At 40.7% G+C, this 65,731-nt stretch overlaps 8 protein-coding genes and 1 pseudogene across 8 annotated transcripts; 3 read left to right on the plus strand and 6 right to left on the minus strand.

Annotated features, from left to right (window-relative positions):
- Positions 1–11,128: 11,128 nt before the first annotated feature.
- LOC6570718 lies at positions 11,129–15,519 on the minus strand. The gene is made up of 6 exons (XM_043215738.1): positions 15,458–15,519; positions 15,174–15,389; positions 14,762–15,109; positions 13,438–13,814; positions 11,733–11,781; positions 11,129–11,659 (listed from the first exon to the last, which is right to left on the minus strand). Exons 2-6 carry the CDS (start codon positions 15,183–15,185, stop codon positions 11,138–11,140), a joined length of 1,308 nt encoding a protein of 435 aa, XP_043071673.1. The 5' UTR covers positions 15,186–15,389; positions 15,458–15,519; the 3' UTR covers positions 11,129–11,137.
- Positions 15,520–15,570: 51 nt separating this feature from the next.
- On the plus strand, positions 15,571–22,814 carry LOC6571715 (cuticle protein 65). The gene is made up of 3 exons (XM_043215737.1): positions 15,571–15,589; positions 15,665–15,748; positions 22,481–22,814. Exons 1-3 carry the CDS (start codon positions 15,578–15,580, stop codon positions 22,763–22,765), a joined length of 381 nt encoding a protein of 126 aa, XP_043071672.1. The 5' UTR covers positions 15,571–15,577; the 3' UTR covers positions 22,766–22,814.
- LOC6570715 (cuticle protein 19.8) lies at positions 21,514–22,000 on the minus strand. The gene is made up of 2 exons (XM_043215735.1): positions 21,940–22,000; positions 21,514–21,864 (listed from the first exon to the last, which is right to left on the minus strand). Exons 1-2 carry the CDS (start codon positions 21,949–21,951, stop codon positions 21,514–21,516), a joined length of 363 nt encoding a protein of 120 aa, XP_043071670.1. The 5' UTR covers positions 21,952–22,000.
- A 3,079-nt stretch (positions 22,815–25,893) lies between the features above and the next one.
- Positions 25,894–26,380, minus strand: LOC122322681 (cuticle protein 19.8-like). Its single transcript, XM_043215734.1, has 2 exons — positions 26,320–26,380; positions 25,894–26,244 (listed from the first exon to the last, which is right to left on the minus strand). Exons 1-2 carry the CDS (start codon positions 26,329–26,331, stop codon positions 25,894–25,896), a joined length of 363 nt encoding a protein of 120 aa, XP_043071669.1. The 5' UTR covers positions 26,332–26,380.
- Positions 26,381–26,389: 9 nt separating this feature from the next.
- LOC122322682 (cuticle protein 16.5-like) lies at positions 26,390–27,196 on the plus strand. Its single transcript, XM_043215736.1, has 3 exons — positions 26,390–26,451; positions 26,520–26,735; positions 26,800–27,196. The coding sequence occupies exons 2-3, from the start codon at positions 26,724–26,726 to the stop codon at positions 27,142–27,144; spliced, it is 357 nt and encodes a 118-aa protein (XP_043071671.1). The 5' UTR covers positions 26,390–26,451; positions 26,520–26,723; the 3' UTR covers positions 27,145–27,196.
- Positions 27,197–33,705: 6,509 nt separating this feature from the next.
- On the minus strand, positions 33,706–38,079 carry LOC6570645 (polycystic kidney disease protein 1-like 3). Its single transcript, XM_043215739.1, has 3 exons — positions 37,927–38,079; positions 34,473–34,811; positions 33,706–34,410 (listed from the first exon to the last, which is right to left on the minus strand). The coding sequence occupies exons 1-3, from the start codon at positions 38,077–38,079 to the stop codon at positions 33,706–33,708; spliced, it is 1,197 nt and encodes a 398-aa protein (XP_043071674.1).
- A 5,538-nt stretch (positions 38,080–43,617) lies between these two features.
- Positions 43,618–45,953, minus strand: LOC6558507 (polycystin-2). Its single transcript, XM_001985588.3, has one exon. It carries the CDS (start codon positions 45,887–45,889, stop codon positions 43,649–43,651), a length of 2,241 nt encoding a protein of 746 aa, XP_001985624.2. The 5' UTR covers positions 45,890–45,953; the 3' UTR covers positions 43,618–43,648.
- A 6,275-nt stretch (positions 45,954–52,228) lies between these two features.
- On the minus strand, positions 52,229–54,382 carry LOC6557833 (polycystic kidney disease 2-like 2 protein). The gene has a single exon (XM_001985589.3). The coding sequence runs from the start codon at positions 54,380–54,382 to the stop codon at positions 52,280–52,282; it is 2,103 nt and encodes a 700-aa protein (XP_001985625.2). The 3' UTR covers positions 52,229–52,279.
- Positions 54,383–56,667: 2,285 nt separating this feature from the next.
- Positions 56,668–58,562, plus strand: LOC122322683 (annotated as a pseudogene).
- The last annotated feature ends 7,169 nt before the right edge of the window (positions 58,563–65,731 follow it).

A 65,731-nucleotide genomic window follows, 5' to 3' on the forward strand; every position in this document is an offset into this window, starting at 1 on the left:
CAACCTGCAGAAATTTAAATTTCCTTATGTACTAAAATATTAATACACATTTGAAGATAATATTATATTGATTATGTTTCTTTCGGGATGTAAGCTTTAATGATTATAGTTTTAAATCGTGCTAGGAACTCAATACAGTATATTTGTGTAGTTATTTAGTAGCAGCAGGTGTTACTCTACTAAGAGACAGACTTACATATTGACTCAGCTGTGATGCTGATTATATATATATATATATACTATATTGATTTGGAGTTGTCTCACCTAATACGTTACAAATTTCATGACAAAATTATAATACTCTCCACAAAGGTATGAAAAGAAAACGCTTAACTATTGTGGCGGCAACTTTTGTAGCTGGACATAGTGAAATGTTGGTGAAATGGCTCAAAATAAATTATAGACAAAATCAAGGCAATTAAATCAGAGGCACGTCAGTAACTCAAACAGGCGTCAGCTCTCATGAATATGCAACGAGTGAGGAGATTGGGGAACGAAGCATCCAACATTGGAGCTTTGAAGGAAGACCAACAACATTTTCGTGATTGAATTCATTGATGAACAACAACAGCAGCTCATGGCTGACATTGGCGGTAAGCAGCAGAAGTAGGGGACTAGAGGCATAGAGGGACAGGGGAAGAGGGGCTTGCAACCGCAGAAATTGAAGTGCATGCAAGTGATTGGCCACATGCGGCAAGCAGAGTCGAGCAACAGGAAACTGGTCGCTAGCCTCAAACTCCATCGATTGCTGCCAGGACTCCATGTCCATCTGTAGCCACAACAGCGTGATACCCGTGGCTGGGGCATTGAAACAAATCACCTTGATTGATGATTGGCATTTTGTTGCCAAGTGATTTGGGGGCAGAATCTGTTTGCCAGTTGCCCCAATGTGATTCTCTTTCTGTCTGTCCATCTGTCTGTTTGTGAGAGCCCCAAAAGTCAACCGCAATTAAATGAAAGGCAGCGGCTGCAAGGGCGTTGAATTGTGCGGAGTGTTTGGGGTTCTGCTGTCGGGCAATTTGAGCTGCTGTTTTGTTTTATTACTGCAGCAGTTGCTGAGATGGCGGAGATGGTACGGATGGGTAATGAGTCCTCGAGCTGTAGTTGTCAACACGACATGTGGCCAAACATCAAAGAGACAAGTCAACACTTGACATTAAAACTGCAGTTAATCGAATCAATACCAGTTTATCAGTTTATTCTACCAATTAAACATCCTTGAGTGATGTTTATGGTTACAAAACAGACACTTAACGCCAGTAATTAAGAATAACTAAGAGAGAGATGGAGAGAAAAGAGTGACACTGACTATAGCTGACAGATACAAAGCTATGAAAGAGCAAACAAAAAGCCATATAAATTATTATTTTTATTTCTTTATAATTTATCAAATCGGTCATTATATGGAATAACAAAAAAACGTTGAAAAAAAATCACCCTGAAATTGAGAAAATTCGGCAGGCAGCAAATTAAATCAAACAACGCTTCACAATTTATTAACGGCCAAATGACTTAAATATCAGCAAATTGTATTTTTATGTTAAATCCATTAATGAAAAACGGAAGAAGAAAAAAATGGGCCAAAAACATTTTTGCACTCACTGTGGGCATTACGAGCTGGAGAACAAGCTGCAGGATGCACAGCGATGCTGTAGACGGCATCGGCATCAGCAGTACTTCGATTAAATAGCTCTGTAAACAGCAGGCGACTGGCTGGCAGGACTTCTACTTCAGACAAGACCAGATCCCAGCCAGACACTTGAAAATGCATAACTTTTGAATGGCCGCAAAGGGTCCGGGAGTTAAATTCTCTATGGCGGACAACCTAAGGGCTGCCACTTTGGGGTATTCTGTTGTCCATTTGTCCAGTTGTCTGTCTGCCTGTCTGCTTGTTTACTACGCTTTTAATGCATTTTACGCTGCGCTGGTTTCCTCTTTGCTCGCTGCGCTTTGTTTAACTTCGCAGCAGCTGGAAAAAATGCAACGCTATCAATACAAATAAAGCTGATTAAGCAGTTGCCATGCTATGCTATATATACGTGTATATATATATATACATATATATATATATATAAATCATTACTAGCTGACCATTTGCCAATTTTCTGGAGTATATTACCGTTTTTAGTCCAGTGTTGGCCAAATTGTCATCCATTTTGTGCCTAAAAGCATGGAAAGATATTTTATCAGCTCTACTTACTCAAAGCCATATTAATTACCACACACATCAGGGTTACCAAACTATTTAAAAGCGTAGCGAAGCAGCAAAATGTATTTCAGTTAGCCAATAATTTGAGAAACCAATGCATTTTAATGCATTTTGTAGAGAAAATAGTTTTAATTGACTAATTAATTATTTATTTAATAGTATATAATTTAATGTTATCAATTAAAGCAGTACACAATTTGTATTTAAAATGTTTATCAAGATAAAAAATATATATTTTTGAACTAATGAAGATATCATTGACGAATCAGCAATGAAGCAGCCCTGAGCCTGAGCCCTTAAACGTCTTTCAAGTGCTTACACATCATTTTCGTGTAACTAGCGCAAAACTTTTGGGCTGTTTGCTTATTTGTCGTGTAATTAAAAGGCTTGCACATTAATTTTGACTGCAGCGAGAAGTGCGCATTGCAGACGTGGCCCAGCACCAATACCAGGATCAGAAGCAGTAACAAAGTTGTAGTCTACAAAAATTCTTACAAAGCGCTCATGATAAATCCACAGATTTTTGGCCAAGTCACAAAGCAGCCAAACGATTTGCTGTTCATCTGCAACTTATTTTATTTTCGTTCTCTGTTTTCGGCTGCCTGCACAAAGTCAACAAAGTCCCTGGCAAAGTCTGGCAAAGGCCGGCAAAAACAAAGACCCGTTGCAATTAGCGCTGGAAAACTTCTTAGCAGTAATTGATTTGCTGCAAACCGTTTGACGCGGCCGCCTTCGATGCAGCTGCCACAGTTGCGACTCCTTTAAAATCCTCTTTTAATGCCAGCTAGCCCCTTCACACTAAAGTATGCAACACAATGGTTATTGAACACGTAGCAGCCAGCAAATGCAAGCAGGTTGCAACTTGCATCGAGCCGCAGCGGCAACCATCGTCAAAAGCAAAACAAAGAGCTTTTCTCCTTCCAACTTTTGTGTTGCTTGAAAATGCAAAAAAAAAAAAAACAAACAGAAGAGTCGTCGACTGAGTAAAACAGGGGTCGTTAGATGATTTTAAATATAACTAAATATGTGTACACTATATTGGAAAGACAACTTAAGTGAAATTCTCACTAAATACTTAATGTCCAAATTAAACATGTTCAATAATAATGAAAAGAAATAATGCAAAAAAAGAATAAAAACGAATCCAGAAATTATATCAATATTAACACGATGTTTTGAAAAAGTTAAAGTCTAAACTCAGATCAAGTTATTTATCGGTACCGAATTTCATAAAAATCGATGTTTAGCTTAGGCTCCATTGTAGCATATAGTATATTTTATTCTATTATTATTTAATTAGTTATGATTCAATTTTGTTACTCAGAATATAGTCCTGAATTATTACTCACAAGTTTATTAACTTAATTCAATTTTCAATTACTAGTGGGGCTCTGTCGACTGGAGCTGCACTTATTTTAAGTCGCCTAGTACAAGTGGAATATCTAGCCACAAAATAAGGAGCAGCCCTCGCTCCGTCAGCTCTCTCCTGAAGTGCAACAAAATGCACGGAAGTATAGCGAAAAAGCAATAGAAACAACAACAGTCGGCAAATGGTTGCTCAGTGGACGATTTGAAAAATTCAACAAAAACAAGCGGCATTAACAAGCCAACAAAGCTTTGCACTTTGTTTAGGTAGAGTTGTAACTGCAGCTGTCCCATTGATGATTTAAAAATTACACAAACTTTACCCTTGCATGGAAGCAACACACGAAACAATAACTCGAATGGAAGCTGACAAAGTTGCCCCAAAAGTTATTTAGACCTGTAAATAATGGGCTTGTTTTTTAGCGCCAGATATTCACATTGGCACCGACAGTTTCCAACCACAGACTGACACTCTTTGCAGTGAAAAGCGCAGGGATAAACAAAAATACATCTACAAAATTAAACGAAAAAAATAGTAAGCAAATCCATCAAAAAATTAGCCCAGACCGCCGTCGATGCCTCGGGCAACGCGACACCCAAGCTGAAACTCAGTTTAGCCACGTCGCGACGTCAAATGGCGTATCCCCGACCAGCACAGCCACCGCCAGAGGGCTCCACAGAACGCCAGCCAGAACAAAAAAAAAAAATGAAACTTGTTGGCCGGGTATTTTAAGAAATGCTGAGAATTGCAAAAGGCTGACAGACGCAACAGAAAGCGAGTTACACTTAAAGCTATGCCAACGCCTTTGACACGCATCGCGGCACGAAGCTTTGATGTTGTCCTTCTCTCTATGGAGGCAGGCCTGTGAGACTTGAGTGGAAGATGGAGCCCAGGATGTCGGCTGAATTGGTTGCTAGCAAATATTTGCTAAATGCAAATTACTTTTAACGCTCTGCGGCCTGAAAACATAAGTGAAATGATTGACTCGGATCGAGTCTATGAATGGCTGACAATCAACGGCGCGGCACTGGCAAAATAAGCAGCTTGAGAGATCACAGGAGAGCTCTGCTAGGTGACAGGTTATTTGACAGTTGGGTTTGGCTGTAATTTAACCATTAAAATGAAGACATAATAGCATTCTTTTGACATTTGCTTCCATAACAATATAACATTTGAGGTATATGCTTAAGCGCTATACTTGAAGATACTCAGTATCAATTAAAGAATAAGCAACAACCTTTCTGACGTCAAACTTTATGACGAAGGGTATTCCATTTGATATATTAACCGAACCCAAATTAGAAAATTAATTCGTCGTGCATTTCAAAATGTCTCAATACATACGTCAGAGAAAATTGAACTGGGATGCCAATATTATTAATTACGTAATTTATGACACTAAACTTTAACGAAATTAAAAAAATAAAAATAAAGCTTAAAAACATAAAAGATTTAAAAACTTTTCTCGCTTCTCCTTCTTCTCGATGTTAATATTGAAAGTGGCTCTTAGCATGCATAGTTAATTGTTTGTCACAGTTGACTGAATGAGTTTAACAACTAATTAATTATTATTGCAAATTTGCAGAGGGAGGGTGACGATGTGGAAATTTCAATTTTGATTCCATTCATTCGCTTTGAGAGGGTATTGCAAATGCTGTCATACACTACGCTAGCTCTGAAAGAAACTATAAGAAATTCACTCCAGGGCGCTTCAGTTTGCAGCAATTCCAAGTTCAAGTAGTTAGCATCTGCTCCGATGGTTACTCTCCACTGGCTTCAGGTGTTGGTGGCAGTGCTTGGGAGCATATGTTGCCACTGACATCCGAATGCAACTTCGTTGCAATTAAACACTCAATTTGCAGCCCCTCTCTTGGAATGTTTATAAATGAAATTTGGGCAAAGGTAAAGTTTGTGCGCCGCTAGCGACATTCAGCGATGAGAGGGAATGAAGGAGGAAAGACCAAGAGAGGAGTGGATAAAGAGATGGAAATGGAGACTGAACTGAAAGACAGGAGACAACGTCAACAGAAGTCGCAAAAACAAATAGTAAAAGCAAAATGGCGCTCCGGAACTTTGGTTGTTGTGGACTTGCCGTGGAGGCATTTGAGGCAAAGACGATGACGTTGCGCATTTGCTGTAGATTATTACAAAAGTTTAAATACACAGACAGATAGGGCGATGGCACGTTGTGCTTATAGAGAGCCCTCAGGTGTTTTGAATTTTGCTAGTCGACGGCCAGAGCAAGAACCTGGCCGAAACACTCGAGGAGTTGAGCTAAGTTCGAGTTGAAGCCTTAAATAGCCTTGGCAGTTGCAATTGCACATGGCGGAGTTCTTCAAGAGTTTTTGGCCTAGCTTACATACGTCGTCAGATCGTAAATTGTTTGGTTAAAAGTTTAGAAATGCCAGAAAGTACACAACATGCCAGTTTAAGGGGGCTCCCAAGGAAAACTCGTACTTGGCATCCAATCTGTTATTGAGGAGTCAACTAATTGCCTGTGATTAGTCAACTTTTATTGTGGCTATCGAACGAAATTTCGAAAATAAATGCAGCCGTACAAGTTGCTGCTTGTATACATATTGTAAGTATTATTAATGCACATGAGTTTTTATAGGGTAAGCCAATAAATAGTTAATTGCATCCTAAATGCATTACATATATATTATAGAAAATACTAAGATACGATTCGTAACTAAGCAGTCAGTTAGGTAAAGTAAGTAAAATTAGCCCGTGCAGAAGAGAATTACTAATTGCTGTGTCAGGAGATAAATTGAGATTCTGGCAGTTGCCTGGCAGGGCTTTCGAAATTTCTGTCTCACTTTAGCAGTTAGCATGTGTGTTCGCCTCGATTCTTTTGTGTATCTTTAAACGATGTCTGGTTATTTCCGGGCGTCTGCTGCTGGCGTTTACTTTTAGTTTTAATTTGACAACCCGCATAATTTTGCTATGATTTGCACTTCTTAATTAATTATTTTTCGCTTTCGTAACTAAATGCGGATCAGAGCTGTGTCAGCAAATAAGCGACACACCCACACCCCCACTCGCACACGTGTGTCTGGCAACCCTTCAACGCCAGGGCCTGGCAGCAAAACAAACTTCGACAAAAACTTTCTCTTTTTTTCCGGCATATGTAAGAGGCGCTTATTCTGGTAAAATGTTGTGTCGAAGCAGACATTTGGAATTGGTTTTGCCCAATTTCTGAGAGATTCGCAAATGCATTTGGCATTTCTTAGCACCTTTGACACATGCGGCGTATGCGTAATATGCGATGCCAAAATCAATCCCCGAATGAAAAGGCTTACCGTGCAAATTCCCAGCTTATGGCAATTGACAGGGAACGATGCAGACATGCCAACCATCCCTTTTGTTTTATTTAAACAAAAGCTTCTGCTTTTTTCTAATATTCGTGTATATGTACGTGCAGTCAGTGCTCTCCACGCCACAATTGTTAACCTGCCCTGGCCCCTGCCCCGTGCACCCTCCCCCTGCCCCTGACTCTGACGCGGCCTCTGCCTCTGCCCCACCTGCCACTCGATGGCATCTGTTCCGTGTCAATTGCATTTAGCTAGCAATGCAAATTGGCGGAGCGTTCGCCATTTTCTGTTCGACGGCTGCTCATTATTTAGACGCTTAACGCACGTCCCCTTGCATTAGGTGATTAAGTTTTGCAACGCCACCTGGCGGTCGGAATTGAAATTCGCTTTGTGCGTTGCCCTCGCTGCCCTTGATGGACGTTTTTGTTATCGCACCCAATTGTTGGAGCTGCGCTTTTCACGCACTCCAATTTCGACTGTTATCCCGTACTGAAGGTATTTTAATTTTATCACAAAATGTGCTCTTGATAAAATATGCGGTATATCCATAATTGTGTTGAGAAAACTGTATTGTAGAAAGGCATTTCTTCTTCGAAATACTATTTTACTTTCATTTATATCCAGACAGAGTTTTAATTTGCTCCATACGGTCTTTCAAAAAAGTAAATCACCTTATGAACAATCCTTCAGTTTGCTCTGCAAGGGTATGTTTAGCTTCGACTTGCCAAAAATAACTTTCCTCTTTTTCCTTTTTTTGATGGAAGCCTTAGATGCTGGTTCCAAATGTCAAAGTGGTAGCAAGACCAACACACCTACACACATATACGGCCAATACCAATACAAATATCAGCACCAATACTAACGCACAGATATGTGAACGTTGCTGGCATCTACATCGCCCGGGCATCTAAATTGCGCTAGCAAACAAATCACGTAGTCGGTATCCCAAGCGCCGTGCAAGACTTGTTGTCGTCATATCAAAAGGCAGAAGGCTGGTGGATTTTCGCGGTGCTGTATCTGAAAGGCTAAGGGCACAGAGCTCCACTTACCCATCCCATCCCAACCCATCAATTCCCCAAATCGACTGAGGAAACTGCTAAGCCACCACAACGAAGCCATCAACATTGCCCTCCGCTTGTCTGGAAAATTCAGAGATTCGAGAACATTTTTTACAAGTCAAGTTTTGGTTTGAAAATAAGTTTTATACGTAAACTTTTCGGTTTGAAAAAATTAAGTTTTTTATTGCAACCTTAAGCGCACTGGCCAAATAGAGAACAATTCATTCATTAACAAACAAATTAATAGCTGTAATATTTTGAATTCTTAAAATTGTATACACACATTATGATCGTTATTTTGTATTTCAACTAAAAGTTTTGCGTATTTGTTCGAGTATACAATATTGTATTCTACAATAGATTTATGTTTCACTAATATGTTAACTTGATTTTATTTTAGCTGATTAGTGTTCACAAAGTTAAGAAAGTGTTCGTTTTTATCTATAAATTTGTTGATTATAAGCTATAATCGATTGAATCACCGAATATAAGAAGCAGACTACACATACATTGAACATAGGAACATTGAACCTTCAAATTTTAGGAAATTTGAAGGTCTTATAGATTTGTACTTATCGATGTAATAGATTTCGCAACCTCCAGTGCAACGAAGTAGAATCCAACGTTAAACAATTTGACACTAATTAATATGTATTTTCAACTTCAAAACAAAACAAATTTGCGTACATACTGATACTAATGGACAACTTTAAATATTAAATATATGCTATACAAAGTTGAATATTCAAAGTCTTTCTAATTACACGTAAATGTGCATTAAAAGTTTGCACAAGAACTTGCTGTGAAATCAATTACCAAAAGGAAAAACTCGACGACGCAATGATGCAACAAATTAAAACGCATGTAAAGAAGGCTAATGAAATGTTTGAAGGCAGAAACCGACCCACACATACATCGACAGCTGCTGAGACGATGGAGAGCAGGTCCATGGAGCAAGTGGCAAGTGGCAGGGGCAGGTTGATTGCCAGAGTGGTAATTGAAGCACATAGAATTTTTGTGTCTGTATTTGCCAGGGGAGGAAATTACCAAAAATGTGCCGAGCGCCACACGAACAACAATAAAGTGAGCGAAAATTAAGGCAAGTGGAGTTAAAAGTTAAGCCAACAAATGAAGATGAGGCTGGAATAGGATAGAATAGGATAGGAAAGGATGTGATACTATGGCATACGGAGTTCAGTATGTAAAGCATATGTGTGTGTGTGTGTGTGTGTGTGTGTGTGTGTGTGCGTGATGTATGGCCTACAGCACACACACACACACATACACTCAAACGGACAAACTGAACTCCGGCGCAATTTTACGCAACTACAAAAAGTTTAATTGAGGATAAACTTTTCTGCGTTTGCGCTGCTGTTCAAAATCAGCCAACGTCGACAGTGAATTGGATATATATATATATGTATACATATATGAAGGTAAGGGTAGGAGGAAGAGGGGTTGAAGATTGTAATGCATGTGTATATCGCTTATCTTTGCCGTTTAAGTTTTCGCTTTCCTCCACTAACAAGTTTTACTGTTCCCCAATCCTAATAAAAGGAATAACTTTAAGATTAAATTTTTGTGCACACATTCTAGAGACTATAATTCAAATAAAATTATTTGGACATTTATTGGCCATGGGGACGCGCTTCCCTCGCATTGTTGGCCAAAGTTAAATTACTGGCAAATATAGATGAAAGGTGCATGAGAAACGACCTGGACCTGAACTCCGGGTTGCAGTGCAGTCATTGCTCCATGCTCGATGCTCAATGCTCGATCTGACCCACACAATGGCAGATGTACCATAATTCATTTAGATGGATGCAAGTGCAAAGCGAAGGACAATGAAACACAAATGACCTGAATAAAACCGATGTGCCACAAGCGATTGGCTCTTTCAGGGTCTCTCATCCTCTCTTACCGGGCACAGTAACAAAAGAAAAAAAATAAGAGAGAACGTTGCAGTCGGTCGTAACCGACTGCGAAATACTTTGACTTTAACTACCATAAGTTATTCCAGTAGATAACCAGTAAAAAGGAACATGGAGGTATAGCCAAGAAGTACTGTCCAAGTTTGCCTTCCAAATTGCAGTAGATATCAAATAGTAACGTTTCTTCGAAGTTCGGTAACTATAGCTCTTAAATTACGGGAGATACAGAATTTTATTGATTTTGTGGGCGGGAGTGAGCGTTGTCCAATTTTTTTTTCCTTATTTTTAAAGGGTGTTACTAGCAATATGCCTTTCAGGTTTGCTGACTCAAGCTTGTGTAAGATAAATGGTTATCGATTTCCACTAACAGGTGTATCGGTTTAGAGAGGCGGAGTAGGCGTAGCCATCCAATTTTTATCGATCTCTTAGGGGTGTTACCAGTATCATACTTTTAACATTTGGTGACCCTAGCTTACGAATTGTGGAAGATATGCGCATATTACATTTCTAGGGCCGAGGCTGCTGGGGGCAACGGGTGTGGGCGTGGTCTAAGAATGTATATGCTGATCCTTGGAGAAGGTCACCAGCAAGTTATCTTCCAAGTTTGATCACTCTATCTTTGAAATTGTGGGAGATATGGGAGATAATTTACGGGTCTAGCTCAAAAACTGCGACATAGGATATAACCATTTAAACTGTTCAATGGCGAGGGGCGTGGTGGCATCGGAGGTGGTCGTGTCATACGCCGATCTTTGAACCAACCAAATTTAGGTGACTGTAGTCTTATAATTGTGATATGTGTCGATTGCGAATATCGATTTTTATCGATTTCCTAGCCCACTAGTGGACGTAGCACTATAATTTTTTGTCTGACGCGGGCACGGACCAGTAGTTGTTCCAAGTTTCAAGTGTCTATCTTTAAGGGTGTCGAAAATCGTTGGTTCATACGGACGGACAGATGGACAGACAGACAGACAGCATGACGGACATTGCACAAAACCAAAATATCAAGATACCAGAAATACAAGGATTCAATGATTTTGTAATACGCTTAGGCGTAGCCGAGTTTGTAAGACTGAGTTTCAAATGCTGCAAATTCAGTAAAAAAAAAAAACCTGGCATACTCTTCAAATAAGCATTACAGCGGTTTAGACAAACAATAGGACCATTTTTTACTTTTCATACCAAGTTGAACGCGTTTTATTAAAGGCTATCAGTCGTTGAACACCCACGCTGTTAATCCTTGCTGGACACAGCTCCTACCACAATGCGGGTGCTGCTGCATAGCTCAGCGGAGCTGATCCATAAGCCAAGGGGGCTGTGTATTTGGCAAATACAGGTGCCGCATACGGATGAGCAAGTGGAGCCGCCAACGGAGCAGCGAATGGCGCAGCAAAGGGAGCAGCTAGAGGAGCAGCAATTTGAGCAGCTAGAGGAGCTGCTACTCGAGCGGCGAATGGAGTAGCCAGAGGAGCGGCAACTGGTGCCACAGGTCGGAAAACTGGAGCAGCCAGAGGAGCAGCAATTGGTGCCACAGGTCTGATGAGTGGAGCTGCAACTGGTGCCACCGTTCTGATGAATGGAGCAGCAACTGGCACGGGAGCAGCGGCAATAACGGGTGCAGCTGCGATGCCATTGAACGTCCTGGCCACCACTTGGCTACTGGCAGCGGTAATCACAGGTGTAGGTGCTGCAAGGACGGCAGCTGGAGCAGCCAGCGGTGCATGCAGCAATCCTGGCTTGCCGGCAACGCAGGCAACCAGAGCGCAGAGGACAACAGCCTGTGAAGGATTACACGGAATACAATGATTAAGTATATCATCAGCAATGATGTTCAAACGAAATATTACTAACGTATTTAAACATGGTGAATTGATTTGTTGGTTGTTTGATTTGCTGAGTTGGTTGTTAGTTGCGGCTTTAGAGCAGACTGCGAACTGATGTCAAATTGAAGCCTTGCCACGCATATTTATACCCAAGAAGACAGCCCATTGCTGGGGCTACTTAAAATGCGCCCTGCGTGGCACTCGTTGTCCATTATAAGTGGCGGCAATTGGTTACAATTGGTAGTTAGCCATGTCTTTCGAGGGTCTCAGTGCTGCTGCCAAAACCCGAAGGGCAGCCAATTCCGATTGCCGCAGCTAATTACACAAAATTTGTTTGAAAATCAAAGTGCATGAAATTAAATTGAACGCTTTTGCTTGATTAGCAAGAATTTATATTACTTGTGGTCCATTATATCCACACTAGTAAGTGGATTTGTTAACTGACTGAATTAACTAACTATTAATTGAATGTAAATGACTAAATGACAGCCAACATTATACATATATGTAAATGTACATGTATACTCTAAATAAACTCGATTTCATATATTACCAATTAAATTTGAATCCAATTTAAGTACACATATACATGTCGATTTATATATGTATGTATGTTAAAAAGTATATCACATATATTTTTCAACACTGCTCTTCAACTCTCCAGGCAGTGACCTGACTTCACCGAGTTCTATTCAGCTCACAGCAGTCGACCAATTAAACATTTTGAGCACGTACGCAGGCCAAAGCGAACTAAAAATTATTGCTCGAACCCGGTCAGCAAAAACCACACACACACACCCACATGCAACCAAAGAAACTAACACACACACACACACACACACACACACACAATGGACACTTTTGCTTGTTGACACAAAAATTATTTATTTTATTGGTATTCCTTCTTTTTGGGTCAAGGCTGAGCATTGCTTTAAGGCTAAGTGACTTTTTGGTAGCAAATGTAATATGTACATGAAGTTGGAAGCGTATTATTTTGAACTGATTTAACATTGAATATTATAAGTAATCGGAAATATAATATAATTATATTTTATTATTATATTATTAATTTTAATAGAACGCACTTCTTAAAGCATATTGTGCAGACAATTTGCAAAGGCATCACCTCAAATCTTTAAAAAATAAATATTAAAATTGTTAAATATTAAAAGTTAACTTTTCTTCTCAGCTTATATTGTTTTTGTATTATGAGAAAAACTCAAGCAACTATCACAAATTTACTCTAATTGATTGCTTGTATAAGCCGATCGTTTCCTGAAATATATGGCTATAAGGTAAATTTGAAAAGTTTAAGCAAATAAAAATAATCGATTAATCGATTGTAATGTGTGTGTCTGTTGTTAAGTCCCAGTGAGAAACTTAAAGCGAATCAAAGCATTTATGAATCAATGCACTTATTACAGTTACAATTCACTCAACGCTTTGTTTTGTCTGACTTGGCTCACTTTGCTCGCGCGCTCTGTATGCTAATTTCTGCTTTTCCGTTGTGCCGGTTTTCGGGTTTTGTTTTCATTTTCTATGGCGCGTCCGTCACGTTCGCTTCGAGTCGCTATAAAAATAAATCGAAATTGAAGACATGTCATCAAACACAGTTTCGCTTTTCAAGTGGCCACTCCAGAAAGCAATCAGACATCTCTCAACATGTTCAAATACGTTAGTTGTCGTCATTCTATTATTATTGCTCCTGCTTCTCCCAATGCTCAAATCTCCACAACTCTCCGTACAGGTCGCTGTCATCTGCGCCCTGGTTGCCTGCACTGTCGCCAAGCCTGGACTTCTTCTGCAGACACCACTGGCTGCTCCCGCTGCCATCATTGCTGCTCCCGCTCCTCCACTGCTGACAGCCAGCAGTAGCCAGGTGGTGGCCAGAAACTATAACGGCATCGGCGTCGCGCCCGTAATTGCTTCTGCTCCACTCATCAGAGCCGTGGCCCCAGTTGCTGTTCCTCTGGCTGCGCCTCTCGTCGCCAAGTATGCTGCTTATCCGCTGGCAGCACCAATTGCTGCTCCACTCACTTCTCCAGTCTTTGACCGATATGCAGCTGCTCCTCTCGCCGCTCCGCTTGCCTATAATGCACCGCTGCGGCACCTGCACCACTTTTGATTTAAGCATTTACACTGTGATCCCATGTACATAAATACTGCACTAAATATTATAAAACTATTTTTAAATCAAATTTTTATTTAAAATTAAATATATTTCAAGCAACCGCACCACCTCTATCCCACCCGGAGATTATTATCAACTGCTACAAGCTGGTAAACACCACGAATTCAGGGTGGGAACCTTGTTACACCATTCTCGCAACTCGCCCCACCACTCCGGTGGCCTGGTTTCTCCCGTCCAGCAGCGCGCTAATTTACAATAAGTTCTGTCTTATGGTGAATCGATGCTGCGATGTTCATTTGTCTCCTTCTTCGGTCTGCGAGCTCATTGTCTGCTCTTTTAAGAGCAACATTTAAATAAATTTGTTAATAAATTAAACTAGTGCGTTTATATTTATAAACAGCATACAATACATCTCACGTCATTTTCTAACATTAATGACACCCCTCTTTAGGGCTCACAGATCACAGCTGTTGCTAGGGGTCAATAACATTGACCGGAGTTAAGACTAATTTCGTGGGGCATGTTACAAAAACCAACCTAGCACATTACAAGTCATTGTAATACTTATCACCTGTAATATGGGAAATGCAATATTTTAAGATATTCACTAGCCAATTTAAAAAGCAATTTTGACCTTCACATAACTACAACTTGCGTTCAAAACAAACTCAAACTTTCCTGTGGACACTTTAATGTCACGCGTCACGCATTCGTCAACAATTAAAACAGCAGCTGCCGGTGCTGACAAAAATGTTAATGGCCTGTGTGACTTGCACTACAATTGGCCAACGGTCGCCACAGTTGTTGAGCTGTATATGTGCTAGCTGTTAGTCCAATTAGGAGAGACCAAGTGCACCCAGAGATAAACTAAGATTGGTTAAGCTACAATTTTGTGTTTTTATTAACAGTCAGTCCACAAGTTCTTATAGCAGAGCTGGAGCGTAGGAGAGAGGAGCCGCCAAGTGTGAGCTGTAAGCCAGAGGACCAGCCAAAGGAGCAGCAGCATACGAAGCGATCAGAGGAGCTGCCACTGGAACAGCTGCATACTTGGCAATCACGGGAGCAGCAACTGGAGCGATCACTGGAGCGTGGGCGATGCCATTGTAGTTACGGGCAATCACCTGGCTACTGGTGGCAGTCACAAACGGAGCAGGAGCAGCAACGACTGCAGCGGGTGCAGCAGCTACAATCGGAGCACTATAGGCCAACTGTTGGCCAAGGAGAAGACCTGGCTTGGCAGTAGCGCAGGCGATGATGGCAAAGATAACAGCAGCCTGAAGACAAATAAGTCACTTTCAAATTGTGCTCAAGTATCAATAAAACAATATGTCAACTTACGAATTTGAACATTTTGGTTATTTGGGATATGCTTGCAGCTCGATGAGTTGAACTTGTTCGATGGCATTTAATAGTTTTTGCTGCGCTATTTATACAAAAAGGCGACTACGATGTTGACCTTAAGTCTGCATTTCTGAAATTTGTGGCTACCACGACGCGTTATACATAAAACAATGGGAAATAACATGCGGAGTGGGCCATGCGAAGTGATAACGGCTACAAAATGTTTAATGTTAACTGTGTTTACAAACTGCCAACGCATTTCAATGAACCCAATGACTCACAGTTGGATGAAGACTATTTTGGTGTTTTGTGGTATAAATACTCGCTGGCAACTGTAGTTGGACATCACATACATAGTTTGCAGCTAACCCTACAAGCAACACAAGCCACAAATCTTCAACATGTTCAAATACGTAAGAGCCAGAGAGGGAAAGTCCTTGTCGTGTGGCCTGCTTCTCTAACTTAACTGCCTCTGTTTTCATTTACAGACCATCGTTATACTCGCTATCATCGCCTACGCTGCTGCCAAGCCAGGTCTTCTCCTTGGTCAACAGTTGGCCTATACTGCGCCCGCTGCAGTTGTTGCTGCTCCTGCTCCGTTTGTGACTGCCACCAGTAGCCAGGTGATTGCCCGTAACTACAATGGCATCGCCCATGCTCCAGTGATCGCTCCAGTTGCTGCTCCCGTGATTGCCAAGTATGCGGCGGCTCCTTTGGCGGCTCCAGTTGCTGCTCCTGTCATTGCGAATTATGCTGCTTCTCCCTTGGCATATAGCTCTCCTTTGGCGTACAGTACTCCACTTTTGATTTGATTGCAAGTAAAATATTAAATAAAGATATTTGTATTGTAATTTAGTGCGTTTTCCTTTCAAACGCTGTTCCCATTGAAAATGGAACTTGAGGTCAAGCTTATTTTATTTTGACGATAGGTTGCTGTGTCAAATTAAATAAAAAAAAGGAGAGAATGTTGTAATCGGGCGTGGCCGACTGCGAAATGCAGCTGTAAATTACGGGAGATATAGGCTTCTATGGTTTTTGTGGTCCGAAGTTGGCGTGTTCCAAAATTTCATATCCGGATATTTTAAGAGTGTTACTTGCAGTATTGAATTCTATTTTAGTGACTCTAGCTTTCGAATTGTGTGAGATAAGTGGATTTATCGATTTACACCATCAGGTATATCGGTTATGGGAGGCGGAGTGGACGTGGTCAGTCACTATTATTATCGAACTTTCAAGGAAGCTACCAGTAACGTACTTTCGGAACTTGAAGACTCTAGCTTGCAAATTGTGGAAGATATGCGCATTTCAGATTTCTAGGCCCCAAGTTCCTGTGGCGACGGTTGAGACCGTGGTCTGAAAATGTATATGCTGATATTTGACGCAAGTTACCTTCCAAGTTTGATGACTCCATCTTCAAAATTGTGGGAGATATGTGGCTTTATCGATTTACGATTATCGATTATATCGATATTCTACCCTCCTGGTGGACATTGCACTCAAAATTACACACTTTGTCTGACTCGGGCACAGACCAGTAAATGTTCAATGTTGCAAGTGTCTGGCTCTAAGAGTGTCGATAAAAGATGCGTTCACACGGACGGAGAGACGAACAGACGCACAGAGAGCAGACGGATACTGGACAAGACCAATATAGTTTACTGCACAAGACCAATATATATTAGATATGGTCCGTACGTGGTTGGTGAAGTGAATTAAAATTTTAGCAGAGAACCTAATGTGGGCGAGTGGTCATGCTCATTACTAAAGAATAATCAGACCGAATCCGATAACAAAAGCGCTTGTCCACAAATCAGCATATCAGCATCTTCCCAAAGGAGGGAAGCCTGCATTGACTTGGCTTCAGTACACGTGACAATTTTAAGGTCTGTTCTAAGATTTTACTATGGCTATGGCTTAAAATTAATACTGAGCATAATGTCTAAGAAATAAGATGACACTTGCATATTTAGTTTTTCTATGTATTAAGAGTCTCACAATGATCTTACCAAATTCGGTTCGGACCACTACATCATATAATACAACTTTATTTAACATATATTTATTATTTAACTCTAATCCGATATTTATCATCATTTTAAACTGTTGAAAATATGCAAAAGATCAATACAACATTCCGATTACTAATGTTAATAACAGAACATATCGATACTGCGCTCGATACCTTTACTTAAGAATACATTGAATAAATTCTTCTTAGTCTAACCGCCAAACCTAGTGCATCATTTTTTGCCGCTTCAAAACCCCAACAGGTTATGGGCCCAGGCATAAAAAAAAAAGAAAAAGTTGAATGAAACTAAGGTTATGCTGAAAAGCCGCGTTTAAGGTCGAGTGACATTTTTTCATTAGAATTTTGTATTGCTGTGTGCATTACCAACTAAAGTTTTCTGTGTGAGAACAAGTACGAGCGAAAAATGAGTGCGCTGTACAATATAGACAAGTTGGACGAAACAAATTATGATTCGTGGTGTGTCCAAATGAAAAGTGTGCTAATTCACCAAGAGCTATGGTCCGTCACTTCGGGAGCTATGAAATGCCCAAGCTCAGACAAGACGAGTGAATATAGTCAGTGGTTATCAAAAAACGAAAAGGCCTTAGCGGTGATTACTCTCTCAATAAGAGGCTCTGAGATTGGTCACATTAAGAAATGTGAATCGGCGTCGAGTGCGTGGATAACCCTAAAGGCAGTGCATCAGCCCACCGGTCCAGTGAGAAAAGTCACATTGTTCAAGAGATTACTCTTCATGCGGAACGAGAATGAGAACATGCAAATATATATTGCAAATTTTGTGAACACCGTGGAGCAGTTAACAGAAATTGGCATTGTGCCGCAAGAGGAAATATATGTTATTGTACTCTTGGCAAGTCTACCTAAATCATATGAAAATTTGGTTGTAGCATTGGAATCACGTGATGAATTACCAAAGTTTAGTACTTTGAAGGTTAAATTGTTGGAAGAGTGTGAGAGACGCAAGAGCGAAGCACATAGAGAGAGTGTGAACGAAAATAATGCACAGGCATTTTTAAGCAAAGCACACTACCCTAAAGAGAGTGCAAAAAAGACAGACAAAGTAGGCAAGAACCGAAACAAAAAAATCAAGTGTTACAATTGCGGTAAAATTGGCCACATTTCTGCAGAATGTAGGTCCAAGGCGAACGAAGGTCATGTAAAAGGAGGAGACGAAAAATCATTCATGAACGATTGCTTGATAAGTCAGCGTGGTGCTTAGATAGTGGCGCCACAGCTCATATGTGCGCAAATCAAAATATGTTTAATTCGTTTCAACAATTCACTGATACAGTCACACTTGCTGGTAAAAAATCACTAGAAGTAGTCGGACGAGGAGTCGTCATGATTGAAACGGAATCGTCAACAGTAAAACTTACAAACGTTCTTTATGTGCCACAATTACAATGCAACTTTATTTCGGTGAGCAGAGCAGTAAAAGGAGGCTGCACTGTAAACTTTAAAAACAATCGTGCGTGTGTATGTGACTAAAACGGTAAAACTCTGATTATTGCGAATCATACAAGCAATTTATTTCTGTGTGAAATAACCAAAACAATAAATGCAGTGTTCCTAAGTGGAAATGGCAAAAGCAGCAGTAGAGGCAGCGGCAAAGGCAGCAGCAGGGGCAGCAGGTAGAGCCAGCAGCAGAGGCAGCAGCAAAGGCACCGGCGAAGATAACGGTAACACCGATACCAATAAAAGTAAAATCAGCAAGAAAAGTAACCGACTTGAAGAACCAGTGGGCACGGATGGCGAAGACCAGACCAGAGTCACAAGCTGAATCTTGTGAGCAGTGATGCCGTCGTAACACCAGAAACTGTGGAAGAAGCATTGGAAAGTAATGCAGCCAGAAACACGGAGTGAACTACAACGAAACGTTTTCGCCAGTAGTGCGATATGCGACAATAAGGATGGTGTTGGCCATAGCAGCTGAACTGGAGCTACATGTGCACCAACTTGATGTATCTACGGCATATCTAAATGGAGAATTGCAGGAGGATGTTTTCATGAAGCAACCCCGTATGTTTGAAGAACAAGGAGTGTCTGTTCTTAAACTTCGAAAGTCCTTATATGGGCTAAAACAGTCTGGACGGATGTGGAACAAAAATCTGAACGAGATGATGACAAAAATTGGTTTTTCGGCCTGTCCAAGCGAGCTGTGTGTATATACTAGGCATACACAAAACAACATAAACATAATTGCAGTATATGTGGATGATATGATGATATGTTCATCAGATATTGGTGAGTTGGCCAGTATAAAAGAAAGTATATCTCGAATTTTCCAGGTGGTTGACAAGGGCCCTATACATCATTTCCTTGGTATGGAAATCAATAGGAAGGGCATAATAGGGGCGATAACGATCACCCAGCAGCAGCATGTGTTGCAGCTGCTTAAGAAGTTTGGCATGGAAGCGTGTCGGCCAGCATCAGTACCGTTGGCGTCCGGGTACACCACCAAATGTGAGAGCCAACAATGTCACTGATCGGATCATTAATGTATCTGGCAGTTACATCCAGACCTGACATTTTACATTCAGTATCCCTGGATCCCCACCAAGAGCACTGGGCAGCAGCAAAACAAGTGCTGCGATATCTGAGGACGACGTCTTCAATGGGCATAACATATGCTAACACTGGAAATCCCATCAAAGGCTACGTTGATGCGGACTGGGGTGGAGATAACAAGGACCGAAAGTCGTACACTGGATACGCATTCATTCTTGGCGGTAGCGCATTCTCATGGGAAAGCAAGAAGCAGTCGTCAGTAGCACTAAGTAGTACTGAAGCCGAATATATGGGAATGTCGGAAGCAACTAAAGAAGCTGTTTATATTCTGAAATTATGTAACGAAATGAACATATACAGAAATATGAAAAGTATTGTAATTCATGGCGATAATTTGAGCGCTATGAAGTTAGTTAAAAATCCAGTTTACCATGCAAGAAGCAAGCATATAGATATTCGTTATCACTTCGTGCGAGAAGTTTTTAATAAGCTTGTGATTCAGCTGGAATATTGTCCAACGAGTCAAATGATGGCAGATATCTTAACTAAGAATTTGAGCAAGTTAAAACATGAAAATTGTAATAGATTGCTTGGTCTCAAATTAATTGTCAATAATGTGTATTGAGGGGGAGCGTTGAAAATATGTAAAAGATCAATACAACATTCCGATTACTAATGTTAATAACAGAAGATATCGATACTGCGCTCGATACCTTTACTTAAGAATACATTGAATAAATTCTTCTTAGTCTAACCGTCAAACCTAGTGCATCACTTTTTGCCGGTTCAAAAGCCCAACATAAACAAACACTTTGCTGGCTACCCAGTCTTTATTTCCTAAATCATTTTCAGCTGCAACTTGGCATCAATTTTTAACATAATTTATAGTCCTTAGTTTGCTTCGATATTCAATGAATTTGAATCTTCATTTAAATCTATTAATAGTTTTTGATAAATGGCTACTTTGTGCATATTCTATGCAGCTGCAAATTTTAGCATTGTCCCAGCAAGAACATTGCAGGGTAATCGCTTTTGGAATATGGGGAAAGAATATTTTGTGATTCATCAATTTGCGGATTATTGTAAATATGTTGGCATTTTAAACTTTTTGCAATATTTTGTCAAGTAAAAGTTATATTTCAAGAAACATAACCACGCATTACTAAAATTACTCATAAGAAATCACAACAGCACACAACAATGACAAAAGTTTTATTATATTATAATTTGTAATATGGGACATCCTCTTTTCGGGCATAAAGCGAGCTCCTCATTATTCTAGAATTGGGGTCAGACCTCTACCGAGAGGGGAAATAAAGGGTATCTGGTAAATCTGATTTGCAAACAGTGTTATAACTACACCAACATTTTTTATTTCTTAAAAACGAAACAAATAAATTGAATTTCAATTAAAAAATAATCGTTTGTAAATTAAAAAAGAGAGAGGTGGTCGTTAAAAAAAATAGAATCGCCTTTTCATTAATCTGAAAATGTGTATTTATGATCGCTAGTTGCTTAAGAGTTCATTCAACTGCCAATACCTTCGCAGGGTGGCACTAGAGACCTTGACCCACTTGCATTATTCCGAATATATTCAAAATAAACTATTAAGCCATTGGACCGCTAACCGCCACTGATGGTAATATTCCCCATGCTACGTGATTTAAATGTAAATAGCTAATGGATGCTTATGCACATTATCTGCACACAGAGCACGTTCATTAATTCATTTTGGTGTGCCCAAAAGTAATATATTTCAAATCGATTTTTATTTGCATTATTAATCCTTTCACAATAATCTTACAACAGAACTGGAGCAGCTCCGACGGAGTAAGGCGATGGCAAGCTGTAAGCTAGAGGAGAGCTATAGGCCAAGGGAGAAGCAGCATAATTCGCAATGACAGGAGCAGCAACTGGAGCCGCCAATGGAGCCGCCGCATACTTGGCAATCACGGGAGCAGCAACTGGAGCGATCACTGGAGCATGGGCGATGCCATTGTAGTTACGGGCAATCACCTGGCTACTGGTGGCAGTCACAAACGGAGCAGGAGCAGCAACAACTGCAGCGGGCGCAGTATAGGCCAACTGTTGACCAAGGAGAAGACCTGGCTTGGCAGCAGCGCAGGCGATGATAGCGAGGATAACGATGGTCTGTAAATGAAAACAGAGGCAGTTAAGTTAGAGAAGCAGGCCACACGACAAGGACTTTCCCTCTCTGGCTCTTACGTATTTGAACATGTTGAAGATTTGAGGCTTGTGTTGCTTGTAGGGTTAGCTGCAAACTATGTATGTGATGTCCAACTACAGTTGCCAGCGAGTATTTATACCACAAAACACCAAAATAGTCTTCATCCAACTGTGAGTCATTGGGTTCATTGAAATGCGTTGGCAGTTTGAAAACACAGTTAACATTAAACATTTTGTAGCCGTTATCACTTCACATGGCCCACTCCGCATGTTATTTCCCATTGTTTTATGTATAACGCGTCGTGGTAGCCACAAATTTCAGAAATGCAGACTTAAGGTCAACATCGTAGTCGCCTTTTTGTATAAATAGCGCAGCAAAAACTATTAAATGTCATCGAACAAGTTCAACTCATCGAGCTGCAATCCCAAATAACCAAAATGTTCAAATTCGTAAGTTGACATATTGTTTTATTGATACTTGAGCACAATTTGAAAGTGACTTATTTGTCTTCAGGCTGCTGTTATCTTTGCCATCATCGCCTGCGCTGCTGCCAAGCCAGGTCTTCTCCTTGGTCAACAGTTGGCCTATACTGCGCCCGCTGCAGTTGTTGCTGCTCCTGCTCCGTTTGTGACTGCCACCAGTAGCCAGGTGATTGCCCGTAACTACAATGGCATCGCCCATGCTCCAGTGATCGCTCCAGTTGCTGCTCCCGTGATTGCCAAGTATGCGGCGGCTCCATTGGCGGCTCCAGTTGCTGCTCCTGTCATTGCGAATTATGCTGCTTCTCCCTTGGCCTATAGCTCTCCTTTGACGTACAGCACCTCCCTGAGATATGCTGCTGCGCCAGCACCACTTTTGATTTGATCGATTTGATTTGATTGTTATTAAACTATTATGTGACGAACAATGTTAATATAGCAAACTTTGACCTTTTAAAATCTGTGAAAATAATAAGCAAATGGAAAATTCTGGGGTTGTGCAACTGTATATGTCAGAGGAAATGAAGCATTTCGAACACACGCATACGATAAACGTCATACTAATTTGATGAGGGGTCTATTTAAACTTTTTTTACAAATCATATTACTGATCTGAAAAATAGACCTGTCAAATGAGGTAACCCTAGTGCTGTGCAAAGTGGACGGGGTGGTGAATTGATTTCCGCTAATTGAAGGGTGTTGACTAGCTGAAACTAGCTGTGGGCTGGGGTCTACGGGACTATGCGTGACCACACATTTTATTAGCAGATTTTAAAAACTAGATTATATAGGTGTAAAATGCTCTAGCATTTACTGTAAGTATTACAGAAACCAAGAAAAAACTAAATTGGATAAAAATAGGTTAACAGTGTCTTAAACAGTGTAAAAAATAAATGCTTAAATTTTGAATTTTAATCAATTTAGTTTTAAGACTGTGAAAAATTTCTGCTTTAAGATTTTTTGCGTAGATTGGACGTTGAAAAATAATAGCAATCTTTGGAGGAGGTTTTAAGTAAATATCTTCCAAGTTTGCTAGCTTTAGCAAATAATTATTGAAGAAAAAAAAACATTTCCAATTTTTAGGAGCTGAATGACGTGCACGCGAGACGATCTTTGAAGAAAGTCAGCAATAGTGTACCATTCAAGTTCCGTGACTTTAGCTTTTGAATGATGAGAGACTTGTGGCTTTATCGAATTTCTTCCTTTGATATCAGAGTTTAAAAACTGTCTGCCTACAAAGGGACTTGAATCTATGATATTTTTTTAAGATCTAATAAAATGCACCCCAAAGTCAATAAAACCGTTAATTCTCGACAATTTTGAAGCTCAAAATGGACTGCGGCTATCTCTTTTAATAATCCACATTATAATATATACCTCCATCGCAAATTTGTATATCCGACAGTTGCAAAAGCTAAATTAAGTTTGGTAGATCCGTTCGGATAACACTCGTCCAGCACCAAAAACATTGTGGCAGGCGACTATTGACGACTATTTATTATTAAAGCACAACTGCAACTCTCCCGTCTATACTTCTTTTGATAAACAGCTCTCCCAACCTATTCCGTCAAAGGCTGAACTGGTCGCTCTCGTGCTTGTTTTTTTTTTTCAAGGAATCGTCGTTGTTGTTGTTTACTTTCGTCGATGTAGTTGAGATTGTCCTTAGAAGCCACAAACCAACCCACTTACTTGTTTAATTTTATAATAAGTAATGACCCTGTGATATACATTGATATATTTGTGCTTAAGGATACTGCGTTTCATGGGTCTTCACTACAAGCGACTGACTTTTGATGCTATATATCGACAATCTTAAACACCTCGAGGAACTTCCCTCATAGCTTTACATTTTGACCTTGCATGTGCTGCACGGTGACTTACTCTGGCCACATCTGGAAGAGTTGAAATTTAGCGTACATGCGAAGAATCACCACATTTAAAACATATCCTTTCAGCTTTTGCATCTACGCTGGGTTGACTAACAAAATCGTCAGCATGTGGATCATGTTTGATTGCAGGCTCAGTCATCAATCTGAGTCTCTAAATAAATTGTTTGCCTTGGAATCTGGAATACGGTTAATAAAATATTTTACCAAATTCTTTCAACTAGTTCAACTAGTTTTTTGCTATATCCATCAAAGCATAAAAAATATGCGTATAATGTTTCTTCATTTTCTGAATTTTGAAATTTAATATATATATGGCCCAACTAAGCGATTCTTTTCGAGCAGACATAAGTTGTAACTTAGTCCACTGTACTGTAAGTGCTATTCTGTTCTAGCTCTTGAACTCACTGTTAAACATCAGGGTTGCTTGTTCCCAACAAATTTCACACACTGCTCTCGACATCTTTCAATGTAAACAAAGAACTATTTGGGGTAACTACTGATGAGATTGATCATCCGAGTCAACCTCACCATACTGAATACCGAACTTTCTGCCAGCTGTAGGTAAACAGTATTAAAATATTTCTGACAGAATTGCACGCACTTCTGAAACTATGTCAACCGATGTTCATACCAATTGCGGTTTCTACAGATATTTGTACTGCAGGCCTCAAAGCTTCTTGCTGTTCTACAACTCGGTAGCTGCTCCTGCCTCAGAACCGTCTCTCTTATGAATTAAAATTCTCGCAGTTTTTATAACAGTTTGCTTCTGCTCTTTGTGCTTAAATATGTTTCAATCTGACCTTATACTTAATAATGAGTCCGTCTTCTAACTCCGACTGCAACCAACTGACTTTCTATGCACTTCAGATATCGATTCACTACTGATATCGCACCTGACTCGATTACTTACTCTCAAAAGTATCGGTGCAATTGTAACAAGTCAAATATATTACATCATCATTATCGGATCACTATATCGCTACCATGGGGAATATCTGTAGAAAGATGAGTTTTCAGTTGTGGGATCGAGATAGATGTAGATACAATATAACTACACAAATGTGAAATGTTCCATGAACAGCCAGATCAGCTTCAATAATTTCCTTAAGCGAAAAAAAATCCTAAAAAAAAAAAATTAAATTAAATTAAGTCAAACTCCGAACAAGAATTGCCATGTTATTTACTCTATATCTATAAGGGTATGTTATTTTTGGTGTGCCTAACCATTTTCAATATTGTTTGTAAAAGCCGAACATATAAGGTGAGATATAATTAACAAGAAAATTAAATGTGAGTAAATTAAAAAACTGGAATGTCCTTGTAATAATTCGCTCGTTGCTTAAGAGTTCATTCAACTGCCAATACCTTCGCAGGGTGGCCCTAGAGACCTTGACCCACTTGCATTATTCCGAATATATTCAAAATAAACTATTAAGCCATTGGACCGCTAACCGCCACTGATGGTAATATTCCCCATGCTACGTGATTTAAATGTAAATAGCTAATGGATGCTTATGCACATTATCTGCACACAGAGCACGTTCATTAATTCATTTTGGTGTGCCCAAAAGTAATATATTTCAAATCGATTTTTATTTGCATTATTAATCCTTTCACAATAATCTTACAACAGAACTGGAGCAGCTCCGACGGAGTAAGGCGATGGCAAGCTGTAAGCTAGAGGAGAGCTATAGGCCAAGGGAGAAGCAGCATAATTCGCAATGACAGGAGCAGCAACTGGAGCCGCCAAAGGAGCCGCCGCATACTTGGCAATCACGGGAGCAGCAACTGGAGCGATCACTGGAGCGTGGGCGATGCCATTGTAGTTACGGGCAATCACCTGGCTACTGGTGGCAGTCACAAACGGAGCAGGAGCAGCAACAACTGCAGCGGGCGCAGTATAGGCCAACTGTTGACCAAGGAGAAGACCTGGCTTGGCAGCAGCGCAGGCGATGATAGCGAGGATAACGATGGTCTGTAAATGAAAACAGAGGCAGTTAAGTTAGAGAAGCAGGCCACACGACAAGGACTTTCCCTCTCTGGCTCTTACGTATTTGAACATGTTGAAGATTTGAGGCTTGTGTTGCTTGTAGGGTTAGCTGCAAACTATGTATGTGATGTCCAACTACAGTTGCCAGCGAGTATTTATACCACAAAACACCAAAATAGTCTTCATCCAACTGTGAGTCATTGGGTTCATTGAAATGCGTTGGCAGTTTGTAAACACAGTTAACATTAAACATTTTGTAGCCGTTATCACTTCGCATGGCCCACTCCGCATGTTATTTCCCATTGTTTTATGTATAACGCGTCGTGGTAGCCACAAATTTCAGAAATGCAGACTTAAGGTCAACATCGTAGTCGCCTTTTTGTATAAATAGCGCAGCAAAAACTATTAAATGCCATCGAACAAGTTCAACTCATCGAGCTGCAAGCATATCCCAAATAACCAAAATGTTCAAATTCGTAAGTTGACATATTGTTTTATTGATACTTGAGCACAATTTGAAAGTGACTTAGTTGTCTTCAGGCTGCTGTTATCTTTGCCATCATCGCCTGCGCTGCTGCCAAGCCAGGTCTTCTCCTTGGCCAACAGTTGGCCTATAGTGCTCCGATTGTAGCTGCTGCACCCGCTGCAGTCGTTGCTGCTCCTGCTCCGTTTGTGACTGCCACCAGTAGCCAGGTGATTGCCCGTAACTACAATGGCATCGCCCATGCTCCAGTGATCGCTCCAGTTGCTGCTCCCGTGATTGCCAAGTATGCAGCTACTCCAGTGGCCGCTCCTCTGGTTTCCCAGTATGCTGCTGCTCCTTTGGCTAGTCCTCTGGCTTATCATGCTTCTCCTCTGACGTACACTTCACCGCTTCTGCTTTAATATTATGTCAGATCATGCTGCACTTGAATTCATATTGAATTAAAATTGAAAGACTTGGTATTCATTAAACTGCGTACAATTTATTTGATCTGTATCGCTTGTACAGACACACACATACACATTTTTATATACACGCACAGAGCTGCTGTCTTATCCTTTCGAATGGCTTTTGCAGATGGTTGTTTGTTAGTTTCGCGTATTTATCTAAAACGCTTTCATAGCGTATTTCATGCATTGATGCACACTTTAAAAAGCCATTTTTGCTTTCGTGCTTGCTTATAGACGATAAAAGCCTTTTGCAGATTCACGCGCTGGAAGGTCCTGGAATGTCCTTAGCATATGTTGTCGCACATGAGCTCATCGCCAGATGGGCACAATTTTTTGTGCAGGCCTTTCTCGTCGTTTCCAAGGTGCCTGTAATTTGATTAGTTGCAACTAGTGGAGTTACTTCTAATTACAAAAACCAAATAACATGACACCAGCTGCGTAATTTGATTTACCTTTCGAGGGCAACCACAACACATCACACACATGCATCCTACCACAAAATCGGAAAAACTGCGAACAGCGCTGGGTGAAAAACAGTGCGAGTTTTGCGACCTCGACCAAATAATTAAAAGTTTTCCTTCACCCATCTGTCCTCGCATTTTTACTATTTTGTTTGTCACTTGATATTGCTATTAATGGCAAAAACAAGCATGAGGCAGCAGTGCAAAGCGAATGCTAAACGGGGAAAATAACTACAGGAAAATTCGTTACTCTGCAGCTCGAAATGCTATGCGGATTTTGCATTAAAATACCTGATGCCCAACTCGGAAACTCCGAATAACTGCTGTACTCGTCCATCCCAACAAGCAGAGCATGGAGGACAGGCAGGCAGGACGAAAGCTTAGCCAAAAAGTAAATGTGTGTATGTACACTGCCTATTTGTAATCGTAATGTTAATTTCGCTTGTACAATAGAGAAAATTGTTAAATGATGTCAACGACATTTGTTTTAATATTCATCTTGGCACGCGACAACGTGAATATAATATATGACATAAGTACATCCAAACTCGTGTGAAGAGAGCAAACCATGAGTTAATTATTTCAACAGCTGATGTACATAGATACCTACATATAATATACTTGAAGCCCCGGGAGAGAAATAAAGGCTAATGGTGGCAGCCTTTTCATTTCCTTTATTTTATTTCACTTGTTAGCTTTGACTTTTCAGTTTTCAATATAAGTGTAGCTAAATAAAATGAAAAAAGAAATTAAACTCTCTCTCAAAGCTCCAATTGCGTATCCAAATCAATGAATTTTAATGAACTAGTTGAAGATTTCATAAGACTGACAATGATTCAGTTGGAAAGTGGATATGATTTGAGTCTAATGACCCAGTCAAGTTCTCCGCGTTCTTCGAACTTTGGTTGGCTTATCGTCCTTGCTATCGTTGTCTGTTTATCAGCTGGTCGCTAATTAGGCTAAACAAATTATGGAATATGATTAATAGAGGGTACGGGAAAGCAATTAACTTTTTGGGATAAACAGCTGCGAGTGGAATTAATGTGCTCTGGAATTGCAAGCCGAATTATTGCGACCCATCGGCTGGGAGCTCTGGTAATGCCAGGCAACGAGATACTTTACAAAGCCGACTACATTTTACAATTCACGTAGTGACATTTGCATTTTTGATTACTTCAATATTTACTGCATTGCGTTTTGGTTTATTTGTAGGTGTTGAGTGTTTCTTATTTTTTTTTGTTTTTTGGGCAGGGTAGTTTGTTGAAACGTGTCATGCAAATAAAAAGGTTGCCACACGGGGCTAAAGGTCAGTCAGGCCTTAAAAATTTCCCAGCCACTGTTTTGGGTTATTTCTTTATGCAAATCATGGGGGCGGCTTAGCCGTTGTCCACATTTGCATTTGCGGTGGGCGTGACAAGGTCTGATTATGTTGTTGTTGGTCAGGGCTGAATTTGCCGGTTTCGCTTGTGATTTATGTTGTCCACGGTGTCATTTGCTTAATTTGTTTGTCGCGCGTACACAGCAAAAAAGATTCAATCAAAAGTATTTTAAGACTGAATACAAAGGCCAAAAAAAAACCCAAGAAAACACAAAAACAACAAAGTTCAAGCAACCCCCCAGACGATGAGCCATGTATTATATTTCCAGGCAATTGTTAAAGCGCACCAAAACTTGCCAACAAAAAGGCTCCGCCATTTAAAAGTTTGGAGTCGGGGGCTGTGCTTTTAAGGGATGCGGTTTCGTGCTCAAGCAGCAAAACCTTATAAGAAATATTATAGAAATGGGAGCCACTCTCAAAGCAACTCCCACACGCTATAGCTAAGACACGAGCGAGTGGGCGGCAGGATTCAAAATTCAGGACCCGACTCTGACGTGTTTGCTATTGCTTCTACTACGGCTGCAGTAGCAACGAGCCACACTTAACCTTGTCTGTATACGGCCGAGGACACGCCACTTAACTTATGAATTAAATTCCTGCGCTCGGCAAATGCTGAAGCCAAAGTACGACATATATTTTATGACCAGCACTCGCAACTCTAACCCAAAAAGCGTTGCGAGCTCGCTGCCTGCCAGCTGCCAAAGTTTGCGCTCTCAGAGCATGCGAGAGACGAGCTTTATGTGCGAGTTTCCATTCAGCGCGCTCTTTGCAGCCAAAGCTCTTGAGGCGACTCTCTTTAATTTTGAATTCAAAGAGAATACAAGTTTTGAGCAAAATGTTTGTTGGGTTATCATAGGGAACAGCTAACTCAGATCTAATATTCGAAGAGTGTGCAACTGCTTATTAATTTTATGATCTCAGATTACTACTAAAGTAGAGTGTTATATCATACTATTAAAAATTCGCCCTGAATTTTAAAGTTTGTTTAAAATTTAATCCATGTAAAATGGGTAAGAAGGCTATAATGGTTTTGTGTCAGAAGGAAGCATGTCCGGTACCATAAGGAAGAATATGTATATCTTGATCAGGATCAACAGCCGAGTCGATATAGCAATGTCTGCCTGTCCGTCGGTCTGTATGAACATGCGGATCTCAGAGACTATAACAGCAAAAGACTTCAAATTTGGAATATATGTCCTTTTATACCATAGGCAGAAAAATATTTATTTATTTTTATAGCTGATGTAATATATATAATCTACCGGAAATCCTTTATCTTGAACATCGATACATTTAGATTTCCGGTAGCAATAAAAGCATATTTTTAAAGGCCGAGACGTGTAATTAGAATATGACAAGGATATGCATATTACTGATCAACCGAAAAATGTTATCAAGATCGGATAAGAATCCCTTTCACCCCAGTTACCTACGATTTCGTGTACAGATGCTGGTATATATGTATATTCAAACGTTTGTCGCAAGCCGGTGATTTTAGTACGGCCTTGTGAGTAAATCTATGCATTAGCTCTGTCTGCCAAAAGTCCTGCTTGCAGGGAGTGTGTAAAACTTTTTAAGGAGAAACTTTCAATAAAACTATATTGTTAATTATATTATGTACAGCTGGGTTAACGCTTACATTTGTGTGTGTAAAACTTTCTAAAGTTACATTTTTTAATAGAACTATAATATTAAATAAATATAATATACAGCTGGGTATGTCGTAGTCGAACTGACTCGACCATATCATTTTTACATGTTTGTTAATTATTAATCACATATACAAACAATTAAGATAGTTACAATTAATTTACAAAAAAAAACTTAATATTTTAAGGCGATTTGAACTCGCGACTCTTCAAGTGATTCCTTTCTGAGTTTAATGCTAGTACTGGTAATGGGCTCCAAGCTTATTAATCTGAGCGACACCGATAATCCTCATATTAACATGGCTATCAAATTAAACTGTAAACTTCTCTATGCTAACTTGGCTCGGAAATTGTATGTTAACCATTTCCAAAAATTCTCTTGAACTTCACCGAGCATTGCCTTGATGAGCACTGATTACTGATCCATTCATTATCCAATTCGAAGGCCTGCTACATTGTATTCAAGAAACAAGTCACCCGTATATTTGTAAAAGCTCTTACATATTAAATATATTTGTTAATTAGAGAGTTAGGCAAAATATCTAGCTGCTTGATGATATCAATCAATTCCTAATTGGAATGATTCAGCTGCACTTTCTTTTGTATTGTTCCAAGTTCGCAGGCTTCTTCCGTCTGAGTCTGATTTTAATCAGTTGCTTGTGCTTGGGATGGTCTCTCGACAGCGACAATGCTCATTTTCTGCAAAGCAATTTGGGCAACTCAGGTCAACAAGCCTTGCAGTTATTCCAAATGCCCTCTGCTGCCCTATCGTCCAATTGGTCCAGATTGTAATCTTTAATCGGCATAATGATTGTTAATCTACGGTCCCTAACAATTGCTTAGACGAGAGTACTTCATTTGTGGTATCACCAAGGAGGTGCACAGTTATCCAGTGTTGTCGTAGTACAATGCACATTAGCGCCTTAGAATTGCAATTAAATTACATTCGAGTTATTTATTTTTCTTTTAATTTGAAATTAATAATAATTTTCTACATTAAAGGTCTGAAGATAAACATAAATATATTTTATGTTTATTATCTTCAATATCATTGTGAAAACTCAATACTCAATCAATGCATTAAAGCTGCATACAATGAATAATTATTATATTATGTTTTAAGCAAAATAATCAATTTTGGGCAATCACATATTTAATACACCCGATTATAGTACTGAAGGAGTTTCAAGATTTTTAGCTTCAAGTTTACTTGCAGGAATTAGTCATCGCATAATATTTACGAAAATGTATCCATTGAAACTGTAAAGCCAGAGATTTTGGATAAAATTTGGATCTGCCCCCGTGTTGCAGATATAGAATATAAATAGTGCAAGCCATAAGATATGAGTGCACTTACGCACCTATTAGTGTGCAACATTTTAAAGGGAAATTCGGCAATAAGTCTTGAATACTTTAACAACTGTATTCAGGGCATATTGCAATCGAGCTCAATCTACTACAGCATTATTACATATTTGTAATTGCACCATACATTTTTAAAATACTTCTAAAGATGTTCTCGATGCGGTTTGTTCTTTTTTTTTTTTTTGACATAAACAAATTCTATTAAAACCGGGTAAGCTCTATCTAAGCTCTATCTAAAATTAAGAACTTTTTTCTCCCTCACTCAGGACATTTTAAACTTGTCAGGGCTTTTAATTGTTACACTATTTCTTATGTGTCTGGTCCTAGGTAAATACGTGCTAGTAGTCAGGTTAAAACTTTTAAATTGAGCCGTAACAGTCAGCTATCATTTGAGATGTATCCTTTTTTTCTTTTGCTGGCCAGAAAGGATCTGTCTGGAAAAAGTTACAGTTATTGCAAAAGCACTCTGTCACTGCTCATTTGTTGCTAATAATTATAAAAGTTTACTCAATTCCCCAACTGGTACACACATATGTGCACATATTAGGTACATACGTATGTGCATGTATGTGTAAGTGTGCACCAAAAAAGTAGCAGACAGTCTGTCTGCAGGGAGGGTGTGTAACTTAACTGGCAAAAGTTTAGCGCCGTTCGCAATTGTTTAGTTTAGCTACATTTGCTGTTGATCAAAATGTGTGTAAAGTTATTAGTGTGGGTCTAACACAAACGACTGCCTCCGATTACACAGAACTGGGTACTCGGAACTGCGAACTGGAAACTGGGCAACTCAAATAGTTTTCTACAGCAGCAGCCTAAAAGCATGAGGTATTAAATTTTTATTTGCCAACCCATAACAATTGTGCGAGCTGAATGCTCTTTCAAGTAAGTCCGAAATGGTTCGCTAGTCATAAGTCATTTCGCTATTGGCCCACAGCCAGGCTCAGGTTCCGCAAGTTTTTGCAAACAAGTCCAACAAAGCCATCTCCAAATTGCCTTAAAAGCCTTTTCAAGTCAAATATAGAAACTATTTGCGCATAATTATTTAGTTGTTTTGAAGATGTCATTTAAAAGAGAAAAATGATAATATTAAAAATCCTGTTTAAAATTGGGAGCATTTGTAAAATGCAAAAGTTTTAAGGAATATATTGATTCGAATGATTTTATTAAACGAACATTCGCCTTTAAACAATTACTATTGGATCCCTACAAACTCTTCAGCAATGATGATACCAGTATTAATCGTACGAAAATAAATTGAAATGCACAATGACAAAATCCAGTTTGTACAAAATGCTCTTTAGCTCGTCACGATGAATTCGTGAATGAACTGTAATAAGATTACCAAGAAGACGACCAACACCAGAATCGCGATGTCAAATGTGATATAACACTGGCAAAGAGCAGTTGTTTCATTCCCAATTTGCACATTGGTTATCAGCGAGAAAGTCGAGTATCTTCATGAGCTGACCTGAGAAACTCTTTTGTGCATTCTTATTGGCTTCAGGTAAAATGATATGTTGAAAATTTGGATTATTTTGTATCAGTGTATTTAATTTGATTGATTAAATATATATTTTTTTAATAGGCTATCTCACCTAATTATGAGAATCTTAAACATCATCTGTTGGATATAATTAGACTTTCTCTTTAATAGACGATCTCATGCTCTAAAGCTATCCGCAATATTTCCATTTATAGTGACAGCTGCAATGCCGAACCCCATTAAAAATGTTAGAATTATCATGGCTGTGGAAGCGAATAGTTGAAAGACGCTGGCAAACTGCAGCACACGCCACAAACGCATGGTGGTAAGGCAGACAAGAAAGCCAAGCATGTTGCGGGTCCATTCATTCAGGCGGGTAGGCATACGGAAGTCGAGAAACTCGAGTTTGCTGGAACTCTCGACCTTTGCAAGCAGCTGCGATACCATAAATTCCTGTACGCTTACTAGAATAATCACTGTGATGTTGAGCACAAAGATAATCAAATCCAACTTGGTCCACATGCTGCGCAGCTTGATCGGCTCATACCATACCACCATAACCAAAGCCTTGAAGAACTGTATGACCACAATTATATAGATGATCAGTACGATGAGGCCACCTTTTCCCAGCTGCGCAACGAAATGCAGTTTTGCACTGATTATCCTTGCGTTGGACAGAATAGTCCCAAAAGGCGTTTGTTCCACGAGTAAAGTGCATATGGTGAAGATATTCGCATCGGCATTGAAGTGAGTAAAATCCATGAAAACTGCCGTTGTCTTCCACGTAAGCCAATGCTTCTCCTGGAGGTATTCAATCACGCTCATACTATTGTCATAGCTGTTTGAGAGCAGTGTTACATAGCCCTCCATCTCCGGATAGCTCTGTAAATAACCGGGATAGTTATAGTTGAAAAAAAACTTATCAGTTCTACTGTAAGTCGGACTAATGGGCAGCCAGGGCTCATAGATGCGCCAATATTTGTCTGTGTATGATATTCGCTCATAGGGAACTTCCATTTGGGCTTATAGTCGAGATTTGCAAACTCGACGGGTTTCCAGCCCGTGTGCGAATTTTCTTTTCTGCGCAGCTGACGCAGTCGCACCACTCCCAACATGCTAGTGTGATCGCCATACAAAATATGAAGGTTTCCTATGTTGGTGGCATTCGTTTCGAAGGCCTTCACAAGTGAGATCTCAATGAACGGATAGAGTTGATCGAGTCTATTCACATGTTTCAGTCCTATGGTCGTATTGCTGCCGTTAAGAATTAACTTGCTGTTAATCTGTTGGGTGTGCAATACGGGGAATACATCAGTACAGTGCTCACGTGCAGCGGGACCAGTCTTTTAAAGAGGGGTCAGCGCCGAAGTCTCTGACTGGTACAAGTATCGGATCATATGTGAGCGGTGGTTGACCGAATCATCGTGAAGAAATAGTGACCGCACTGCAAAACTTCGATTATTTAGGACTGAACTCTACAGGGCTACACAACTCTACGTTTTATTAAACTTTAGTTTAAATTAACATAGAATGAGTTTGTGAGGAATTAATATTTAATTTTATAATGCATTAACTAAACTTGGTATGGTATGTATATGTGATATCAGCTGTTATATTGTCTAATCCGTTTTGAAGTTCAAACAGCAACGTCATCCGTCTTCAGGCCTGTCGACTACGATGGACTACTAACACAACTGTTTTGGTGCTGTAAGTACGGCGTGACCGCACTCAGAGATTGTAAGTTATATAAATAACCAACTAATAATGATCATATAACAGATGTGGTATACAAAGACATATGTAAGTACCTGCCTGATTTAGTTAACTCAAATTAAATACATATATCTATATATATAGCCAAGAGCTTTTGTAGCATAAGTTTATTATTGAATATTATTAGATCTAAATTGAAGAAAAAGAAATTGAATGAATTATCAGTAAATAAGTAACATTCCCAAGCATTAAACTTGAAAACTAGTAATTAAGTAAAACTCCTAAAATTAATGTTAAAAATAATGGAACTAAAACCACCATTATGAAGTATATAAGGAATTAATTATGGATTAAAACTAGTTTAATGGACTCCTGAGATAAATATGGCTTTGCATCATTGATAGGGTAAAGGCACCGAATATTAGTATTTACAGGTTGGGCGGGTAAATGAAGAAGAACATCAACATCTCTTCGATCTAACTATCGATCATTAGTGGATTCTGTTAGCTTTCTGTCTGGTTGTTTCATTCCGTTCCTTTAGCACTCTGCCTACTATTTTTTAGTTATGTGACACGGCAGCTTACTAGGCAGCAAAAGCATCCACCCCATTTTCCCCGAGCACAGTCAACTCTGTAGGCAGAGTACGCCTCCAGTTTGCTGCACACTTCAACGTGTTCGTTACACGGTTAGATTTAGGAGTGGCGACTCATATATGACCATTGCCCTAAAGCGGCGACCGCCAGATGTTATACACCATATACTTATGATTTGTTGCGGATCGGCTTGTTGCAGGAGTGGGTCCACCCCTGCCCGCTGACCGTACAATAACACGTCACTACTCAAAAATTAAAAAATTGTTAATGCCATAATTGACCGGCTGTGTATTTTCGTATGAGTGCAAGACTAATAAAAGCCCTTGTTAAAGTCACAAAAAAACCAGATAACCCCCCTGTGTGGTTATGTAGCTGCAGCAACCGGCGTTTAGCTTTCTTTGTGCAGCGCTCTCTTTCTCTCTCTCGAAAAAGGGCGCTCGCTCATTTCACATAACTCTAGCTGATCGATCGTTCGTTAATCTCGTTGTAAAAAGGTTTAGCAATTGGCTTCAAAACTTTAATAAACAAAGTGTTGTTGAAAAGACTAAGCCAGGCTTCTAGTCTGAATATATTAAATAAAGTGGTTTTTGCTCGTGTATCGTTGTGATTAAACCATAAAGTGCGTTTAATAAACAATAATACAAATCAAGACAATATTAGTGATTCGAGTGATACTCAACTAAATAATAAGACAAGAGCAAAAGAAGTTCGCCAAATAATTGCCGCTTCGTGTGCCTCTGATTTTCTTTGAACTTTTGTGAACTTTTTTCGTGTACATAAGCAGCTGCGCGTGGGCGATTGAGCATATAGAGACCGTTTCGTTGTCGGTGCATTTGTTCTGTCGGTTTACTTTGTGCAGTTGACAGCAATTTGTATGTGCTTTAAGCGTAAGAACAACAACAGTCGCGTCCAATGGCAAATGACTGCACAAATTTTTTATTATAAGCGCAAGGCGGAATCAAGTTACGCCGCGCTACAGAGGCTAGACGTTTTGTGGCCGGTGTCGACGATAAGGTCAAACTTAGAACTTTTAAGCAAAACGGAAGCCTCATTTAACCTTGCTCATGACAGCCTGGAGCGTCTTGACTACGATGATATAGGCAGTGAGATAAGCAGAAACTTTCTGAGTCTGTTTGTAGAAGTGGCATGTCGTTTAAAAAGGCAACTTGAAATGTTCGAATCGCGTCCCTTATCGTCAACATTTCGACATTTTGAGCCGGCAACTAAACGGTCAGCTCCTATATATATTGATCGTTCTCATCGACGGCGCTTGCCGGAGCTCAAGCTGCATACGTTTTTTGGTGGTTACACGGAATATGCAAATTTCATATCCATGTTTAACTCAATTATTGACACATACACTCAGCTTAGTGACATTGAGAAGCTTCAGCACTTGCGGTCGTGTTTATCGGGCATAGCTTTAGAATCAGTACGTTCGCTAGAAATATCAAGTGCAAATTATCGTGCGGCTTTGGACATTCTAAGCAAACGCTTTTACAGCAAGCGATTAGTTTTCCAATCACATATCAAAGAGAATATTGGGCTCAAGAAGATGGATTTGACTTCAGCAGGGAAACTTCGAGAGTTTTCAGACAAGGTCAACTCCCATATGCGCGCGCTTGAGTCATTGGGAATCTTCCAGGAAATATCTGGATGCATGGTCATACACATGCTGCTCCAAAAACTGGACATCACTACTCAGACTTGTTGGGAGGAGTCTGCACCGATGGACCAAATACCCTCAGCTCAAGAATTCTACACATTCTTGGAGAAGCGATGCCAGAAGTTAGAGAACTTGGAGCATGCAATGGGATATCATTCTCTTTAATTCTCAGGTGGGAAAAAACAATCAAAATCCTAACCACAGTATACGAGCCTATGTGGCATCACAATCTAACAATTCTCCGTGCCCATTTTATAACTGTGTCGGCCTTACTATTTATGCATGCACCAGATTTGGAAATTTGTCTCCCTCACTGCGACACAAGGAAGAAAATAAGTGGGCTCTTTGCTTTAATTGTTTAAAGTTCGGACACCATTCGCAGCCATGCAGCAGTGTACATTGTCATGTCAGTGGCAATAGGCATCATACCCTGCAGAACTTTGATGACAGCATCTCCCAGCAGCCCGCCAATGCATCATCTGACTCTGCTCTCGTTGCGTCTTCGTCTTTCATTTTACCATCGGCTTCTCTTGCTGCACACGATGGATCATCAGAAGTCGTGCTACTGGCGACGGCTGTCATTCTAGTGAAAAGTTGTTCGGGCCTATTTCTTCCATGCAGAGCCTTACTGGATTCGGGCTCTCAACTGCATCTGGTCACCTCTCGTTTGGCGCAACAGTTACAGTTAAAAAAAAACTCGATCTACAACTATAGTGTCCGGTCTTGGTGACACTAATATTCGTAATGAAGGTCATACGGTGGAAATTTCCTTCAAGTCTGAAGTATCGGACTATGCCGATAGCATACGACTGGCTGATCCAACTTTTTACAAACCTCAGCGTGTGGATTTGCTGATTGGAGCCAGTATGTTCTACGACTTGTTGGGAGGATAATAAGGGAGGGGGGAGAAAAAAAAGGGCAATGCAGCCCATGGAATTGGATGCAGATGCACCATTGTTGACCATCAACAGTGGCAACACTGCTGCTCCAAACTCTGAAGTGAGCCCTACCAAAATGGACGGGGGGAGGGGGGGGACCCAAAAAAAAAAAAAGGGGGGTAAAAAAAAAAAAAAAAAAGAAAAAAAGGGGGGGGGGGGAAGTGTCCAGTGCTGAACGGAGCAGGTATTACAGGAGTAGCTGCAACTGCAACTCAAAAAAGAGGTAGAGAAAAACCACACCCCCCCCCCCCAAAAACAACAGTAGTGGGGGGGGTATATAAAAATTCTTTCCCCCCCCCAACAAAAAAAAAACAAACAACCCCACCAAAAAAAGAGGGAAACACACCACACCCCAAAAAGAGAAAAAAAAGGAGGAGTTTCTCCCGGACTGGAGCAGGAGAAAACCAACAAAAAGGGGGAGGAGGAAAAAACCCCCGGGGGGGGGGAAAAAAAAAAAAAAACAAAAAAATGGTGGGGGCCCCCCGCACCCCTAAAAGGGGGGCCCAGGGGGGGGCCACAAAAAAGTGGGGGCCGCCTGCTTTAGAGAAGATACTTTCGGGGGCCCCCAAAGGAAGCCGCCCAGGGGGGGGGCCTTTTTTATGGGGGGCCAAAAAACGAAAAAAAAAAACAGGGGGGGAAAAAAAAAAACACCCAAGGACAGAAAAAAGGAAGAAAAAAAAAAAAAAACAATGAGCAGAAAATGAACGACAAGGATGTTCCAGATGAAGAGCCACAGTCAGCGAATCCAACAGTAGGCACAGAAAGAGCAGCAGCCGCCGCAGAGCCAATGGAAGTGATGATGCCGAGTTGGAAGCCACCAAGTTGGAGCCAACGAATCATCAGGCAGTCAATCCAGTCGAGGATGAGGATGACTAGAAAAGTCGGGCTAGCAAGAAGCTGTCAAAAGATGTGCCTGCTGCCTGTTAAAGATTCTGTTGAGAGGAAGTCTTTCAACGGGGGAGTATGTTGGCAGCAGCAGCAACGAAGTTACAATCACATTAATGATCTATATATATATAAATTTGTCGCCTGTGTGGCTTAACGGTTCTCTTTGTGCAACACTCTCTCTCTCTCTATCTCTCGAAAAAGGGCGCTCGCTCATTTCACAAAACTCTAGCTAATCGATCGTTAGTTAATCTCATTGTGAAAAGGTTTAGCAATTGGCTTCACGCCTCTAATAAACATAGTGTTGGTGAAAAGACTAAGCTAGGCTTCTAGTCTAAATATATTAAATAAATTTTATAAAGTAAATAACTTAGTATTATTAAGTATTAAAAATAAAGCTATCAAAAAGCTGATAGCGCAAACAAATTTAAAAGACAAGTTTGAGAAGCACACAAACCGTAACAAAAAATAACCACAAAATATAAAAACCCAGATCCGCACTAATAATTAAACTTTGATACATATACATATACACATCAGCTTGAACTTTTATACGATTTAGGCTGCAGCTTTTCCCAAGCTAAGCTTGAAGCTTTCGGCTTCGAATTTATCTTTGGAGCTTTGAAAGCTCAAAGTCGGTGGCGCATGCGCAATAGGTGACGCCAATCGTAAGCTTTTGACTTGAATTAGATTGTAATGCTTACAGGTGCCAACAAAATTATATGCCCACGTGACACTCGAAAAATAAAAACAATTTATAGTCGAACATAGAAAAAAATTAACATTACAGAAATAATACAAAAAATCTATAAATTCACTATTAAGCCATGGCACCTAGTAAATACATAAAACAAAATTAATTATAATAAAAAAATTATCCACGGCAAAGACCACTTGAATTTGATGATGCTCCGTAATGTTTTGCCGTGTTGAAAATACAGCATTTTACACATGTTCCTCATTAATTTGTTGCACTAAAAATATTGTCTGTATTTTATTTGAGTTGGGTAATCCAGTGATCAAATGAATTTTCCACAACTCTAGCTATAAAAATTGTTCGTTGCTCCGTGCACACTGTTTCCAAAAATTTCATATATTTACATGTTTCTTCCGAGACATTAAGTGTCGCCTCTTGTTAGTTGCTTTTAGACGACGAGATTGTGCGCTTCGAAAATAATTTTCTAACAGAATAAAACAAAACGATCGTTAAATACAAATATGAAAGCATTATTACTTAATAGTTATCTTGGAGTGAGTATATATTTATATATATTTCATCTAAATGAACAATAGTAATATTCGAACTTCGGTCCAATATTTGAATGTCGGCAGATTTACTCCGGTCTTCAAATGTATGTAATCTTCGGTTTGCCTGAAAAATTCATTTGTTGTTGTCCTATTACATTATGAAAAAAGCTTCATAACATATTTAAAAACACTATGTCTATTAAAATCTAGTACAAAACATACCATAAAATTGTGCAAAGATCTGGCATAAACTATACATAAATAAATATTTGATAATATTATTGATCAGCATTAACAGGCAAGTCAATCCAACCATGTTATATGTGCAGATAGACATCTATTTATTTCTATGTAAACTTATCCCTGAGCTTAAATGCTATTTTGATTTGCAAAAATATTTCTTTTTGCTATAATCAGTTTATTTGTTGGAATCAGAGTAAATTCACTGTATAATTCTGTAAATCCATGTTTAAAAATATTTTGCTTATTGTTTTCTAATATATAAACCAATCGCACAAGTAACTCTGGTTTTTTACCTGTTGAACCAACTCTATCATAAGCCTCCTACTATCATAACCTCGTCATTTTTAAATTGTACCGCATATTGTTTGCGATTGATCGATCGCAGGCGACAAAATTTCCTTTAAGTTTCTTAGTAACTAGCCTTGAGATGCGCTGGCAAGAAATCTTGCAAAACTTGATCACTCTCGGCTCTCAAAATGTAAGGAACAGAACATTCACATTTCGGAGCTTTTTCTTGGAATTGCTTATAAAAGATCTAATGGCGGAAAAGCTCAGCCTTTTTTCCTCGATGTTATACCCCAACCAAATCAACAAACTCCACATTGGTTTGCTCCCCGGTGGGCACACGTGTGAGGTTATATCCGCGCGCCTTAAAATATAAGTAACAAGTTTCAATGTGGTGCACACAATTCAGCCAAAATATGAACAAAAATCCCGCAGTATGCAAGTATTACGCAAGTGTGCGAGTTCAAAATTGGAATTTATTTTTGCTGGTGCCCATTGGCAGTTTTCTCCACAAGTTCGACCGCCTAGCTGCGCGTGCGCAAAGCTTCCGCCAAAGCTTTTAAATCTCTATCCGCTGACGTCACAGCAGTGCATCACAACGCGCCGTCGAGCGAAACTGACGCTCTCGACATTTTATTTCTTCCTTAATTTTTTTATAAAATTTTAAAATTACCCGTAATAATTCCTTGGATAATTCGAACGGTAGCCTAAAAAAAAAATTTATAAATAAATAAATTTAAAAAAAAAACAACATATAATAACATAAGCATAACCTATTTAAAATATATATAGACCAACCACTAACGTACCAACACACATCCAACTTTCCAACGCTGGACATATGTAAGTGTAAAGCTCTTTTATATGTTACTATTGTTTTTTTAAGGCATATTAAGTTGTGCCGATAAAGCTTTCCGCACTTGTGGTTACATCCACCCGTATGGGAAAGAATATATGCCGTATCAGTTGGGTGAAAGCGTAATTTTATTTGCCTGCCTCTTTAAATATTGCATTTGCCAATAAAAAAATACAAAACAAAAAATAAAAAATAAAAAGAAGAATAATAAAAAAACCAATTACGTGCATATCGGCTAACTAAAAATATATTAAATCTATATATACATACTGAACAACACCTTACAAAAACAACCAACACTCCCTTTAAGCTCGTGCAATGCGAACAGCTAAGGCAAGCTTAGCAGGCACTGACCGTATGAAATATAGGTCCTGCGAGATCGGTTCGGCCACTTTCGCAAAATTTTTTTTCTGTCAAATATAAAATAAATAAATAGTTATTACAATTCCCGGGCACAGTGCGCACACCCCTTAATATTAAATATATTTTTTTTTTCAATTTAATTATCTTCTGATAGGGTTATGTTCACTTTTCAGTCCGAATTATATAAAATTGTAGTTTAATTCGTTTGCTAACCTTAATTAATTTTGTAGTTTAATAATTTGAATTAATTTTTTTAAATTGAAATCCCTTATTAATTATTAATTTTTCTCTTAATTTATATTAAATTATATTTTTTATATTAAATTAAAATTTTATTAATTTAAATCATGAAAGTAATTTGGCATAATTTCTCCATTCATTTTGTGAGCTTAGCAGGTTTCTCAAATTAATTTTGTTAAATTAAAATTATTTATTGAACTAACTAACGTAGTTTAGCGTACTTTTTTCGCTAATTTTGTAAAATCAACAGGGTTTTCAAATTCATTTTGTTAATTAAATTAATTTGTGTAGTTCATTTTGTTTAATTCAAATTTTGTTTGATTATTATTAAGATAATTATTTTTTTCATGCATTTTTTTAGGTGCATGTTTAAATTATTTTTTTTAATTATTAGCAGTAATTTTGTTAATTAAGAAAATCCTATTATGCGGCTGACGCTATTTCGCCTCTAATGTTATGTTATCGATATGAATAAACCTGGAAATTAATTGCGAAATGAAATGCCAGAAATCGTGACCGTTCCTGGGAGGCATTGTAATATAGTGAATTAGGATAAGGATACATAAAGGATCATCGATTGACGTCGCCTCAAAGATCATGGTTGGGTTAGGGTATGAACGCGAGTGTCGGCCACCACCGCAGACCTCGCCCGTTTTTAAAACACCCCGGACAGATGAAAGCCTATAGCAACATTAATTGGTCCGCTTGATCATAAGTATTTTGTTGTGTTTTCCTTTATATGCACATTTTTTTGACAATCGTCTCCTAGTTTCAGTGAGAATCCTAAAAATAATAAAATTGTATGTTCACTATTGAGGACTGGCAAAACCCCACCCCTCCCAAAAGAGCTACAGTCCAGAGTATTTCGTCCGCTGTGTCCTTCAATAATCATAAATGTTCCCCGAATTTTAGGTAAACGTTTTACAAACCCTTGTATGACCCGACTATCAATCTTGATGTCCTCTACGAACGTTCTGTCGACGAGTACACTACAAAATCTTATTTAAAATTAAGAGCATTTGTAAAATCTTAAAATATTAATGAAAAGATGTTTTTGAATGATATTATTAGACGAATATATGTATTTAGGCAATTACACAACGCTATCATTTTTATCATTAAAACCTTCTCGGTTGTTTTGCATAGGATTTTGATCGCGTCGATTTTTTTTCCTCTCCCTTTTCTTTTTTTTGTCGCTATCAAATATCAGACGTTCAAGTATTTCCATTTGAATATTCAAAATAGATGCGATCGCATACATGTGCTCCACACGTTCTCTGTACTCTGCCTGTCGAGTTTCCTCATCCTTATATTCCTCAACTTTCTCCGTGCTGCTCAATACACGCCTTTTGGCTCGAGCTTTCATTTGTGCAAGTTTATCGACGTTATCCAAGGTGTGTTGGATATTCTCAGCCACAGTACGATTGTGGCGTTTGTATTCCTTTCTTATAAAAGGCAACGACTTATAGAATCTATAGACACCATAATATTCCACACGCAAGAATTGCCAAAATGTGATTTCTCGCCTGAAATTGGCATTGCGCTCAGACTTTGCAATCGTAAAATAATCATGGATCGTTGTAATAAACACATTGACTAGCAGCACAGAAACCACAAATCCTAAGGCAGCATACATTAACATGCCAATAAATTTGCCACCATGAAAGAGATCCGATGGATTGAGCTGCTGACTGAAGCCAACCGAGAAGCACAATGCTGTAATAACACTGCTTACCGGTTGAACAAAGTGGGGGCTGTTATTGCCGTTGATGATAGTAAACGCAATGCCAAATGCCATTAAGATGATTAGTATTGCCAGGGCAGTGATGGCCAAAGCCTTCCAGGCAAGATACAGGGTGTTCGTAAATAGCTGAAATACTTTCGAGAACTGCAACACTTTCCACAATCGCAGCGTAGTTATGCAGATTAGAAATCCAGTCAATATGTTTGTCAGCATATACAAGCGCGCCGGCTTTCGAAAGTCGAGAAATGACATCTTATTGGAGAACGCCAAACTCTTCAGCAGCGACGATATCAGTATTAAACGTACGATGATAACAAATAACAAAAATACATTGAGAAGAACAATTATCAAGTCCAGTTTGTACCACATGCTCTTCAGCTTGTCAGGCTGATACCACAAGTTCACGATGAATGCCTGAATGAACTGTAATACGACTACCAAGTAGACGACCAACACCAGGATCACGATGTAGTGTAGCTGCAATGCATCATTAATCATCGCAATACTCTCACATGTCACATCTGGTATAACACTGCCAAATGGCAGTTGTTCCATTCGCAATGTGCACACGCTGAACATATCTGCATCCACATTGTAGAGGGTAAAGTCCATAAATACCGCTGACGTGTTATAGTTAAGCCATTGGTTATCAGTAAGAAAATCAAGTATTTTCATGCTGTTCTGCCTGCTGCGGGCAAGCAATGCGACGTACCCACAAAGTTCCGGATAATACAGAAATTTACCAACGTGATCAAAGTTTAGAAGTACGCTGGATGTAAAATCGTGTTGCCCATTTATGGGTAGCCACGGATCGTAGACGCGCCAATATTTGTGGGTATAGAGCAGTCGTTGGTAAGGCAACTTCCAGCCGGGCATATACATAAGATCTGTAAATTTGGGAACACCCCAGCCGAAGTCCTCTTTGGCCAGGCGCAACTGGCGCAGCCGAACGACGCCAAGTATTTTATTTTGTTCGGAGTGGACCCAGGATGCGCCCTCGCTCGTACCTTCGTTGAAGGCATCGACTAGCGATGACTTTACAAAATCGAAAAGCTGATTAAGGTGATTAATCTCCTTTAGTCCAATATATTCGGAATGATTACGCATGAGCAGATATTTCATTTTGGCCGTGTTGTAGTACATTAGCTGGTCACGTGGCAACACCACCACGCAGATTAAGATGAGAAAGTACTTCCCATAGAGCAACAGATCTTTTACAATATCCTTGTATTCATGGTTCAAGGTCTGGTTGCGGTAGCGCTCGGTGATCAGCATCTGAACGCGCATACTGCTCAGCCGTTGCTTGAGGAAATTGAGGCGGTTATAGTCCTTTTCGTCTTCTTTTGTGTCTTTGCGATGCTTGGCCATGCTTCGTGGCCAAAAAGCCATATCAATGGAAATTATTAGATATTTAATTGGATCTGCGATTACTGTTTGGAAGAACAATACAATCAGTATTATCAGTAGAAGATTTTTCCCATTTGTCGACTCGTGCTCAAAGCCCGAATAGGTAATCATCAAAAACACGCATGTCAGTATAATAAAAACTGTGAATGCAAAAAACCATTTATGTCTTGTGTGTCTGTCCATTGCTTTTACTTTATTCTAGAAGTATTGCAAAAATGTTCCACTCGTTTTTAATTTGAACAAAACAATGTTCTTACTAGGGAAAATATTAAGAAATATTTCAAATGATTTCCAGACAAATTCGATCAACTTTTTTACAAATTATGACTGACATGTAAGCAAATCTAATTTCTCAACAAATTGAAACTGTCAACTTTTCAGTTGTCATTAATTTGTTCGCAATAATGTATTAGGCAGAGTACTGATAGCATTAAGCAAATATCAGCATGCAATATAACGTACACGGTTGTATTCAGCGAGAGTACAAGAAGCGCTGTAACAACTGTAATTAACATAATCTTTACCTGCAATAAACTCAATTTTAATGTGGAGACCGAACTGAGTAGTACTGTGATTGTCGAGGGTAGAGAAATGGTTAAAGAAAGGCTGTACCAAAATCTCAAAAATGTGATTGTGAACCTACCACAAAAAGTATTTTATTTCTAAATTGCTTAAGTCAAGTTATGAAGCTCAATAAGCTTAACGATGCAGCGCATTATTTTCCCAAAAAAAGCTGTTTATTTAATCGTTTATTTTCTACGAAATGTACCGAATTTGATGAAATCAGAAATATTTGCAGGCCTGAGACACTCCTCTAATTAATAAATATAAAAAGTAATTAAAAGAAATAACAAAAACAACAAAAAAAAAACAATTTTTAAAATTTTTTAATTTAAATTCAATGCAACCGTGCATCTATAAATATGTTTGAGTCCAGCATTGCGTCAGTCTTAAATAAACTTTTGTTGAGTACACAACGCTGGTGGTACTTCTTTATATTTTCCTATCCAGGCATTCCCTGGCACGTGGAATCTTCGCTCTAACACTAATAAACGATAAGTGATAATAAAGTAATAATAAACAATCATTTTAACATGAATAAAAGTAGACATACAAAATATAATTGGCATATTAACAAAAATTTTAGTCTATTTCACCGTTATTGTTCACATTCTAACTCTTTGCGCGGCGGGGGTTAACAACAATAATTGGAACCAAAACTATCTGCCAAAGCTGCGCCCTTCCTGTCGAAGCGATTTACATGCAGTCGGAGCGCTTGTTAGCAGCCGGTTAGATATGCGGGCTATGCATAAAATAAGATTGTTCTACGCAGCCTCTGGCTCAGTCGTATATTTGCTGCCGCCACTTGTTGTCCTTTTTGTGGTTCCTTGTTTTTTATCCTGGCTTTGGACATTGTACAAAATCATGCTTTTATGTTGTCTATCCGTCTGTATGAACGCAACTGTTTTCGACCCCCTTAAAGCTAGAGCCTTGAAACTTGTGCCGACGGCAGACAAAGTGTCAATCGACAATATCAAATCGATAAAGCCACATATCCTCCACAATTTTAAAGCTACAGTCACCAAATTGAGTTGGTAGGTTGTTACCGATGTCCTTCAACAATCGGCATATGCTACGCCCATCTCAAGCACCCCGCCTATATTTCATTATAGTGTCACCAAATTTGAAAGGCAACTTGTTGGTAGCCCTCTTAAAATACCGCCGCCACAAGGACCTTAGGGCTTAAAAATCAGAAGTGCACACAAGTTCCTCAATTTTGCGTGTACATAAAATGTTATATGCGCTCCTCTCAATAACTGTCTATCAGGTCGAAATCTGGGCCTGATGCAGTTGCGGCGAATTCGCTCTCTTTCGCCCTCTCTCTTTCTAACGCAGGTGTTCAGCCATTTAAGCGTGTCTGATACACATGTCCATTAGGACATGTGCCGTTAGTGTGTGAGGAGTATTGTGGGCGCAATATTGTTGTCCATACTCACACTGACGGCAGACAATGGTTAGCGCCAGCAAAAAGGCAGTGGAAAATTACCAAAAGCATCACGCCCCCAAAAAGATCACGCCAGTACAGCTTGGTACAGTACAAACAAAAGGTGGCCAAGGCCTATAAAAGAATCGCAGCAGCACAAGGCGAGGGCTGTGTGAATATATAAGCGAGTCTGCGCGAACCTATAAACGAGAGAGAATCGATCTGTGCAAAAAGTGAAAGTGAGTCGGTCGCAATCCCAAAGACAACGAGATACGTGAACGCAAGATACAAATGACGAGTGCAAGGGCACTGTGTATTGAAGGACTCAAACAGAACACAAGGATCAGTTCAAGAATCACAGGACATCGAGGTCCTGAAATTAGGTGCGAAATGTATATCCTTGCCACGCTCGAATTGTGGCAACTGGCGATATCCGCGAAGAGCCAATTGAAGCAAGCGAGGCTTGGCCTGTGATTAGCCAGAGAGTGAGACACGCAAATCCTGACTCACAGGTGTACTAGAGGCTGGTTCCTTTGGGAACAAGGAAACCGCTAGTCATGGTGAGCAGCTGGTGTGCTGGACGGAATATCTGGCGGGCAGGCTGAGATCCTGGAGTTGCGTAGCTGATGGGCGGAGTGCCTGGGGCAGATTCTTGCGCACAGAAGCTCGAATCAAACCTGACCAAGGATACCGATGAATTGCGAGATGCCACTGAGCGAGTAGCCATTAAGTGATCAGATACTAACATTGGAAAGTGTAATTTCCAACAATATAAGTGCGATAAATAAAATCAAGTTGAATATATATATATATATATATATATATACCCTCTGTTTTAATATACATTTTTTGCTCGAATTCTCAGATCGACTGAAATAATTTAGAACACATAATATATATTAAAAAAAAAAACTATAATAATAAAAATAAAAGTGCTAGATATGGAGCAGAATTCGATGTGGAGTTATCCGGAACTTTGGATGCTATGCGCAGACAATTTGGAGAGTGGGTGAGTACTCACGAAAACAGATTGCCATATAGCACAAGATTGGAAGAACTATCGGCGATTCATGGCAGACAATCGCCTGCTAGAGAAACTGAAAATGTTGCGGATTCGAGAGAGTCGACGAATATAAATTTCGTTCAGCTGAGCATCCCGACATCCAGAGCAGCAGCGCGGGCTGGAGACGCCAATCAGACTCTTTGCGGGGTAGCGTCCACACCACAGCCACAAAGAAAAATGTCCACAAACGAACAAACGACACGAACTGTGTCCCAGAAATACCCCAAAGTAGCGAAACAAGTCCGCGAATGGAATTTTCGTTTCGGCGGCACCACTCATTCCCAGGGCCATGCCCGAATTACTTCAGGGAATGGCTCTTAAGTGGTACATAGCCAACAACCAGCACTGGACGAGATGGGTAGCATTTGTCCAAAGTTTTCAGGAGTATTTTCTACCAAGAGACTACTTCGAAAACTTGAAGGACGAATTTACCCGTGACCGATGCCCAGCCAAGTCAACGGGGATCTAGGATCGTGTGGCGTGAGGGGTGCCAAAACCGAGTAAAGACATCGATGCGAGGCACGCGGGTTTTCCACAGGGAATAAAAATAAATAAAAATAAAAATAAAATAAAACAACAAAAAAAACCCAGACATTCTTGCTATTTATATTTTCAGCTCTTTTTTATCTTTAGGTTAGAAAGTGGAATATTTCCACTGCCAAAGAAAGAGGGGGAGTGTGAGGAGCCATATAACTATACACGTGTGAGTATGCATGTATATGTACTCGTATATTTATGATTATTAATTATATATATATATATATATATATATATATATATATTCATGGATGTGCATGCGAGATGCATATTAGCGTGCATTATATGCGCCCCTCACCATAACTGTCTATCAGGCCGAAATCCGACTCTGATGCAGTTGCAGCGAATTCGATCTCTTTCGCCCTAGGCAATGGAAAATTACCAAAAAGAACACGCCATCTTGGTACAGTCCCGACAAAAGGAGGCCAACCAAGTGTAGTAGTCGTTCAATAATAATTTTTTTTTGGTACAATTCTTGGTCCACTCTAAATTAGTTGATGGTGATTAGGTGGCCGCTCAAGCGAAGAGATATGCAGATAACCGACTAGAATAGAACCACTCAAAACGCAGCACGAAATCGCTCACTCAAGAAGAGCTCAGCAAGAAGCTTTTCAATAAGCGCACGGTTCAAGCGAGGTCTCGTTGCGGGCAAACTGTCAAGGTTATTGAAGGAAAGAAGTCGTGTACTTAGCAAATCGACAGTGTATAAAACATAAAATAAAACACGTGATTGTAACTCCAAAGAGTATTACAGAGTATTTTATATATACATTGTGAAATTTATAAATTTATACGACAATGAACATATTAATATAAAAAAAATTTAACGATTACATTTCTTACTATCAGTGATTAAGCGAGACACTCAAAGTAATTTAGAGCGTTTCGCCAATTGCGAAATTAGCTTGTCGAATAGTGCTAAATTTATCAGAGGATTTATGATCTGCTCAAACTTTATGATCTGTTCACACATAATAAACTCGGAATTATTTGATTGCAAACTGTTTATTGTCTCCTGGACAGTAGAGAATATCCGCTCAATCGGGATCCGTGGGATGAAGTTGCTCTCTTGGGTTAAACACTCCTTCGCACTTTCGTCCCGCTGACTAGCGACGCTTCCGATGTCGACTCAATGGAATAAAGCCAAATAACTTTGTCGGGTTATATCATTCCCTCGGTGTAAATTATCCCCCGCGTGTAGCTTGCTAGAAATAGTGGCAGGTCTGGTATTTTCTCTTTCCCAAAAAAAATTGCCTAGAACGGTTTGAATTGGTTCGGTCGAATGCTTTTCTTTTGCCAATTGTGGTTTTAGTCACTGTCGATTTGCTATGGACACGACTTTTTTCTCTCAATAATCTTGACAATTTGACCGCAACAAGACCTCAGCTTGAACCGTACGCCTATTGAAAAGCTTCTTGTGCTGCTTTTTGAGTTGTTCTATTTTTTTTAGGTTATCTGCTTATCTATTCGCTTGAGCCGCCGCCTAAGCACCAACAACTAATTTCGAGTGGACCAAGAATTGTGCCAAAAAATGTTAAAAGATAATTACCCGACATAGTACAAAATTTCCGCAAAACGACTCGTTACAAATAGTTATTTATAGTTGATTTTCTAACTTTGAAAAAGATGCATGGGAGCGTCTTGAGACTATGTTTTATTTTTTTAGCAAATTAGTTAAGGATTTTTCCACAAAAGCTATACCTCTTTATGACTTGGTGAGAAGACAAGAAATTTGAATTCGGAGCTGTTGAATTAGAATGCTTTGAAAAATTAAAATATCTTGTAGAAGGAATTGACAGAAATCAGATCCGATAGAACCGCATTGCGATGTTAGTGCGATAGGGTTCGGATGGATCCTGATACAGAAAAAGGGTGATGGAAAATTATATTCAGGATTTTACTTTTCTAAGCGTCAAAGACGTTAGTAAAGTACCTCAACATTAATTTGGAAAACTTTTCAAATATACAAAAACGACTATACTGAACAAAAAAGAGCTAATCACTTGAATGATACGTTGGGCTAGTACATGTTAGAGCATATATCGGGGAACAGAATGTAACACGTGGATGCGTTTAGTAGAAACGTTAAAATGTTGGCAATAGACACAAATATATTGGAAGAAAATTTAATTATCTTCCAAAATAGAGGTAACAAACTGCTAAAGTTAAAAAAAGATTTACAAAGTACAGAACACAGGTATTCTGAAATGAGAAATTGCATAATTTACAGAAAGAAATACAGCAATAGCCTTTTGTTTTGTATGCCTGAAGAAATGGAAAGTTATTTTCTTTATAAATACCATAACGAATTCGGACATATTGGTATAGACAAGATGGTAGACATATCAATAACTTACTGGCTTGCAAACATCAAGGCTAAGACAATGATACATATTTGAAACTGTTTCCAGTGTATACGTATATATATCACTTTGGCCGGTTGACACAGGTACGTCGAACAAATACATAAAGTAGACGTTTTCACAAAATTTGTTAGGCTCTATCCAACTTATAGATGGAGAAAAAACTAACATTGGGAAGTAGTGGTGGAAACAGTCGTACACAGAATAGACAATACGATTCAATGGACAATAAAACAACATTCTAACAAAATGCTATTTGGAATAGAGTAAGAAAAAAAGATTCTCGTTCGCAATAGTTTGAAAAATATGTTGGATCGTGCAGATTTTTCTGAAGGAATTCGATCAGATAAAGACGCTCATCAAAATTACGTTGAGGCATACAACAAGCAATTGACTCAATACTCATATTGGAATTCGCTCAGGAGATGTAGCAGGAAAAGTATTCATAGCACTAAGTACAACAATGCAGTACAATACACTACACGCTTGCATCTCGCGCTTTATGCCATCACGCTCAACACAACTATAGATAGGTAACAATATATAATACTAAATATTATAATAATAAGCTTATAAAATATCAAAGAAATGAAATAGCCTTCTTCAACGTCATCCGTTGGATCTAATTAGACATTTTCAGCTTCGAATAGCATGTGGTCAAGTAGTTCCATTTGGGTCTGCATGATAGCCGCAACAGTGAACAGTCGTTCAATACGACGCTTATACTCAGCGTGCTTAATGCTTTCGGATTTTTCGGATGCTTTCAATTTCACTTTGTGGTCCAAAATACGTTTTATGTTCTCGGCAACTGTGCGGTTATGCCGCTTGTAGGCCATTTTGAAAATTGCCATCCTTTGAAAGAATTTAAATATGGCGGCGTATTCGACTCTCAGGAATTGCAGAAAGTTAATATTTTCTTCATGTTTCTCATCTCGCATACGCTTTGCACGCGAAAAATAATCGTTAATTATTGAAACAAATAGATTTGTCATCAGCAAGGCAACGAAAAATGCCAAAATTAGATATAAAACCAAGCCCAGCAACCGACCACCATAAAATAGATCATTTGGCGTGATTTGTGAGCTGAAGCCAAAAGAAAAGCACAACGACGATATAATACTCTTGAACAGCTGGCTAAAGCTATCCGCATTGTTTCCATTTATAGTGACAACTGCAATACCGAACCCCACTAAAAATGTTAGAATTATCATGGCAGTACTAGCCAGCGCCTGCCACGCTGAGTACAACGTGGAAGCGAATAGTTGAAAGACGCTGGCAAACTGCAGCACACGCCACAAACGCATGGTGGTAAGGCAGACAAGAAAGCCAAGCATGTTGCGGGTCCATTCATGCAGGCGGGTAGGCATACGGAAGTCAAGAAACTCGAGTTTGCTGGAACTCTCGACCTTTGCAAGCAGCTGCGATACCATAAATTCCTGTACGCTTACTAAAATAATCACTGTGATGTTGAGCACAAAGATAATCAAATCCAACTTGGTCCACATGCTGCGCAGCTTGATCGGCTCATACCATATCACCATAACCAAAGCCTTGAAGAATTGTATGACCACAATTATGTAGATGATCAGTACGATGAGGCCACCTTTTCCCAGCTGCGCAACGAAATGCAGTTTTGCACTGATTATCCTTGCGTTGGACAGAATAGTCCCAAAGGGCGTTTGTTCCACGAGTAAAGTGCATATGGTGAAGATATTCGCATCGGCATTGAAGAGAGTAAAATCCATGAAAACTGCCGTTGTTTTCCACGTAAGCCAATGCTTCTCCTGGAGGTATTCAATCACCCTCATACTATTGTCATAGCTGTTTGAGAGCAGTGTTACATAGCCCTCCATCTCCGGATAGCTCTGTAAATAACCGGGATAGTTATAGTTGAAAAAAAACTTATCGGTTCTACTGTAAGTCGGACTAATGGGCAGCCAGGGCTCATAGATGCGCCAATATTTGTCTGTGTATGATATTCGTTCATAAGGTAACTTCCATTTGGGCTTATAGTCGAGACTTGAAAACTCGACTGGTTTCCAGCCCGTGTGCGAATTTTCTTTTCTGCGCAGCTGACGCAGTCGCACCACTCCCAACATGCTAGTGTGATCGCCATACAAAATATTAAGATTTCCTATGTTGGTGGCATTCGTTTCGAAGGCCTTCACAAGTGAGATCTCAATGAACGGATAGAGTTGATCGAGTCTATTCACATGTTTCAGTCCCATGGTGTACGTGTGATTGTTCATAAAAAAGTCATTCAGTACGTTGCTATTGAAGTAGAGCAATTCGTCTTGGGTCACCAGCACCAGGCACATCAGTAGGAAGAAATACTTCCCATATAGCCACAGATCGTGTGCAATATTCTGATATCTCAAATTCAGTTTCTCGTTCCGATGATCCTCCGTTACCAGCAGCCGATAGCGCAACGAATTTAGCCGCATCTTTAGGTAATCCGTGCGAGTGTGGAGTTTTGCCTCACTATCCGTGGTGAAGGCAGACAACTTGCGCGGCCAGAAGGCCTCATCAATCGCCAACAGCAGGAATTTGATTGTATCAGCAACAAGGAATAGCATTACAGTCACCATAAACACGTTCACCAGAATCGAGATTATCTTCTGTTTCTCATGGTTAAAGCCAGAAAAACGTATTACGAAACCCACACAAATGAGTATTATAAGGATGGTCGTCGCGAAAAATAATTTATCCTTTTTTAGAAATGCTTTCATTTTGAACTAATTAGGTTTCTCAATAAATTTATACAATTCTAATGACATTACTGTTTGACTAATGCCTGTCAATGTCAAATAAGTTATTACAGGAGAAACACAGAATAGCAGTGTGGGATTTAATATCGGAGAGAAACGGACAAAAACAGTAAAATCTATCTGTCAACCTCATTGCCATTGCACCGATACTTTTGAGAGTAAGTAATTGAGTCAGTGGCGATATCAGTAATGTATTGGGGCAAGCGTAGTCAAAGCGGCTACCGAGTGGTAGAACAGCAAGAAGTTTTGGGGATTAAGATACAGATATTGGTAGAAACTGCAATTGATATGAACATCGGTTGGCATAGACGTTAAAGTTAAATTAGAACGATTGATAAAGTAAATTGCTTAATTGGAAGAGATTATAGCACTGGTCGCTGTAGAGCTGCAAACTGTCAAATAGATTTACATATAGTTGGCATAAAGTGCGGATTAGAAGACTACTGACTGACTTCGGTGATCGGGATGATGAGAGTCATCCTCATGATCAATCTCATCACTAGTTACCACTTTAAATTGTCCCAGCTTGCAACACCCCAAAATAGTTATTGATTGAAAAATGTTGAGGGCAGCATGACAAATTTGCTATCAATATTTTGTCAGAAGAAGATTGGTTCAATATGTTCAGAAAAAGGAGAGACGTTATACGAATAATTGTATGCTTTGATGGATATAGCAAGTCTTGTCAAAGTAGATAGAGCTGGGTAGAGTATTTTATATAGCATATTCCAGATTCTACCGCAAGGAAAATGTTCCAGGCCAGAAATGTAAACGTGTTAAAGACTCAGACTGAGGTAAAAACTCGTTATGCGTCTAAGACTGCAATCAAACATGAACCACATGCTGACGAATTTGTTAGTCAACCCAGCGTAGATGCGAAAACTGAAGGGAATTGTTTTAAAAGTGGTGTTTCTTCGTGTGTAAAAAGAAATTTTCCCAAACTGAATTTCAATTGTTTCAGTTATGGCCAAGCAGGTCACCGGGCAGCATAATGCAAATATAAATCAATAAGCAGATAAGCACCCTGTAATGGTGCGGATATTTAATACCCAAATATAATTTAATTGATGCATGCACATGTTAATGGCGGCGTATGTAATTGCAGATGTTCAATGACATATACATGTTGTTTCGGCCTCAAGTGAACGCAATAATAAATTTGTTGCTCGAACCCGCAGCTCGACTGAGTTTTAGCTTAGCTAAAACACAACCTAGTAAATAGGTTCGTTACAACTGGCGCCCAACTTTGGTGGTTGCAATAAATTAAAACACATAATATATATTAAAATAAAATAAAATAAAAATGGTTCGCGCGTGGGTGTACAATTTAAAAAAAGACGAAGTGCTGAAATATGGAGCAGAATTCGAAGTGGAGTTATCCGGAACTTTGGATGCTATGTGCAGACAATTTGGAGAGTGGGTGAGTACTCACGAAAACAGATTGCCATATAGCACAAGATTGGAGGAACTGGCGGCGATTCATGGCAGACAATCGCCGGCCAGAGAATCAGAAATGTTGCAGATGCAAGAGAGTCGACGAATATAAATTTCGCCCAGCTGAGCATCCCGGCAACAAGTGCAGCAGCGCGGACTCGAGGCGCCAATCATACTCTTTGGGGGTAGCGTCCACACCACAGCCACAAAGAAGAGTGTCTATAAACGAACAAACGGCACCGACTATGTCCCAGGAATACCCCAGAGTAGCGAAACAAGTCCGCGAATGGAATTTTCGTTTCGACGGTACCACCAAGCCTCTGGAATTCCTGTAACAAGTCGAATGGCCAGCAGATACATATGGATTGAACCTGAATTTAATTCCCAGGGCGATGCCCGAATTACTTCAGGGAATGGCTCTTAAGTGGTACATAGCCAACAACCAGCACTGGACGAGATGGGTAGCATTCGTCCAAAGTTTTCAGGAGCATTTCCTTCCAAGAGACTACTTCGAAAACTTGAAGGACGAAGTTTCCCGAAGACGGCACGCGATGCACGAACCGTTTAAAGTGTACATGGTAGAAATGCAGACGCTCATGTGGCCACTGCAGTATTCAGCGGAAAGAGAGCTTAATAAAATATACAACAACGGTCTCCCGGATTTACGAGCTTACGCCAGGCCTTACCAATTCAATAATTTGGCAGAATTGATGCATTTGGCAGAATTTATGCATTTGGCCGAAGCGTTCGAGGAGCTTGAAGCGGACAGGGAATAGCTGAGACAACAGAGCCGCATGGAATAACCGAGACACATGGATTCACCACGACGACGCATTGAGCCACCACAGACGCGTCAGGAAGCTCCAAAATATAGCCACAGGGAATCCGCTCAGAGACGTAATCGACCATGATGTATGGCAATGACACAACCAAGCATATCAGGAGCGGACCGAAGTCGGCACGAGATCCAGACCTGCCCCGAGGACGAGACGAGACAACATACAAACACATATATGAAATCCAGCGAGGTCATGCTGATTTTGCGGCCAGGAGGGACATATTGCAATTGAGTATACGAATCCTATGCTGGAATTTTGCTGGCTATGTGGACGATCGGAGTTCGCTCATCAGTATATTGTCCGTCGGGAAACGGGGGCGAGCGGAAGCCGAACAGGACAGCCCCAAGACGCTAATCGGAAGCCTACAGGATGAAGGAGCGCAGATGACAGCGGTTGTAGAGATCGGCAACAGTCGGTATAAGGCTACGATTGACACAGGGGCCACGAGTAGCTTCGTTAGCGAGAAGCTAGCTCATGGACTGGACAACGTAGGCCGACGGAGCGCAACCGAACGTCGAATCCGGATGGCAGATGGCCGAAACAGCGGACTCCGAGAACAGGCCGAGGTGAACATCAGACTAGGGCTGAGGAACATGGATATTGCCCTACTGATACTCCCAGGAGTCATCGACGACTTAGTCCTCGGATGGGACTTCTTGTCAGGCATGGGCACAGTTTTGGAGTGCGCAGGGTTGCTAGTAAGCATCCCAAAGCACGAGATCCACCAACAAGAGGAAAGATTGTCCGTAGCCACAATCAATTGATCAATTTTTGCAAGGAGAATTGGCGGCATTTGGGGATATAAAAGGAATATCGCCTCTAACTGAGCATCGTGTTGTCATGAGTTACGATCGGCCAATTAAACAGCGGTACTCCCCTAAAAATCCCAAAACGCAAGCCGAGATAAACAAAAGCATTCCTTTGCATATTTGGATGACATCATTGTGATCGGGAATAAGCGCGAGGAACACATGCACAACTTGCGAGAAGTGTTCCGACGGTTGCGAGTATCGAACCTGAGGATCAATGTGGACAAGTGCGACTTCTTCAAAACGGAACTTAAATACCTTGGCCATCAGGTGACCGAAGAAGGGATACGCACGGATCTGGAGAAAGTAGCTGCTATCGCCGAGTTGAAACCCCCTGGAAACGTAAAGGAACTACGACAGTACCTGGGAGTGGCATCATAGTACAGGCGGTTCGTACCAGATTTTGCCACCACAGTACACCCACTACACAAACTATTGAAGAAAGGTACAAAATGGGAATGGACAGGAGAGCACCAAGAAGCTTTCGAAAAGGTCAAAGCTAAGCTGACACAATCCCATGTGCTAGCATGCCCAGATTTCCCAAGGCCATTTTGCTTGCAGATGGATGATAGCAATTATGGCTTGGGAACGATACTGACCCAAAACTCAGAGGAGGCCGGACGGGTGATATCGTATGCAAGCGACCGAAAAAGAAAGCCTTGCGAGAATCTGGGGCATAAGGAAGCTATGACCGTGGAAGGATACCACTTCACTGTCATCACGGATCATATGGCACTGAAGTGTCTGAACTCCATCGAAAGCCCATCAGGCAGGATCGCGAGATGGACACTGCAACTGCAACAGTTCGACTTTGACGTCAAATACAGAAAGGGAAACCTTAATGTTGTTGCAGGCGTCCTATCCCGACAACCCCTGAAGGATACGTGCCTCAGAGTCTAGACTATGGACGACTCGATGGACCAGTCAAACAAAAGTTGTAATTGGATCCAAAAGTTGCGGTCTGACATAGCAAAAAATCCGAGGAAGTTCCCAGACTATAGTGAAGAATCCGGAAATCTCTTTAGACACATCCCCCAGAACCAAAGACGTTGGGACTAACCTCTACCCGAGCTGACACTGGCAGTTAACACCAGCGTCTCAAGCTCCACCGGGTACAGCGCGGCGTTCGTAACACAAGGCCGAGAGCCAAGGCTTCCAAAGGAAACGAGGTGACAGTCGGAACAGGCCAAGCAGCTCAAACACCGTTCGACAATGAGAGGAAATTAAAGGAAGTATTCGAAATTGTCCGGCGGAGCTTAGAAAAGGCAGCACAGGACCAAGCAAAGCACTACTACCTGCGTCGTAGACCGTTTAAACCCAATATCGGAGACAGAGTGTGAGTGAAATTACACCACTTGTCGAATGCAGCAGAAGGATTCGCGGCGAAGCTAGCACCGAGATACGGGGGCCCTTACCAGATAGTAGATTTTACATCGCCCGTAATATGCAAAACAAAAGGCATAACTGACAGGCGAATAAGGACAGCACACGTGAGTGACCTGAAGCCGCACAGCGACCAAAGGGATACGGGTGAGCCTGAAACTCTCAAACACTAAAACTTACCACAATTCTATACAACAACAATATATCAATATAGCAATTCCATAATTCACATTTTTTTCTTTCCCAACATAAAAAGAGAGGGAAAATAAATGTGGTTTTATACATATGTATATAACACATTTACAAATATATAAACAAATATAAACCCAAAAGGAAAGGGTATAAAAATAAATTAATATAAGCCCAAAAGGAAAGGGCATAAGCATAAACAAATATAAACCCAAAAGGAAGGGCATAAAAATGAATTAATATAAGCCTAAAAGGAGAGGGCATAAGCGTAAACAAATACAAACCCAAAAGGAAAGGGTATCAAAATAAATTAATATAAACCCAAAAGGAAAGGGTCTAAACATAAATAAATATAAACCCAAAAGGAAGGGTATACAAATGAATTAATATAAGCCTAAAAGGAAAGGGCATAAGCAAAAACAAATACAAACCCAAAAGGAAAGGGTATCAAAATTAATTAATATAAGCCCAAAACGCGTATACATAAATATGCAATAAACTTAAATACATACCAGCGCCCCAAGGCGGGCCCAAAAATCAAAAGCGAATGCGGCCCGGAACAAGGCGAATAGAGACAACAATTACGCTGATCAGCTTTACAGCGGGAGAGCGAAAAGGAAAACATGCAAAGAGAGCGCATGACCATGACCTACAATCGACCGCAAACGTACAAGCTAGAGATCAACGGCCGCTAAAACTTTCGCTCAGCAACACGCTTGCACATCTAAAGTGCAACGATAATATGTGAGCGAGTGCACATGCACGCGCAGCGAAAAGTTCATCACACCAAAACCTAATCAGCCGCGCGTTTGCGCACAAAAAGGGCAACAACCATTTTGCACATGCGCCGTTAGTTACTCACCCACACTAGAGCAGATGCGTGTATACAAAGGGCACCGTTGGTTACTCACTAATATCAGTGCAGACGTGCAGCATGCAAAACGAAAAAAAGGGGCAACAACAATTTATGCAGGTGCAGAGAGATGCACATAATTATATAGAGAGCACAAACACAAAGGAAGATAAAACGTCTGCGCTTGGAGATGCGTACCCGAAGGGCAAAAGAGAGCAGGCGTGCGCCCGAAGTACGACGTACTCGTATGCTTATCTCTTATACTAGTGCTTAGGCGTGTGCATTATAACTTTGAGAATGTGAATCATCATGTGAATCATCGGACGAGAAGAGGACGAAGAGTGGCACGAGGATGGAGGACAGGCACAGGGGCAGGGCGAATGCCCACAAATCCCGCCTCCTAAGCGAGGGCCTTCGCGGACGGCCGCTGGAGGCACCAGGTGACACTGGTGTATGTCTGGGAGGAGGAGGCGGGGTTGCCACCCACCTAGCAGCTGGAGAAGGAACAACCTCCCGCAGACCCCAACCCCTTGCAGCGACACCGGAGCCCAGCACCGCCCGCCGTGGGATCACCAACACCCACGCCGCCGGAGTGGAAACTCCCAATCCTGCGCCAGGCTTCGTACCCCGAGGCGGGACCCCGACCGACGCTCCAGCGACAAAGTTCAACTCCGGAAGTAGAAGCTGGATGGCAGGAGCTGCTACCTGGCATCACGGAGATGGCCGATGCCCAGCCAGGACCAAGTCGACGTGCGTCCGGGATCGTGTGGCAGGAGGGGCACCGCTATCAGCTAAAAACGTCAATGCGCGGCACGCGCGTCTTCCGCAAGGAGTAGCACCCAAAATACTAATACAACAAAAAAAAATAAATAAAAGCAATAAAAAAAAAGTCAAAACATAACCCCCCACCACCTCCGCGCCACCGAGGTACACACCCGACAAAAGGTGGCCAGCCACGGCCTATAAATGGAGTTGTGCGATTAAACACGAGAGGCTGCGCGCATATACACGGATTTCGGCCTGATAGACAGTTATGGTGAGGGGCGCATATAACATTGAATATCTGCTAGTGGGTATTTCTCATGCACATCCATGAACATACATATGTATATTTATATATATATTTATAATCATAAATTTACAAATACATACATGCATACTCACACATGCATGGTTATATGGCTCCTCACACTCCCTTCTTTCATCGGCAGTGGAAAGCTTCCACTTTCCAACCTAAAGATAAAAAAGAGCTGAAAATATGAATAGTAAGAAAATCTGGGGTTTTTTTTTTTTTGTTTTTATTTGTTTATTATAATTTTTTTTTTATTCCCTATGGAAAACTCGCGTGCCTCGCATCGATGTCTTTACTTGGTATCGGCACCCCTCATACCATATGATCCTAGATCCCCGTCGACTTGGTCCTGGCATCGGTCATCATCATGATACCAGGTGGCCCCTGCCACCCAGCCTCTCCTTCCGGGTTCGCGCTCTGTCGCTGGAGCGTCGGCCTGGGGGGTCTAGGACTCGCCTCTGGGCATGATGCCTGACACATCAATTTTGGGCGGTTTCATTCCGACGGTGGTGGCGGTGGGGATTCCACGGCGGGTGTGGATGGCCTCGGGACTGGCTGTGGGGGGTTCGGGCCTGCTGGTGCTGGTGGTCGCACCTCCTCCACCTGCCAAGCTGCTGGCAACCCCGCCTCCTCCTCCCAAACACATACCAGTGTCATGGCAGCACACGCATCGGTCCTCCGCGAAGGCTCTCGCATATTTTGCGGTCACGGTGGTTGCTGCCGCTCGCCATGCCCGTGGGCACCTCCTCCTTCCCCGCGCCGCTCCTCGTTATCTTCATCGTCTGACATGACGATCACCTCTGGTTCTGCGTCGGGTCGTGTCAACGGCGTGAATGGCATGGTGTCTTCGTCGTCGGGGCTCACGACTGGCTCCGGCGTTCACCGCTTTTTGTCCGCTTCCTCCTCGTCTTCAGATGACACGACGACTGACGCGTCCTCGCCCAGCGCCCCCGGGTCTTCGGCCCAAGTCCCTTGTGAGGCCTCCGAAATGCCCTCGTTGGGTTCGGCTAGCTCTGCCGACGTTCATGAGTCGGTGCGGGGGCGCGGCCTGGCGAACTGTACTGCGGTGTGATCGTCCTCCGGCGTCGGGGGCAGTTCCGGCTATTGCCAGTGAATTCACTCCGGATTCACTTCATCCATGTCGCCGGGACAACGTCGGGGTCGTGGCAGCATCTCCTCGGCGGCTTCCAGAAAACCTGCGTCCATTTCTGCATCCCCCTCAATGCTGTGAGCGTGTAACGGTGACGCCAGCAGCTCGATTTCGTCGTGCTCCCGATTGCGTTGCTCTTACGCGATGCGACGCAGAATTCAGCGTCCCGTGATGCGCACCACGCGCACCACTCTTCTTTGTGAGCGCCGCGGATGACGGCCAGTAGCCGCGCGTGCACTCGGACCGGCTCTCTCCTCGCACGGAATCCCAGCTCCGCTGGACCAACGCTTGTTGACTGGTGTCCACTCATGCTTCTGTTTTGCTTAATTTGCTGATATTAAAGAAGTCGAGCGCGTGGCTGCTTCCGCCTTTTATACCCTTTCGGGGTGTGTGTGTGTGTGTGGACGTGTGCGATCATAATGCCCGAATTCTCACTATCAAGGCTCTAATGCACATTCTCAAAGCTATAATGCACACGCCTAAGCACTAGTATAAGAGATTAGCTCACGTCGTAATTCGGGCGTATAACCGACGGCGCATTTGCAAAGTTGTTGTTGCCCTTTTTGTGTGCAAGCGCACGGCTTATTAGAGTTTTTTGGCGTTGAACTTTTTCACTGCACGTGCATGTGCACTCGCTCAAATGTTGTTGCTGCACTTTTAATGCACAAGCGTGTGGCTGAGCAAAGTGTTTGACGGCCGTTGATCTTTAGCTTGTGCATTTGCGGTCGATTGTTGGTCATGGTCATGGTCATGCGCTCTCTTTGAATTTTTTCTCTCCTGCTCTCGCTGCGGAGCTGATAAGCGAAATTTGTATCTCTTTTCGCCTTACAGGACCGCCTTTGGTTTTTTAGGCACGCCTTGGGGCGCTGTTATGTATTTATAATATTTTTATTCCATATTCTATTCCATATATATATATATATATATATATATATATATATATACATACATATTTTATATGTATACCCTTCCTTTTTTGGGGTTTTTTATTAATTTATATGTATAGCCTTCCTTTTTGAGTTTTTATTTACCTTTATATATATCCTCTCCTTTTGGGTTTTTATTAATTTATATGTTTACCCTTCCTTTTTGGGTTTTTACTAATTTATAAATATGTTATGGATTCTTATGTAAAACCACATTCATTTTCTCTCCCTTTTTATATTGGGGAAAAAAATGTGTGACCTTTGTAATTGTTATTTTATTTGCATATGGTATTTAAGGTATGCGTGTTTTAGGCATACCCGTTTCCTTTGTGTGCTGTCCTTCTCCGCCTGTCCATTATGCTCTTTATTTTGCAGATTACGGGTGGTGTAAAATCCACAATTTGATATGGACCCCGTATCTCGGTGCTAGCTTCCCTGCGAATCCTTCTGTTACATTTGACATTTGGTGTAATTTCACTCACACTCTGTCTCCGATATTGGGTTTAAACGGTCTACGACGCAGGTAGTAGTGCTTTGCTTGGTCCTGTGCCGACTTTTCTAAACTACGCTGGACAATTTCGAATATTTCCTTTATTTACTTTCCTCTCATTGTCGGCCGATGTTTGAGCTGCTTGGTCTGTTCCGACTGTCACTTCGTCCACCAACGCCTTTGGAAGCCCAGGCTTTCGGCCTTGTGCGATGAACGCTGCGTTCTACCCGGTGGAGCTTGAGACGTTGGTGTCGACTGCCTCATCCCAACGTCTTTGGTTATCTTTCGTCAATTGTGTAATCATTATTTTCACCATGCGGTTCGCGCGTTCCGTCGTCTTTTCTTGTGGAGTGTAGGGCGCGGTGAATTGGTGTTTGACTCCCATCTCCTTTAGGAATTTTTTAAATTCCCTAGTTTTAAACTGTGTTCCGTTGTCGGTTATCAACACTTTTCATACTTCAAACCGTGCTAAAATCCTTTCCCTGAAGGTCTTTTGTAGCGTTGCTGTAGAGCGCTTCGGAGTAGTACCATTTCCGACCATTTCGAGAAGCGGTCTATAAAGACCAACAACATCGTGTTTCCATTGGTCGATCTCGGTTATGGTCCCACGAAGTCAGCACATACTGTGCTCCAGGGTTCTGAGTCATCATTTGTCCTGCCGCGGCCATTTGACTTGGCTTGTACTGTTGACATATTTCGCATTGTTGGACATATGCTCGTACGTCTCTGTATAAGCCTGGCCAATAGTAACGTGCTGCTATTCGGGCTATTGTTTTCCTACTTCCCGTATGACCTGCGGCGGCGGTGTTGTGGTTTTCTTTTAGGACTTGCTTTCTCTCTACGGTGAGCACACACAGTTTCCAGGCTACCACATCCTCGGTTCCAGATTCTTCACTATAGTCTGGAAGCTTCTTGGGATTTTTCGCTATGTCAGACCGCAGCTTTTGGATCCAGTTACAACTTTTGTTTGCCTGGTCCATCGCGTCGTCCACAGTCGAGACTCTTAGGGACGTATCATTCAGGGGTTGTCGGGATAGGACATCTGCAACAACATTAAGGTTTCCCTTGTGGTATTCTTCCAAGTACGGTCATAGCTTCCTTATGCCCCAGATTATCGCAAGGCACTCTTTTTCGGTCGCAGAGTAATTACGCTCCGCACTATTTAAAGATATGCTTGCATACGATATTTCCCGTCCGCCCTCTTCTGAGTTTTGGGTCAGTATCGCTCCCAAGCCATAATTGCTATCATCCATCTGCAAGCAAAATAGCCTTGAGAAATCTGGGCATGCATAGTGGATTGTGTCAGCTTACCTTTGACCTTTTCGAAAGCTTTTTGGTGCTCTCCGGTCCATTCCCATTTTGTACCTTTCTTCAATAGTGGGTTTACTGAGGTGACAAAATCTGGTACGAACCGCCTGTACCATGATGTCACTCCAAGGTACTGTCTTAGTTCCTTTACGTTTCCAGGGGGTTTCAACTCGGCGATAGCAGCTACTTTCTCCGGATCCGTGCGTATCCCTTCTTCGGTCACCTGATGGCCAAGGTATTTAAGTTCCGTTATGAAGAAGTCGCACTTGTCCACATTGATCCTCAGGTTCGATACTCGCAACCATCGGAACACTTCTCGCAAGTTGTGCATGTGTTCCTCGCGTGTATTTCCGATCACAATGATGTCATCCAAATATGCAAAGGGATGCTTTTGCTTATCTCGGCTTGCGTTTTGGGATTTTTGGGGAGTACCGCTGTTTAATTGGCCGATCGTAGCTCATGACAATACGATGCTCAGTTAGAGGCGATGTTCCTTTTATATCCCCAAATGCCGCCAATTCTCCTCGCAAAAATTGATCAATTGATTGTGGCTACGGACAATCTTTCCTCTTGTTGGTGGATCTCGTGCTTTGGGATGCTTACTAGCAACCCTGCGCACTCCAAAACTGTGCCCATGCCTGACAAGAAGTCCCATCCGAGGACTAAGTCGTCGATGACTCCTGGGAGTATCAGTAGGGCAATATCCATGTTCCTCAGCCCTAGTCTGATGTTCACCTCGGCCTGTTCTCGGAGTCCGCTGTTTCGGCCATCTGCCATCTGGATCTCTTGTCGAATTCTGTCCGCTCCTGACACGCCTGATTGTGTGTGTTCTGGTTGTCCGTCATTGCTACAAATCG

The sequence above is a fragment of the Drosophila grimshawi genome, unplaced genomic scaffold (assembly GCF_018153295.1).
Source record: "Drosophila grimshawi isolate 15287-2541.00 unplaced genomic scaffold, ASM1815329v1 contig_537, whole genome shotgun sequence".
In the NCBI taxonomy this organism is placed as follows: Eukaryota; Metazoa; Arthropoda; class Insecta; order Diptera; family Drosophilidae; genus Drosophila; species Drosophila grimshawi.

Bases quoted from the DNA above. Each gene is read 5' to 3' on its own strand.
- LOC6570645 (XM_043215739.1), bottom strand. From the start codon at position 38,079: ATGACAGCCGTCGCCAGTAGCACGACTTCTGATGATCCATCGTGTGCA. The intron at 34,812-37,926 runs GTATGATGCCTA...CACACCCAACAG, and splicing joins TGTCATCAAAGTTCTGCAGG to ATTAACAGCAAGTTAATTCT. The intron at 34,411-34,472 runs GTCCGACTTACA...GGTTATTTACAG, and splicing joins TGAGCCCTGGCTGCCCATTA to AGCTATCCGGAGATGGAGGG.
- LOC6557833 (XM_001985589.3), bottom strand. From the start codon at position 54,382: ATGAAAGCATTTCTAAAAAAGGATAAATTATTTTTCGCGACGACCATC.
- LOC6558507 (XM_001985588.3), bottom strand. From the start codon at position 45,889: ATGGACAGACACACAAGACATAAATGGTTTTTTGCATTCACAGTTTTT.
- LOC6571715 (XM_043215737.1), top strand. The intron at 15,749-22,480 runs GCTGCAGTTGTT...CTTGGTCAACAG, and splicing joins AGTTGGCCTATACTGCGCCC to TTGGCCTATACTGCGCCCGC.
- LOC6570718 (XM_043215738.1), bottom strand. The intron at 11,782-13,437 runs GTGGAGATTTGA...CAACTAACAACC, and splicing joins AGCGACCTGTACGGAGAGTT to AACTCAGCAAATCAAACAAC. The intron at 11,660-11,732 runs GTTAGTAATATT...AATCCTTCACAG, and splicing joins AATTCACCATGTTTAAATAC to GCTGTTGTCCTCTGCGCTCT.